The 72,089-nt window shown below is 42.6% G+C and overlaps 2 protein-coding genes across 4 annotated transcripts; both read left to right on the top strand.

Annotated features, from left to right (window-relative positions):
* The first annotated feature begins 35,497 nt into the window (after nt 1-35,497).
* Nucleotides 35,498-38,107, top strand: LOC127294945 (FCS-Like Zinc finger 10). Of its 3 annotated transcripts, XM_051324870.2 has the most exons (4): nt 35,498-35,955; nt 36,061-36,141; nt 36,250-37,061; nt 37,558-38,107. In XM_051324870.2, the coding sequence occupies exons 2-4, from the start codon at nt 36,139-36,141 to the stop codon at nt 37,748-37,750; spliced, it is 1,008 nt and encodes a 335-aa protein (XP_051180830.1). In that variant the 5' UTR covers nt 35,498-35,955; nt 36,061-36,138; the 3' UTR covers nt 37,751-38,107. The 3 variants fall into 3 exon arrangements, with proteins under 3 accessions (XP_051180830.1, XP_051180837.1, XP_051180824.1); XM_051324877.2 differs by lacking the exon at nt 36,061-36,141 and having other exon boundaries at nt 35,503-35,955; nt 37,555-38,107; XM_051324864.1 differs by lacking the exon at nt 35,498-35,955 and having other exon boundaries at nt 37,555-38,107.
* Nucleotides 38,108-41,222: 3,115 nt separating this feature from the next.
* On the top strand, nt 41,223-45,835 carry LOC127294941 (MAR-binding filament-like protein 1). The gene is made up of 3 exons (XM_051324852.2): nt 41,223-41,619; nt 42,807-43,012; nt 43,795-45,835. Exons 1-3 carry the CDS (start codon nt 41,352-41,354, stop codon nt 45,553-45,555), a joined length of 2,235 nt encoding a protein of 744 aa, XP_051180812.1. The 5' UTR covers nt 41,223-41,351; the 3' UTR covers nt 45,556-45,835.
* Nucleotides 45,836-72,089: the final 26,254 nt, after the last annotated feature.

Genomic DNA, 72,089 nt, shown 5'->3' with positions numbered 1-72,089 from the left:
GAGAACCCTTTCCACCTGATGCCATGTGAGCGGGTTCTGTGAAAAGAGCCGATGAGGTCGGCTTCGAGGATCGCTTTGACCTCGTCATACTTCTTCTTGAGCTCCTCGGTCAAATCCTCGTACGTGACTGGAGTGCCCTCCGCCATCTTAGATGTAGATGGCGATGCGGTTGATGTCGAAGATGGTCCCACCGGGCGTGCCAGAATGTGTTGCGGTCAGAAACCCACCGGCGAGCAGCGACGGGCAACACAGTAGAGCCGGGAGGCTCTCAGGACTGCGGCTGGCCCTGGTCCCTCCGAGCGACGGCCCGCAAAGACTCGGCATGCACGTCCGATGCTGGTGCAAGGGCGTGCCACCTGACCTATACCTGGTCAGGAAGGTGATGGATGTGCCTCGCTTAGTTTCCTGCATGGCATACACGTAAACATTAAATACGAGCCTCGATCGGCTCTCAGGTTGTCCTGTGGATCGGCTCAAAGAGCCGATCCACCAATAATCCGTACGGGGTGTACGAATATATGGTGGTCCTGCTTGATCAAAATAAAGCTAAAACGACCTACTACGATTTAGGGTTTTCACCACATAATCGGAACATCCTACTCGTGATTGAGCCTGGCGGCCACGCACGGTGATCGTAAGCCGACCCTAGACAAGGCCTAAAAACCAACACGAGGTTGATCCCCGGAACATCCTGTCTAGGGCTAGCAAACTACACCCTACGCGCCACTGGATCGTTCAACCCGTTTGTAAGGCCTAACTATGCAGATATTAAACTAATCCTTGAAGAACAAGGAGCAACCATAACGGATCGGATCTACTAAATAATGATCAAGCGGGGTGCCGCCCTTACACCTAAGATAGGTGTAAGGGCGGCTAGACGTCTCAGGGTTGCACGACGACAGCATATGATACGATGAACAATGCTAACCCTAATACGTCTAAGATAACTACGTTGCTCGCCATCAAAAAGGCTTCAGTACGAGCAACGCATGAACAGCGAATAAACTTGTGCTGCCTAGATCGCAAGATGCGATCTAGGCAGCATGATGCTTACCCGGAAGAAACCCTCGAGACAAGGGAGTTGGCGATGCGCCTAGATTGGTTTGTGGTGAACGTGATTGTTGTTTATTTCATAAACCCTAGATACATATTTATAGTCCGTAGACTTTCTAATCGTGGGAATAATCCCAACCGGGCACGAGCCAAACTCTATCTAACCGACACGTATCCTACTATATTACAGATACACGGGCAAACTAGCCCAAACTTTGCATATAAGGCCGATTCACGTATTTCTTCCATGTATATTCTTCAAGCCCATCTTGATCGCGGCCCACCTCTGACTCGGTCAAATTCTGGTGATAACACATCCATATAGTGATCATGGATAATTGAAGATGCGCCGAACAAGAATCTCTCCCATAGTGGAGTATGGAAGAGCAATCACCATGACTTCATCAAGCAAGCACAGTTAAGAACGGTGTTCCATGTTGTCACGGTCAAGATCGTCATCATCTAGCCCAAGTGGAATGCGCAAGTTTAAGGTTTTCTCTTGATAGGGTTTCTTTCTTACCGGTCTTGTGGTTTAGTTGGGAGACCGGTTTGTACGTTAGTGGTCGTATTATCAAGAGGGCTCTCGAGTGTGTAACTCAATCATATCATTCGGAAAAAGCTCAAACCTTTGCATCCTTGCATCACCTTTGTTGGTTTTTATTTGTATCTTATCCATGTGGTGTTTTAGAGCTTGTGCTTATTCTCATGGAAAGCTCTAGTTTATCGAAAAGGATTCTGCATGAAATTCTTGTTGCGTTTTCGATATTGGAGTTTATCCCGGTTCTTCGTGTTGATAGGTTTCACCTATAAATTTGAGGGAAAGACTACCTATTTTGGGGGTATATATTTTCATCCTCTTTCCAAAAAAATGGTTTCACCTAAATCAGAGTTTCCTAACTCAATTTGTTGTGTTTTCCATGTTGGAGGTTTTACCGGGTTGTCTCTTTTAGATAGGTTAAACCTTTCTCCCTTTTGTTTCTATCCTCCCTTGTTGTACTATGATGGTTCTTGCATGATCTTTTATAGCTTGTTGCTAGCTTTGAAACAAGCCCAAGATCATCAAAATTGGAGTCCGGATGCTCAAGTTATGGCCGTTTCAGTTTGAGTTATTTATGTCTTTCCCAAGGCCGGAAACTCCGCTCTCGGAGGCTGGAGACTCCAGTTCGGACCATGTTTCTCTACGTTTCGAAGTGTGCCTTGCTCCCTGCATGGGGGACTGGAGTCTCCTGCCCTCTAGGCCGGAATCTCTGGTGTTAGTGATGCAAAACGGTCATATTTCGTGGGGGGGCTATAAAAGCCCCCCTCTTCCTCCTTAGGCTGCTAGCTTCTTCCTCTCTCTCTCTCTCTCCTCCATTGTTAACTTTGTGAAGCTTTCCATATCTGTTATTCCCTCCATGATTCTTGCTCCATTTTGAGGGAAAAGAGAGAGGAGATCTAGCTCTACAACCCTAGTGATAAAATCTCTCTTTTTGTGAGGGGTATCCACTAGATCTAGATCTTGGAGAATTTTGGTGTTCCTCATTTGTTCTTCCTCTCTCATTCCCCCAAGGCCCTATAACTTTTGTAGCTTTCTTGGAATTTGAGAGTGAAGTTCTTGCCATTCCATTTGGTGCATTGTTTTGAGTTCTCCACATGGTGATTCATGGAAGTGAAAGTGAGAAGCTTGTTACTCTTGGGTTCTTGGAACCTTACACACTTAGTGATTTAAGTGGTGTTCTTGGGGCCTCCAATTAAGTTGTGGAGATTGCTCAAGTGTGATGCCTTTGTGACGGTTTCTTGGGAGCATCCAATTAAGTTGTGGAGTTTGCCTCATGCTTTGTGCGGGTTGGTGACCACCATCAAGGTTTAAATAGTGGATCGATGACTTCCCTTTTGGTGTGAAGGCTCGAGGAGAGTACGGTGAGGCCTTCGTGGCATTTGGAGTGATTGGTTCTCAATACAGCTCCAACGAGGAGTAGCACTCGCAAGAGTGTCAACTTCGGGATATATCATCATCTCCTCTCACCTCGGTTATTCCTATACCCGAGATCTTTACTTATGCACTTTACTTTGTGATAGTCTTCGTGCTTGAAGTTATATATATTGCTATCACATAGTTGCTTGTCTTTCCTAGCATATGTTGTTGGTGCACATAGGCGAACCTGATGGGTTCGTTGCATGGAAAACAAAAAAATTCTACCGCAAAGACGAATAAATCCAAGACAATCTATGGAAAAGCCAAGATCTAATCTACCAAGATCGAAGCAACGAGATGTATGTGAGACTAACCCTCGAAGATTCCAAAGCCTACGAGATTAGATCTCGTTGTTGATGTAGTCGATCATCCAGTGCTGCAATTCGGCAGCACTTCCGTACTCGGTCGTGCGTACGGTGTCGATGAAGCCCGTACTCTCCCCGTTCCAGCGGTCAGCGGAGGTGTGATAGATCCCCTCGGAATCGCAGCAGCACGACGCCGTGGTGGTGGTGGTGGAGGAGAAAAGCTGCAGGGCTTCGCCAAGCCGGTACAGCACTATGGAGGAGAGAGGGGGCGGCCAGAGCTAGGTCTGATGGGGTGAGCGCCCCCTGCCCCCGCCCCTCTTTATATAGGGGGGGAGGTCGGTTTGGGTGGCCCCCAAAAGCCCCAAACCCATCTAGGGCCGGCGGCCAAGAGGGGGGAGGGGATTTCTTCCCCCTCCCCCCCCTCCCAAGTTGATCCCCCCTAGGGTTTTGGGGAAAACCCTAAGGGTGGTCGGCCTGGGCCTTGAGGGGCATGTGCCCCTGGCCCATTAGGCTAGGGTGCATCCCCTCGGCCCATGCTAGGCCTCCTAGGGTCGTGGGCTGATGACCCACAAGTATAGGGGATCACAACAGTCTTCGAGGGAAGTAAAACCCAATTTATTGATTCGACACAAGGGGAGCCAAAGAATATTTGTAAGCCTTAACAACGGAGTTGTCAATTCAGCTGCACCTGGAAACAGACTTGCTCGCAATAGTTTATCAGTAGCAACAGTTTTATAGCAGTAGCAGTAGTGAAATATAAGCAGCAGTGTAATAAAGACAGCATTAGTGATTATAGTAAACAGCAGGATTAAAATAATGTAGGCATAGGGATGGATGAACGGGCGCTGCATGGATAAGATAACTCATGTAATAATTAAGACTAGGCATTTGCAGATAATAATAAAACAGTATCCAAGTACTAAATAACCATAGGCATGTGTTCCGTATATAGTCGTACGTGCTCGCAATGAGAAACTTGCACAACATCTTTTGTCCTACCAGCCGGTGGCAGCCGGGCCTCTAGGGAAACTACTGGTAATTGAGGTACTCCTTTTAATAGAGTACCGGAGCAAAGCATTAACACTCCGTGAACACATGTGATCCTCATATCACAGCCTTCCCCTCCGGTTGTCCCAATTTCTGTCACTTTGGGGCCTCGGGTTCCGGACAGCAATATGTGTATACAACTTGCAGGTAAGATCATAAAACAATGAATATCATCATGAATCAATAACATGTTCAGATCTGAAATCATGGCACTCGGGCCCTAGTGACAAGCATTAAGCATAACAAGTTGCAACAATATCATAAAAGTACCAACAACGGATACTAGGCACCATGCCCTAACAATCTTATGGCTATTACATGAACAATCTCATCCAATCCCTACCATCCCCTTCAGCCTACAGCGAGGGATTTACTCACACATGGATGGGGGAAACATGGATGGTCGATGGAGAGGCGTCGGTGGTGATGATGGCGATGATCTCCTCCAATTCCCCGTCCCGACAGGGTGCCAGAACGGAGTTTCTGGTCCCGAAATTGGGTTTCGCGATGGCGGCGGAGTTCTGGATGTCTTCTGGAAAAGTGGTCGAACCCCCTCGCGTTTTTAGGTCGAGGGCTTTAAGTAGTCCAGAGGGGAGCGTCGGGGGCTGGCCGAGGCGGCCTCACCATAAGGCGGCGCGCCCCCCCTCTTGGCCGCGCCGGCCTATGGTGTGGAGGCCATGGGCCTCCCCCTGGCTTGCCCTTCTGGCTCCGTGTGTCTTCTGTAAAAATAGGCCCTTCGCAATTATTTCCTGGGATTTTCCTGAAAGTTGATTTTCTGCACAAAAATAAGACACCAGGGCAATTCTGCTGAAAACAGCGTTAGTCTGTGTTAGTTGTATCCAAAATACATAAATTAGAGGCAAAACAATAGCAAAAGTGTTCGGGAAAGTAGATACGTTTTGGACGTATCAAATCCCCCCAAGCTTAGCTTATTGATTGTCCTCAAGCAATTCAGTTAACAACTGAGTGCGATAAAAGAACTTTCACGAACACATTTGTTCATATGATGTAAATATTCTCATGATATGGACGAGTACTTAGGCAATTCATAATAAGATAAATGCAAATAAAGTCATCTAATAGTTATGTCAATCATGAAAAAGATACCAACAAACTAATAATAAGCATCATGAATCATATCTATCAGCAGGATTGCAATGTTCATAAAAAGATATGATAAAGTGGTATCTCGCTTGCCCGTATTTGTACAGCAAAACATAAATGCCCAAGCACCTCTGAATTTCATGGAAAGACTAGAAGTAAAGATTATCAAAGATAAAAGCATCAAAGTTATACCACAGCTAATCATATTTTGGGACAAGCATATTACACTAAGAATGACAATTATGCTCTCAAGAAGGTGCTCAAAGAAAGGATGGTGACTCAACATAAAAGTAAAAGATTGACCCTTCGCAGAGGGAAGCAGGGATTAACATGTGCTAGAGCTTTTCATTTTTCTAAAGACAGAAGTAAAATTGTTTTGAGAGGTGTTTGTTGTTGTCAACGAATGATAGTGGGTACTCTAACTATCTTGTCAACCAGACTTTCAAGAGCGGCTCCCATGAAGGACGTTATCTCTACCAGCAAGGTAGATCATACCTCTTCTCTTTTGTTTCCACATGTATTTTAGTTTCATTATGGATGACACTCCCCCTAACCTTTGCTTACACAAGCCATGGCTAACCGAATCCTCGGGTGCCTTCCAACATTCTCATACCATGGAGGTGTGTCTATTTGCAAATTAAGTTGCTTACTGATAAATCAGGGCAAACATGTGAAGAGAATTATTTGTGAAGGTTGATTAATTGGGGCTGGGCACCCCGTTGCCAGCTCTTTTTGCAAAATTATTGGATAAGCGGATATGCCACTAGTCCATTGGTGAAAGTCTGTCAGGAGTAAATGACAAGGTTGAAAGATAAAACACCACATACTTCCTCATGAGCTATAAAACATTGACACAAATTGAGAAGTACTTTGAAGGTTTTTAAAGGTAGCACATGAAAATTTACTTGGAATGGTTTGAAATGCCATGCATAGGTATTTATGGTGGACACTTTGGAATAACTTGGTTTTCAGGGGTTTGGAAGCACGAGCAGCATTCCCGCTCAGTACAAGTGAAGGCTAGCAATAGACTGGGAAGCGACAATCAAGAGAGCAATAATTGTCATAATCATGCTTGCGACACAATAAAATTAACGGAGGCATAAAAGTGATACAAGAACTCTGAAGCAAAGTAAATCATCGAGGCTTAATTGACTTTTTGTTTAGTCATATGCATGCGTGAGCATGTGCCAAGTCAATTCAAACGAGTTATTCAGAGGAGGATACCACAATGTCATACCTATCTATGAATAAAACAATGCAAGCAAATGTTTATGACATGCTACTCATATTAATAAATTGGAGCTAAGCATGAGAGATCATGAACTACTAGACTTTCATTAAATGACATATACCTCACATGAACCAACTAAGCACGCTCATATGGATGAGTATATGTACAAAAATGAAAACAAATAGAGTTCATACCAGCCTCTCACCACAGTCGAGTTGTCGTAGATCGTCATTATTGCCTTTCACTTGTGTAGCTTGAATAATATGAAATGAAAACCAAGCTCCAACCACCAGAGACCGCTGAACTCCATAATAAACTTTACAAAACCGAAGGATAACAACAAATATTTTTGGTGTTTTCGAATTGGAAACAAGAACGAAAGTAAAATCTTTTTGGATTTTCTCATAGCAAACCAACGATAGTAGATAAAGCAAAATAGGACAAGAAACCAAATAAACAAATGATGAAGAGAAACAATAGAAATATTTTTGGCCTTTTTGTGTTTTAGAAAAGAAACAAAGCAAAAACAGGAGAATGAAAACTAAAAGAATCACAGAAAAGCAAAGTGGCAGAAATCTGCCAAAACTTCACAGCAGTACAGTAATCAATTTTTTTGAAAATCTTCTGCTATTCAACTCGAGAAGTGCTCAACTAATGAAAATTAGATAATAACCTGGGGAACATGCACAAAAATTTGCAGCTCAAAATAACGTTCTGGCTACGCACAGGAATTTTTTCAGTATCAGTCCAGAATCTGTTTTTTAGACAGCACTTCCCCAAATATCATCTTCCTCATATTAGAGGCAACCATCGGCACACAAATGAAATAAAAAGTAAAAGTAAAGGTTACTACAGTAGTAACAACCTTCAAAAACTAAAATAAGAAACCTACTGAAATAAAAATAACCGAAAGAGAAATAATCAAAAGAAGTGAAACAAGTATATACAAATGACCGGCAATTGTAATATGCAATGAATGAGTGATGCCGGTGTACCTCCCCCCAAGATTAGGCTTTTGTCCTAAGTGGAGGTCAATCCCACGGTGCCCATGAGGTGGCGCCTCCGTAATATGATGAAGGAGGATCCTGTCCTTGGTACGAACTGGAGGACGCACCAGGATATGTGACATTGTACCCATCAGAGGGCCCGGCGTCCTCGGAGTCGTGCTGCTGGTGAAATCCACGTATCCTCAGCTGCTCATCCACCTCCTCCTTGGAACGCGACCACGGTCTCCTGCGAACACTGAACAAATCGGCCTGCGGGAAAGGGATTTCCCTCTCATCCCCGTCAATAAACAACATTCTATAGACAATATTTTCTAAATTAGAGTCAGTTGTGACAAATTGTTGACTCTTCATAGCAGCAATATCAAGCTTAATGGGAGTTAATTTCTCATCACTAGGTTCAACAGAAAGACCTAGATATGCGACCATACGTGAAGCAACAATCCCTCCATAAATAGGTCCCTTACTAGCTAGGCGACGAGCAATAAGAGCACCAAGATGGTAAGGTGTACTTCCAGTCAGTGCAGCAACCAGAAAAGCAAGATGATAACTAGAAATGTTGCTAGTATTCTCCCTATCAAGAATGCTAGTAGCAAGATAGTAAGCGAAATATCTAATGGTAAGGAGCTGAATGTTCCTTATCTTGCCGCGCTGAATGGTACGGCTATCATCGTTGGTAACTTCTCGATAGAGTTCCATCAAAGCTTTGGGGCGGTTCTCGATCTTCTTCGATGTACCTATAGGAGTAATGTCCAGTGCAGCACAAAAATCACACAATTTCATAGTAACAGGCCTATCATAAATCTTAAATTTAACTGATGGTGTGAAAGATGTGTTGCTAAATTTGAAGCTGTCAACAAAGATTTTAGTTAGCCTATAAAATTGACCGCTCTCATCTACCATATAGGTAGACAAGCCCACATTATTAATGAGAAACAAGAAGTCATCAAGTAGCTCTGCATTACGCAAAAAGTCAAAGCATGGAAAGGATGAAGCATTAGGAATCCCGTTGTCCTCATCATCTTCAAAGTAGGTGCAATGACATCCTCATCATAGGATCGCCTAACACGAGTAGCTTCCCTTGAAGGCCTTGTCACTCTTGGCATATCCCTCTCAAACACTTCTCCAAAGGTGTGGTTATGCATTTTCCTTTTCTGAAATTTTTCAACAATCATTATAAAAGTTGATTTTGAGACATATAAATGAGGGAAACTACTATAGGAACTTGATAGAGTACTAAACATGCATCAAAACTAATTTTTACAACTTGAATCAAGCATGCAAACTCACTTAACATGTCACCTACAGCAGCAAATTACTCAAGATATACTCAACTATACAAAATTCTATTTGGATAATCGGAGGAGTCACATACCAGAGAGCAAAAGCTCCAAATCTCAGCAGCAAAGATGGGCTGAGCAAGGAGATCGAAAATTTCGAGCAAGAACAGCAAGAAATTCGGGTTTGAGCAATGGTGGTGTGTTTTCCCGTGGAAGAGAGTGGAGTGGTAGGTGGATGAGTGAGTGGAGGGCCAGGTGGGGCCCTCACCACAGGGTGGCGCGCCCCCCTTGCTGGCCGCGCCAGCACATGGGGTGCAGCCCTGGGGTGCCCCACTGGTCAGCCCCCGGCACTCCCAGGTTGCATTTTAAAAAATAGGACCAGTGGTATAATTTTTATAAAATTTTGAAAACTTTGAAAAATGCACATTTCTGGGTGTTAAAATAACTGTTTCAGGGCAAAAAAATATTTCCAAAATTCTAAACAACCAAAGCATCTTGCAAAACAAGTAGTACTACAGTAAGTAAAACAAGTGGAGAAAGAAAGAAATGTTGTTTAGCTCTTCTATGCATATAAAATGTACTTGTTAACAAGGTTGATCAAGTCTTGCCACCAAATAAATTTTACATGTCATAAGAAGAAATAAACCTCAAATCAATCATGTTACCTTATATTGTATTGATATGGATCCAATCACAATAGTTTGATATCCTTCTTTAGGCTCATATATAGGACAATCAATAACTCCCACTTTGATAGATCTCAAATTAGAAATTGTATTAACTCCATATACTTTATCAATCCTCTTGGGAAAATAAACAGTATGTTCCTTGTCATCAACATTGAAAGTGACTTTTCCTTTATTGCAATCAATGACAGCCCTGCAGTGTTAAGAAAAGGTCTTCCAAGAATAATAGACATATTATCATCTTCAGGCATTTCCAATACAACAAAATCAGTTAATATTAAGCAATTATGAGCAACTTCAACAGGAACATCCTCACATATACCAACAGGAACAACAGTAGATTTATCAGCCATTTGCAAAGATATATCGGTTGGTATCAACTTATCTAGATCAAGTCTCTTGTAAAGAGAAAAAGGCATAATACTAACTCCTGCTCCCAAATCACATAGAGCAATTCTAACATAATTATTCTTGATGGAACAAGGGATAGTCGGTATACCTGGGTCTCCCAGCTTCTTTGGAACCTTGCCATTGAAAGAATAATTAGCAAGCATAGTGGAAATCTCCTCATTAGGAATTTTCCTTTTGTTTGAGACAATATCTTTCATATACTTTGAAAAAGGAGGCAATTTAATAGCACCAGTCAAAGGGATTTGCAAAAACAAAGGTTTCATCCAATCACAAAATTTATTATAGTGTTCTTCCTCCTTTGATTTTAGTTTCTTAACAGGAAAAGGCATTTGCTTTTGAACCCAAGGTTCTCTTTCATAACCATGTTTCTTAGCAATAAAATCTTCTTTAGTGTACTTTTATTTTTAGCATGCTTTTCAGATTCATTTTCAATCCCTTCTTTATCACAAACATCATTCTTATCATTATCTTTATCATGTTCATTACCACTTTCAGTTTCAGCATCAGGAATAGAAATACTATTAGGATTATTAACAGGTTCAGAAGATTCTACAACAGTTTTATGTTTCTTCTTCTTTTTCTTAGAAGGACCACTAGTTTCTTTAGTTCGTTGAGAATCTTGTTCAACTCTTTTGGGATGCCCCTCGGGATATAGAGGATCTTGAGTAGAAACACCACCTCTAGTTGTTACTTCATAAGCATGTTTTTCTTTAGAAGTATTTTTTAACAAGTCATTTTGCACTTTAGTGAGTTGATCAATTTGAGTTTGAACCATATGAAAATGTTTAACAAGCATCTTAACATCATTGGAGGTTCTCTCCACAATATCATGCAATTTACTAATAGCTTGAGAATTTTCCATTAAATGATTCTCTACTCTCATATTAAAATTATCTTGCTTAACAACATAATTATCAAACTCATCTAAATATTGATCAGGAGGTTTTGAGTAAGGAATATCTTCTTTATCAAAGCGTTGAAGAGAACGTACCTCAATCGTGGATGAAGGGGGAGTTATCTTACATAAATCTTCTATGGGGGGTAAATTCTTCACATCTTCAGATTTAATACCTTTCTCTTTAAGAGATTTCTTGGCTTCCCTCATATCTTCATCATTTAATTCAATCATACCCCTCTTCTTCAATATTGGTGTTGGGGTTGGTTCAGGTGTAGTCTAATCATCATGATTTTGGCCTATTCTAGCCAATAATTCTTCAGCTTCGTCTGGAGTTATTTTCCTGAAAACACAACCAGCACAACTATCCAGGTATGCCCTAGACTCAATGGTTAGTCCACTATAAAATATATCAAGTAAATCATGCTTTTTCAAATCATGTCCAGGTCGAGCTCTAAGAAGAGAGCAAAACCTTGCCCAAGCTTCAGGCAATTTCTCTCCATCTTCCTGGTCAAAACTATAAATTTTCTGCAAAGCAATATGTTGAGCACTAGTAGGAAAATATTTTCGAAAGAAAACATCAAGCAAACCATTTGGACTATCAATAGAATCAGGAGGCAAACTATTATACCAAGTTTTAGCATCATCCTTTAATGAGATAGGAAAAAAATTTAGCAACAAAATAAGTACGCTTCTTGGTATCATCAGAAAACAAGCTACTCAAAGTAGAAATCTCAATCATGTGCTCTACAGCACTTTCTTTTTCAGTACCACAAAAAGGTGTTTTCTCAACAATAGATATATGAGATAAATCAAGAGAAAAATCATAATCCTTATCCTTAATGTTTATAGGAGATGTGGCAAATTTAGGATCAGGAGACAGTTTATATCTAACAGCACGTTGTGCAAGAAGCTTTTTAATGTTACTTGCATCATTAGTAGCATTACATTTATCAATAAAATCATCATCAAGTTCCACATAATCTTCATCAAGATCATCACTAGAGTGTTCAACAGACTCAGGTGAATTAACAGGTGTAACAGTATTTTCATTAGGAATTTCAGTATTTTCAATTTGTCTAGACCTAGCAATTGTAGCATCTAGAAAAGGACCTAATGAACCATTATCATCAAGCACAGTAGAAGCATCATCAAAATTATCAGAGGAATTTTTAGTTTCAGCAGAAGTACCAACACGTGAAGCTTGTGGTGGTGAAACAAGTTGACTTATCATAGATGGTGAATCAAGAGCAGCAGAGGTACTCAGAGTTGTACCTTTTCTTGTAGTGGATGGTAATATGGCGACTTTAGTATCGCGAGGTTTACCCATGATGGAGGATTCGCAGCGAACAATATCAATTCAGGTGAACTTGCAAATAAAGCTATGCTCCCCTGCAACGGCGCCAGAAAATAGTCTTGATGACCCACAAGTATAGGGGATCGCAACAGTCTTCGAGGGAAGTAAAACCCAATTTATTGATTCGACACAAGGGGAGCCAAAGAATATTTGTAAGCCTTAACAACGGAGTTGTCAATTCAGCTGCACCTGGAAACAGACTTGCTCGCAATAGTTTATCAGTAGCAACAATTTTATAGCAGTAGCAGTAGTGAAATATAAGCAGCAGTGTAATAAAGACAGCAGTAGTGATTATAGTAAACAGCAGGATTAAAATATTGTAGGCATAGGGATGGATGAACGGGCACTGCATGGATAAGATAACTCATGTAATAATCAAGACTAGGCATTTGTAGATAATAATAAAACAATATCCAAGTACTAAATAACCATAGGCATGTGTTCCGTATATAGTCGTACGTGCTCGCAATGAGAAACTTGCACAACATCTTTTGTCCTACCAGCCGGTGGCAGCCGGGCCTCTAGGGAAACTACTGGTAATTAAGGTACTACTTTTAATAGAGTACCGGAGCAAAGCATTAACACTCCGTGAACACATGTGATCCTCATATCACAGCCTTCCCCTCCGGTTGTCCCAATTTCTGTCACTTTGGGGCCTCGGGTTCCGGACAGCAATATGTGTATACAACTTGCAGGTAAGATCATAAAACAATGAATATCATCATGAATCAATAACATGTTCAGATCTGAAATCATGGCACTCGGGCCCTAGTGACAAGCATTAAGCATAACAAGTTGCAACAATATCATAAAAGTACCAACAACGGATACTAGGCACCATGCCCTAACAATCTTATGGCTATTACACGAACAATCTCATCCAATCCCTACCATCCCCTTCAGCCTACAGCGAGGGATTTACTCACACATGGATGGGGGAAACATGGATGGTCGATGGAGAGGCGTCGGTGGTGATGATGGCGATGATCTCCTCCAATTCCCCGTCCCGGCAGGGTGCCAGAACGGAGTTTCTGGTCCCGAAATTGGGTTTCGCGATGGCGGCGGAGTTCTGGATGTCTTCTGGAAAAGTGGTCGAACCCCCTCGCGTTTTTAGGTCGAGGGCTTTAAGTAGTCCAGAGGGGAGCGTCGGGGGCTGGCCGAGGCGGCCTCACCACAAGGCGGTGAGCCCCCCTCTTGGCCGCGCCGGCCTATGGTGTGGAGGCCATGGGCCTCCCCCTTGCTTGCCCTTCTGGCTCCGTGTGTCTTCTGTAAAAATAGGCCCTTCACAGTTATTTCCGGGGATTTTCCTGAAAGTTGATTTTCTGCACAAAAATAAGACACCAGGGCAATTCTGCTGAAAACAGCGTTAGTCCGTGTTAGTTGTATCCAAAATACACAAATTAGAGGCAAAACAATAGAAAAAGTGTTCGGGAAAGTAGATACGTTTTGGACGTATCATGGGCCCACTGGTGGGACCCTCGGAACCTTCTAGAACCTTCCCGGTCTTTCACCGGAAAAATCCCGATCTTTTCCGAAACCTAGAAATCGACTTCCCTTATATGAATCGTATTCTCCGGATCATTCCGGACCTCCTCGTGATGTCCTGGATCCCATCCGAGACTCCGAACAAACTTCGGTCTTCATCTCATATTCTGAATCTACTTATGCGACATCGAACCTTAAGCGCGTCACCCTACGGTTCGTGAACTATGCGGACATTATCGAGACGCCTCTCCGACCAATAACCAATAGCGGGACCTGGAGATCTATAATGGCTCTCACACATTCAACGATAACTTAGTGATCGATTGAACCATTTACATACGATACCGATTCCCTTTGTCACGCGATACTTTACTCGTCCGAGGTTCGATCATCGGTATCTCCATACCTAGTTCAACCTCGTAACCGATAAGTACTATTTACTCGTACCGTGGTATGTCATCTCTTGTGACCCAGTCACATGCTTGCAAGCTAATCATACGACATTCCACCGAGAGGGCCCAGAGTATGTCTATCCGTCATCGGGATGGACAAATCCCACTGTTGATCCATATGCCTCAACTCACACTTTCCGAATACTTAATCCCATATTTATAACCACCCATTTACGCAATGGCGTTTGATGTAATCAAAGTACCCTACCGGTGTATGTGATTTACATGATCTCATGGTCGAAGGACTAGATAACTATGTATCGAAAGCTTATAGCAAGTTGAACTTAATGACTTGATCTCATGCTACGCTTATTTGGGTGTATGTCCATTATATCATTCACCCAATGACATAACCTTGTTAATAACAACATCCAATGTTCATGATCACGAAACCATGATCATCTATTAATCAACAAGCTAGTTATACAAGAGGCTTACTAGGGTCTCCTTGTTGTTTACATAACACACATGTATCAATGTTTCGGTTAATACAATTATAGCATGAGATGTAAACATTTATCATGAACACTAAGATATAACAATAACTAATTTATTATTGCCTCTTGGGCATATCTCCAACAGAACCCTAGTTATATAGGTTTTATGCTTGACAAATTAAACACTAGTTTTATTCCGCATTTATTAAGCCCATATTGTAAAAAAATTAAACCGCCTATTCACCCCCCTCTAGGTAGCATTTGTCCTTTCACCAGCGGTAGTGCTGCCAAGTGTGATTGGCAGGGCAACTAGCTGGGTTGGCGGCAATGTTGCCCTGCTCCTAGAGGTAGTGCCGCCTGGAGGACAGCGGCAGTGCCACCCGAAGACCAACAACAGTGGCGCCCTAGAGTTGCACAACCTTTAATCTTTGCACTCTTTTTTAGCTTTTGGGGGGGTTGATACCGACGAGGATAAGTGTTGATTATACCTGCATCACTTAGCACATCGTTGAAAGATCGTCGGTGTTGTCGCCAAACACACAAAACCCTAGAGATCATGAAATGTTCTTTCAATTACCATCAACATTCTAATAAAATATCCGGTATACATTGGCGTCAATTAATTCAGGCATACCAAAATAGTGGGATTCCGTGAAAAATATCGTGAATCATTAAGCATAGTTGTATTCACTTCTAACATGATGAAAATATTTTGTATAAAAATATAATAAATTCCAAATGGCATACATATATTCCGGCGTATAAGGCTCAAGTGAGCCCTGATACGTCTCCAACGTATCTATAATTTCTTATGTTCCATGCTAGTTTTATGACAATACCTACATGTTTTATTCATACTTTATATCATTTTGATGCATTTTCCGGAACTAACCTATTAACAAGATGCCGAAGTGTCAGTTCCTGTTTTCTGCTGTTTTTGGTTTCAGAAATCTTACACAGGAAATATTCTCGGAATTGGACGAAATTAATGCCCACGATCTTATATTTCACGGAAGGTTCCAGAGCACCGAAGAGGGGCCAGAGATGGGCCAGGGGGCCCCCACACCACACCTGGGCGCGGGCCCACTCCTGGCCACGCCACCTGGTGGTGAGGGCACCCTGGGACCCCTCCGAGGCTGCCCTTCCGCCTATAAAGTCTTCCCGACGCGAAAACCCTAAAAAGATAAGCCACGGGACTAGAAAAGTTACGCAGCCACCGCTATCGCGAAGCCAAGTTCGGGGGACAGAAGTATCTGTTCCGGCACGCCGCCGGGACGGGGAATTGCCCCCGGAAGGCATCTCCATCGACATCACCGCCATCTTCATCACCGCTGCTGTCTCCCATGATGAGGAGGGAGTAGTTCTCCATCGAGGCTAAGGGCTCTACCGGTAGCTATGTGGTTAATCTCTCTCTCATGTACCTCAATACAATGATCTCATGAGCTGCCTTACATGATTGAGATCCATATGATGAGCTTTGTATCACTATTAATCTATGTGCTACTCTAGTGATGTTATTAAAGTAGTCTATTCCTCCTTCATGATGTAAAGGTGACGGTGTGTGCATCATGTAGTACTTGGCGTAGGTTATGATTGTAATCTCTTGTAGATTATGAAGTTAACTATTACTATGATAGTATTGATGCGATCTATTCCTCCTTTCATAGCCTGACGGTGACAGTGTGCATGCTATGTTAGTACTCGGTATAATTGCAATGGTCTATTATGCACTCTAAGGTTACTTAAATATGAACACCGAATGTTGTGGAGCTTGTTAACTCCGGCTTGAGGGAGCTCTTGTAGCCCTACGCAATGAATGGTGTTTGTCATCCAACAAGAGAGTGTAGAGAAAGTAGTATTTGTTTATTCAGTTATGTGATCAATGTTGAGAGTGTCCACTAGTGAAAGTATGATCCCTAGGCCTTGTTTCCAAGCATTGAAACACCATTTCCAACAAGTTCTGTTACATGTTTGCTTGCTGTCATCTTTATTTCAGATTGCTATTACCACTCATATTCATCCATATTACTTGTATTTCACTATCTCTTCGCCGAACTAGTGCACCTATACATCTGACAAGTGTATTAGGTGTGTTGGGGACACAAGAGACTTCTTGTATCTTAATTGCAGGGTTGCTTGAGAGGACTATCTTTGACCTCTACCTCCCTGAGTTCGATAAACCTTGGGTGATTCACTTAAGGGAAACTTGCTGTTGTTCTACAAACCTCTGCTCTTGGAGGCCCAACACTGTCTACAGGAATAGAAGCGTGCGTAGACATCAAGCCCCTTGGTACTCCTTCACAGAACTATGTATGTAGACATCCAGGAATCTAAGACCACCATCATTGATGGTCATGACTAGACTGATTCATGTAAGAAGATGGGCTTCCTTGTTGGTGACGAGATTCACGCCTTCGCAAGCATGACCAAGGTAGTCGAAGACGTCGCAAGGGCCATCAGGGATAACAAGTCTAGTGACATGCACCCTAACTTCTACAATGCTATCATGGATGCCATTGGCTTCACGTGGGAGGCTATGGGATGGCTACATCATCGACAACAAGTGTCAAATTTGTTGGCATGCCATATAAGTTTATGACCATATGTCTCAAGACCTACATTAGCAAGAACTACAAATGTGTAGCGGTAGGGTTCCTTGCGGTCTGTTGGGGTGGTTGTGGTGCATGCATGATGGTGATGATAATGGTATATATTTTGTGGTAGCTAATGCTTAAAAAATTCTTATGGGATGCATATTTTGATGAGGTGTTATATCCTAACCACAAATCATATTATGGCAAACTTGTGATGGTAGTATGACACCCACTTTAGATGTGGTAGTAGGGTACTAGGGTGACATTGTAGTTATAGGATGAACTTGTGATTCTTGTATGGTAATGATCATGCATGCTCATGTAAGTTCATGATTTCATGAGAACTTTGTGATACTTGTTATGTTGTTAATGGATGCTTGTTATAATGATCTTGTGATGGTGAATATGACATGTTACTCTTATCTCTTATTAGATGAACCAGTATGTGTTGTAAAGAGGGAGGGGACCAGCAGTGTATAGTTCTTGGATGAGATTCCATGAACAAGTGACTCGTTTATCCAACAACATCTACTAATGGTTTGGAACTAGGGAGGACGCAGAAAAGAATTATTCCAAGTTTATGATATGAGAGGAGCAATCAATTTGTAGCCAAAGGAAGATATTAGATACGACTTAGCGAGCTCAAAGACTTCATAATCGATGTCTAGTTTTTGGTGATTGTGAAGCGTGATAGCTCAAAATTTAGCACTATTTTAGTGAGGTTTTAAGTATACTATTACTCATATTGTCACTCATTTCATGCTCCAGCTAGATACATCTATGCCTATTTTGCATATTTACGAGTTCTTGTTCATTTTCATATGAGCTTTACATATTTAGTAGTATTAGTAGGATTTTATTATGTTTCCCTTGTCTTTGATATGTGTTTAGGTGTTATTGTCGATCATGGAAAAAGGGAGCAAAAGGGACCAAGAGGGTACAAGATGGGATAATTACAGGCACCAGACTTAGCCATATAAGGTGTAGGACAAGTGATATTTTTCAACATCTTATATTTAAGTTCTAAGGCCATGGTGTTGTATCCCTCGTCCATACGAGTTAACCGAGCCGAAGAACACCTCAATCGGAGTCCGGCTAAAGAAATGGCGAGAAAAATACGAAACCATCTACAAGTTTAACGAACATCGGTATGAGCGGGTCTGCCCGTACCATACGGCCGTACCGGGTTCCGTCGGGTCCGTTTCATCAAACGGAACAACATTTGTGAAGGCCCGATGGACATATTCACCCCCAGGCTCCGTCGGTTCGCGAAACCGACCTCCAACGCCTATATAAAGAGGGGAGGAGGTAATGAGAGGCACCACTTCATCATCCACGCCCCTAGGGGCGGAGCCCTGCTGCTTTGTCGCCACAACCACCATCTCCACAAGCCGACGCCTCCATCACCATCTACACCAACATAGCAGAGGAGAAGGAGGCTAGGATCTTGAAGGGCAACACATCGATCTCGATCATCATCATCATCAACGTCTACATCTTCGATCCCCTTTGTCTACTTGGTTGTAATCCGAATCCTATTAGGACTTACACTTGTATGCAATTGTACCTTCATATTCATATTGATATGACGTTGATCCCCTTCATGTATGAGTAGTTACTTTGTTCTTGAGGAGATATGGAGAAACCCTAGTAATATTATGATGTGAAATAAAGATATTTTATATCTTTGATAAATGAATTTGTGTCAGTTTTCTCTCTTGATATTACGTGTTGTGCACAATGTAATATATGCATATTGGTCTTGAGAGGGAACTACCCTTTGAAGTGTGGTAGAGTGAACGGAGGAAAGTGACATTACCGTATCGGTGGTCTAACACATGGATGAGGGGGATAAGGAGAGATTCACTAAGCTCACATCAATAACCATGGGGTAAACCCCTTAATAGCAAATAGTCAATATGTGTCTTGCAGAAGGCTGGTTGCTGCGGTTATTTAGAGAGACGATGACCGATGGCTTTCTGGGCGCATCTTATTATGGAGCTTTCCCCACACATAGCTTGGCAAAGATATAGTTCATTCTAATGATAAGTAATAGAAATACTAGTCGTGGAACCTACACTCCTTGAGAACCCCTCAACCATATCACAAAAACGCTATTAATACTCTCTTGTTTTAGTTTACATTAGTTTATTTCTTTGTTCTTATTTACTTTAGCTATCAACACAAAACAACTCTTTTATATACTTTATATTGAAATTAGAATAACTTAAAAGTACCCCCTAGCTAATAGTAACAAGGGGTATTAAGACCCTAACCAGTAGCTTCTCGTGGTTGGATACTCAAACTAGCTACACCTGATCTGTATTCTTGCAGTTATCAAATCGCCTCTTTTTGTAAATGTTATTTTTAAAATGCTATGAATGATCATATGTAATATGGATTGACATGGTAAGCTCACACATTCAAAGCAACATAACCATGTTAGACATCATGTAGGCAACCAAACACTAATTAACCGTCTGCATCAGACGATCCCAAAAGGAAGATGTGGAAGTTACCAAACAAATGAATGGTAGTAGACTAACCCATTACCCATCCAGTAAAATCCTATGTGAACAACCAAATAAACTGGACGATATGTCCTAGAGGTTGGTTTGCGGGGCCATGTGTGAGGGAGAGCGAAAAAAGCTCCAAACAACCAATCACACCCCATGTATCCTAGGACCTCGAGTAGAAAAGACGATGACATATAACCGGATGCTCTAAGGGATATTGAGCTCAAGAGCACACATTTTTCCTTGCAAAAGTTGATCTTCCCATTGAGTTTCCTAAGGGATCCTTTTATTCATAAGATTTGTATATGAATTGTGCTACTGGAATTTTTTGTACACTAGATGTTTAATTAATAGGAATATATCCCATATGAATTAATCCTACAGGAATCTTGTACTGCAAATCCTATAGGAAAAAAATATTAGGCCATACCTCATGAAAAAGTCTTTTGGTACAATCAAAGAGAACACATCTTCCATAGGATTTAACTAGACATGACATCTCAATCCTAAACTTTTCTTATTTCTATGTTTTCTTATTCTATGAATCAGAGGATCCCTAATCAGGACAAAAGCCTCCCAAGGATATCATGTCAAACTACAAATCTACAAATTCTAAAAGTACGATGATACATTTCTCACCGATATGGCATACTCCCTCCATTATATGAATACATAGCGCTTATTTTTCGAGCTTATATCTTTGACTAAAAAGTATTCTATGTATAAAATTATTTGATCTAAAATTGGTATCATTGAAAAATATTTTTCAAAACGATTCTAACGATATTACTTACTCTTTCTGGACCGGTTTAACAAGTGCACATAGTTTAGGATAAAGTTTGAGCATCAGTTTGGTTAACAAAATATAGATTATATGTCTACAAAATCTGTACCACTAAATTCATATTTAGAAAAAGTTTCCAGTTTGGATAAATATTTTTGGCTCTTGGGCACCAGTGCTCCTGCTATTTTAAAAAAATAAAGCACATTTCTGCATTTCAAAAAAATCATAAAAAAAATCATGGGGTAGCCAATGAATTATCCAATAAACGTACACAATTTCAGTTTCAAATACAAAATATTCCAAGCTACACAAAAATGACAAAACGTGTGGATCTGGGTATGCATATTTTAAATCTCCAAATTTCAAGAGATTTTGCCTTTCTTGTGTAGCCTACAATATAAAAATTTCATATTAAAATTTTACACGCTTGTAGGTTAAGTTATTTACTATGTCTATATTTATTTTTAGAATTTTTGAAACAAATATGTATGATTTTTTATATTTTTTAAACAACAGAAGCATTAGTGCCCATGAGTCAAAGACACTTTTCGTTTCCAGTGATATAATTTTTATGACATTTATTTTATATTTTATTAACTAAAATAATGATTAAAGCAATTTTTAAAGGGAAGTGCTGGGCGTCCCAGGGTGGACAGTCGTTAAATCAGCCAGATTCGACCATCCAGAGCGTGACACGTGTCACAGTAGACCTCAATTCGGCTTTTGCTTCCATAACGTACCAATGTATCAAAAAACGGTTCGTTTGCAGCAAAATGTATTTCCACTTAAAATCCCACTTTTGCTTCTATAATGTACCAAAGTCGCAAAAAAATGTTCATTTGCAGCAATATTTTCACTTAAAATCCCACTTTTGCTTCCATAAAATGTAGCAAAGTAGCAAAAAACTGTTCATTTGCAGCAAAATCTATTTTCAATAAATATCTTATTTTTGCTTCCACGGAAGCATCAGCGTAGCAAAACCATTCCGATTTTAGCAAAAAGTTGGTTCATCCAGAAAACACAAAGACCTCATCGGAGACCTCGCCGGAGACATCATAGTAAAAAGATTGTACTATTGTAGTTTTTTTTTAAAATAATATAGGAAAATAATAAAATAATTGTAGCAAAATCGGAGTTCGATGGAAGTATGACGAAGTATGACTGGAGACATGGCAGCGAAAATTTCATAATATTATAGCAGAAACACAGATTAATTGTAGCAAAAAAAAATATTTCGCTGGAGATATCGTAGCAGACTATTCGTACTATTTTCGAAAAATGGGAGAATAATGGTAGCAAACAATGTCCACATCAGCTTTGTTAGCTCTAGTAGTTGAGCAATCATAACCCTCAAGTGCAGGGGATCACCGTAGTACAATTCGATAAGTATGTAAGTGTCGAACCCACGAAAAGTTGAAGGTAAACTATATATTCTCTAAAGTCCTATAACCCACTTATGGCCTTGTATGCAAAGTTAGGAACTATGGTGTGTGCGTGAAGTGGTTTCTACTATAAAATTATATGTGCTGATATTAAAATGAAATGAGTAATAATGCAAGAAAACGTAAAGTGCAGTAAAGTAAAGTGAGATGGAGTGAAGTAAAAGGAAGTAAGTCAAGGGAGTAAGCGTTCTAGCAAATTGCTACTTCATTTGTGTGGTTGTCATAGCACAAAGATAGTCTTTTTATTGTTTTTTTCTAGAGAGGAGTCATAGATAGGTGAAGCCATATACATGAGCAAATTCACCCCGAGTGATTAATATCAAGGCCAATTAAAAGCAAGCAAGGAAATTAGTAAGACATAAAGTCTAACCACCGTTGTAAATTTAAAGGTCCCTATAGTTATACCCCCGTTCATTAACCATGAATTAATATAACATGCATATCTAAGAACTGAGACGTGGGTTTTGTCAAGCTCCATCTATCCCTCCTCCTATCATCATGCAACAGTGACAACATTGTGCATCCTCCAACATATGTGTGCATTCATATGTTACTACAATAAGATTATCATAGAAGATAACATATATTTGTATGGAACCATCACAAACTATCTCACAGTTGCCATAAACAAGTCACTACTCAAACAAAGACATGGAGATACAAAATACCATGGAAAATTGATAGATTGCAATACACATCATCTTTTCGAAGATATTACAAAGGGCAGATGAAGATGTTGATGTAGAAGTTGATGAGGAGGTGCAGCCAGTGGAGGAGATGGCGATGAAGATCCCCGTGGCTGTGGCCACGAGAGGCGGCGGCACCCTGATACGTCTCAAACGTATCTATAATTTCTTATATTCCATGCTACTTTTATGATGATACTCACATGTTTTATACACACTTTATGTCATTATTATGCATTTTCCGGCACTAACCTATTGACGAGATGCCGAAGAGTCGATTCTTTGTTTCTGCTGTTTTTGGTTTCAGAAATCCTACAAAGGAAATATTCTCGGAATTGGACGAAATCAACGCCCAGGGTCTTATTTTTCCACGAAGCTTCCAGAAGACCGGAGGGGATACGAAGTGGGGCCACGAGGGCCCGTACCCATAGGGCGGCGCGGCCAGCATGGGGCCCGCGTCGGCCTATGGTGTGGGGCCCCCGCACCGCCTCCAACCCTACCCTTCCGCCTACTTATAGCATTCGTCGCGAAAACCCCTGTACCGAGAGCCACGATACGGAAAACCTTCCAGATACGCCGCCGCCGCCAATCCCATCTCGGGGGATTCAGGAGATCGCCTCTGGTACCCTGCCGGAGAGGGGAATCATCTCCCGGAGGACTCTTCATCACCATGATCGCCTCCGAATTGATGTGTGAGTAGTTCACCCCTGGACTATGGGTCTATAGCAGTAGCTAGATGGTTGTCTTCTCCTCGTTGTGCTATCATGTTAGATCTTGTGAGCTGCCTATCATGATCAAGATCATCTATTTGTAATGCTACATGTTGTGTTTGTTGGGATCCGATGAATATGGAATACTATGTCAAGTTGATTATCAATCTATCATATATGTTGTTTATGTTCTTGCATGCTCTCCGTTGCTAGTAGAGGCTCTGGCCAAGTTGATACTTGTAACTCCAAGAGAGAGTATTTATGCTCGATAGTGGGTTCATGCCTCCATTGAATGCAGGACAAGGTGACAAAGTTCTAAGGTTGTGGATGTGCTGTTGCCACTAGGGATAAAACATCAATGCTTTGTCTAAGGATATTTGTGTTGATTACATTACGCACCATACTTAATGCAATTGTCGGTTGTTTGCAACTTAATACTGGAAGGGGTGCGGATGCTAACCTGAAGGTGGACTTTTTAGGCATAGATGCATGCTGGATAGCGGTCTATGTACTTTGTCGTAATGCCCTGATTAAATCTCATAGTAGTCATCGTGATATGTATGTGCATTGTTATGCCCTCTCTATTTGTCAATTTCCCAACTGTAATTTGTTCACCCAACATGCTATTTATCTTATGGGAGAGACACCACTAGTGAACTGTGGACCCCGGTCCATTCTTTTACATCTGAAATACAATCTACTGCAAACTCTGTTCTTTACTGTTGTTCGCAAATAAACATCATTTTCCGCACCATACGTTTAATCCTTTGTTTACAGCAAGCCGGTGAGATTGACAACCTCACTGTTACGTTGGGGCAAAGTACTTTGATTGTGTTGTGCAGGTTCCACGTTGGCGCCGGAATCCCTGGTGTTGTGCCGCACTACACTCCGTCACCAACAACCTTCACGTGTTCCTTGACTCCTACTGGTTCGATAACCTTGGTTTCACACTGAGGGAAAACTCACTGCTGTACGCATCACACCTTCCTCTTGGGGTTCCCAACGGACGTGTGTTAACTGCACGTCAGCAAGGATTTTTCTGGCGCCGTTGCCGGGGAGATCAAGACACGCTGCAAGGGGAGTCTCTCACATCCAATCTCTTTAGTTTGTTTTTGTCTTGCTTTACTTTATTTTATTTACTGCTTTGTTTGTTCTCTATATTAAAAACACAAAAAAATTAGTTACTTGCATTTACTTTATTTACTGTCTTGTTTGCATTCTCTATATTGAAAAACAAAAAATTAGTTACTTGCATTTACTTTATCATGACTAGTCCTGTAGTTGTTATTCTATCACCCGAGGAATCGATCTTTACTTTTAAACAAGGTGGTGAAGAGAGTTTTAAAGAAGCTTGGTCTAGAATTTTTGATTCTTATAGTAAAACTGAACCTAAAATGACTCTAAGTTTGCTTCTTAGTAACTTTTATTTTGGGCTTATTCTTCGCTATAGATATGCCTTAGATGCTGTAGTAGGAGGAGATTTCCTTCACTGTGATGGGGATCAAGCTTTTAATGCCATAAGAAAAGTGGTTACATCATCTAGCTCCGCTAATAATTTTGATTCATCTCTTGCTAGCATTCATAATAGATTAAACACCCTCGAGACAAATATATCTTGTTTAAAGGAAGGGTACAACCAGATTCGCGAATATTATGATTATGTTCCAGTAAGTTTTGAACCTTCAATATAATGTGGGAGCCTACTATTAAAGTTGCTATTTGTGGTGAAACTTTTCATGCCCGTTGTGATATTATGTCTGAGTTTTGCCTTATGCCTAAAAGAATTTATGAATCTTTGACACTTTGGGAACTTACTGAAGGAGGAGAAGGAATAACTCTTACTGATAACTCTGTTATAATTCCTATGGGTATAGCTGAAGGGGTGTTCACAACCTTTCTTGGAAGAACGGTATCCACTGATTATCTCGTTGTTGAATGTGTAGGGACAGGACAAATCACACTTGGAAGGTCCCTGCTGAAACTCGTGGGAGCAATCATAGATGTGGGGAAAGGCACTCTAAATTTTACCTCTATGCCCGGATGCGGTCATATATTCCCTAAACCAAAGAGTAAGAATAAGAGTAAGAAGAGTAGGCGCAAGGCCCCTGGTAAGAATGCTAATGCTTCATCTCTTGATAATACTTGATTCACACTTTCTGCGCTTAGCTGAAAGGCGTTAAAGAAAAGCGCTTATGGGAGACAACCCATTATTTTACTTCTGCACTTTTGTTTTATATTTGAGTCTTGGAAGTTGTTACTACTGTAGCAACCTCTCCTTATCTTTATTTTATTGCATTGTTGTGCCAAGTAAAGTCTTTGATAGTAATGTTGATACTAGATTTGGATTACTGCGCAGAAATAGATTTCTTACTGTCACGAAATTTAGCAGCCCCGTCGGTAGGTAACTCAGAAAATTCTGCCAATTTACGTGTGTGATCCTCAGATATGTACGCAACTTTCATTCAATTTGAGCTTTTTCATCTGAGAAAGTTAAGTGCCCCAGAAAAATTCGTCTTTACGGACTGTTCTGTTTTGACAGATTCTGCCTTTTATTTCGCATTGCCTATTTTGCTATGCTTGATGGATTTCTTTGTTCCATTAACTTTCAGTAGCTTTGTGCAATGTCCAGAAGTATTAAGAATGATTATGTCACCTTTGAATATATGAATTTTCAATTATGCACTAACCCTCTAATGAGTTTGTTTCGAGTTTGGTGTGGAGGAAGTTTTCAAGGGTCAAGAGAGGAGGATGATACAATATGATCAAGAAGAGTGAAAAGTCTAAGCTTGGGGATGCCCCCGTGGTTCATCCCTGCATATTTCAAGAAGACTCAAGCATCTAAGCTTGGGGATGCCCAAGGCATCCCCTTCTTCATCGACAACTTATCAGGTCACCTCTAGTGAAACTATATTTTTGTTCAGTCACATCTTATGTGCTTTACTTGGAGCGTCTGTTTGTTTTTATTTTTGTTTTTGTTTGAATAAAATCGGATCCTAGCATTCTTTGTTTGGGAGAGAGACACGCTCCGCTGTTGCATATGAACACATGTGTTCTTAGTGTTACTTTTAATGTTCATGGCGAAGGTTGAAAACTGCTTCGTTCATTGTTATATGGTTTGAAACAGAAAATGCTTCATGTGGTAATTGGTATAATGTCTTGAATAATTTGATACTTGGCAATTGTTGTGCTCATATAGATCATGTTTAAGCTCTTGCATCATGTACTCTGCACCTATTAATGAAGAACTACATAGAGCTTGTTAAAATTTGGTTTGCATGATTGGTCTCTCTAAGTCTAGATATTTTCTGGTTAAGGTGTTTGAACAACAAGGAAGACAGTGTAGAGTCTTATAATGCTTGCAATATGTTCTTATGTAAGTTTTGCTGTACCGGTTTATACTTGAGTTTGCTTCAAACAACCTTGCTAGCCTAAGCCTTGTATTGAGAGGGATTACTTCTCGTGCATCCAAATCCTTGAGCCAAAAACTATGCCATTTGTGTCCACCATACCTACCTACACTACAAGAAAAGTTGCCATGGCCGACGAAGTTGAAGTCGCGCCGTGGTTGCTGGTGTACCATGGCCGACGATTTTTGGTCCCTCCGTGGTGCATGTCAAAACTTTTTTTTCTCGTTTTTGAGGCCACCTAGCCCGACGAAAGCGGCCAAAACGTCGCGTATGGTGGCCCGGGACGTGGTGCATCTCGAAATCTCGGGTTCGCCGGCCGAGTCAACGCAAATCCGCACCGCCGAGGGATGTAGGGCCCAGATGGCAGCCTCTCTGGCATTGTTTTTTTTCTCGATCGCGCCATCTCGTTCAACGTTCTCCGATCGAGCCGTTTACGATGCAGGATCATGGGTCCCGCATGTCATCCTCTATGAACCAAAATTCTTTCTATTCTTGGATTTTTTGACCCCTGATTTACGGCTACTTCCTTTTTCTTTTGATCCCTTGCCGCCTTGGAAACGTTGAGACCGCTGCTGCTAAATGGGACCCGCATGTCATCCTCTATGTGCAATCAACTTTCTTTTCTTGGAGTTTTTTTTGGCACCTCATATTTGGTCACTTGCCTTTTTTTTTTGATCCCCTGCCGCCTCTCAAACGGTGATACCGCTGCTACTAAATGGGACCCGCATGTCATCCTCTATGTACTATAAAACTTTCTTTTCTTGGATTTTTTTTGGCACCTCATATTTGGTCACTTGCCTTTTTCTTTCGATCCCCTGCCGCCTCTCAAACGGTGATACCGCTGCTGCTAAATGGGACCCGCATGTCATCCTCTATGTACTATAAAACTTTCTTTTCTTGGATTTTTTTGGCACCTCATATTTGGTCACTTGCCTTTTTCTTTCGATCCCCTGCCGCCTCTCAAACGGTGATACCGCTGCTGCTAAATGGGACCCGCATGTCATCCTCTATGGACTATAAAACTTTCTTTTCTTGAATTATTTTTGGCTCCTGATATTTGGTCACTTGCCTTTTTCTTTCGATCCCCTGCCGCCTCTCAAACAGTGAGACCGCTGCAGCTAAATGGGACCCGCATGTCATCCTCTATGAGCAATCAACTTTCTTTTCTTGGAGTTTTTTTTGGCACCTCATATTTGGTCACTTGCCTTTTTCTTTTGATCCCCTGCCGCCTCTCAAACAGTGAGACCGCTGCAGCTAAATGGGACCCGCATGTCATCCTCTATGAGCAATCAACTTTCTTTTCTTGGAGTTTTTTTTGGCACCTCATATTTGGGCACTTGCCTTTTTCTTTCGATCTCATGCCACGTTTGAAACGTTGAGGAACCTGCAGGCTCATGGGACCCGCATGTCATCCTCTATGTACTATAAAAGTTCATTTTCTTGGTTTTTTTCACCCTCTGATTTTTGGCAATTTCTTTTTTCTTTTGAACCCCTGCCGCCTCTCAAACGGTGATACCGCTGCTGCTAAATGGGACCCGCATGTCATCCTCTATGTACTATAAAACTTTCTTTTCTTGAATTATTTTTGGCTCCTCATATTTGGTCACTTGCCTTTTTCTTTCGATCTCATGCCACGTTTGAAACGTTGAGGAACCCTTGGCTCATGGGACCCGCATGTCATCCTCTATGTGCTATAAAAGTTTATTTTCTTTATTTTTTTTTCACCCTCTGATTTTTGGCTATTTCCTTTTTCTTTTGATCCCCTGCCGCCTTGGAAACGTTAGGTAAGCTGCTGACTCATGGGACCCGCATGTCATCCTCTATGTACAATCAACTTTCTTTTTCTTTTGATCTCAAGCCGCATTTGAAACGTTGAGACCGCTGCTACTAAATGGGACCCGCATGTCATCCTCTACGTACAATAAAGTTTTTTTTCTTGGATTATCTTTGGCTCCTGATATTTTGTCACTTGCCTTTTTCTTTCGATCTCATGCCGCCTTTGAAACGTTGAGTAAGCTGCTGGCTCATGGGTCCCGCATGTCATCCTCTACGAACAATAAAAGTTTCCTTTCTTGGAGTTATTTTTTACCCCTAATTTCTGGCTATTTGCCTTTTTCTTTTGATCTCCTGCCCCCTCTGAAACGATGAGGACGCTGTTGGCAGGTCGGTCCCACATGTCATCCTCTATGAACAATAAAAGTTTCCTCTGATGGATTTATTTTGAACCCCTAATTAATTTCTGGATATTTCCCCTGCCGCCTTGGAATCGTTGAAGATGCTGCTGCCTCATGGGTCCCGCATGTCATCCTCTCAGAACGGACGATTTTGAGACGTTGTCTATCAGAACTTTTCTTGTAGTGCTACTACATGGTATTTCTCTACCATTCCAAAGTACATTACTTGAGTACTACCTTTAAAATTCTATTCTTTGTCTTTGCAATACATAGCTCATGGGAAAATAGCCTTAAAAACTATTGTGGTATTGAATATGTTGCTATGTATCTTATTTCTTATAAGTTGCTTGTTGAGCGGTAACCATGTTTCTGGGGACGCCATCAACTTTTACACCTTTGTTGAATATCATGTGAGTTGCTATGCATGTTCGTCTTGTCTGAAGTAAGGGCGATTTTCATGATCAAATGGTTTAAGTATGCATATTGTTAGGGAAGAACATTGGGCCGCTAACTAAAGCCATGAATCATGGTGGAAGTTTCAGTTTGGACATCAATCCTCAATCTCTTATGAGAATAATATCTGTTGTTAAATGCTTAAGCATTAAAAGAGGAGTCCATTATCTGTTTTCTATGTTGTCCCGGTATGGATGTCTAAGTTGAGAATAATCAAAAGCGAGAAATCCAATGCGAACTTTCTCCTTAGACCTCTGTACAGGCGGCATAGATGTACCCCTTTGTGACACTTGGTTGAAACATATGTTATGCAATGATAATCCGTGTTAATCCAAGCTAATTAGGACAAGGTGCGAGCACTATTGGTATTCTATACACGAGGCTTGCAACTTATAGGATGTCTTATACATAACACATATGATTTATTACTACCGTTGACAAAATTGTTTCTATGTTTTCAAAATGAAAAGCTCTAGCACAAAAAAAGTAATCCATGCTACCCTCTACGAAGGGCCATTCTTTTACTTTATGTTGAGTCAGTTTACCCACTTCCTTCTATCTTAGAAGCAAACACTTGTGTCAACTGTGTGCATTGATTCTTACATGTTTACTTATTGCACTTGTTATATTGCTTTATGTTGACAATTATCCATGAGATATACATGTTGAAGTTGAAAGCAACTGCTGAAACTTATATCTTCCTTTGTGTTGCTTCAAAGCTTTCTACTAAGAATTTATTGCTTTATGAGTTAACTCTTATGCAAGTCTAATTGATGCTTGTCTTGAAAGTACTATTCATGAAAAGTCTTTACTATATGATTCAGTTGTTTATTCATTGTCTTTACCATTGCTTCGAATCGCTGCATTCATCTCATATGCTTTACAATAGTATTGATCAAGATTATGATAGCATGTCACTTCAGAAATTATCCTTGTTATCGTTTACCTACTCGAGGGCGAGTAGGAACTAAGCTTGGGGATGCTTGATACGTCTCAAACGTATCTATAATTTCTTATGTTCCATGCTACTTTTATGATGATACTCACATGTTTTATACACACTTTATGTCATTATTATGCATTTTCCGGCACTAACCTATTGACGAGATGCCGAAGAGTCAGTTGCTGTTTTCTGCTGTTTTTGGTTTCAAAAATCCTACAAAGTAAATATTCTTGGAATTAGACGAAATCAACGCCCAGGGTCTTATTTTTCCACGAAGCTTCCAGAAGACCGGAGGGGATACGAAGTGGGGCCACGAGGGCCCGTACCCATAGGGCGGCGCGACCAGCATGGGGCCCGCGCCAGCCTATGGTGTGGGCCCCCCGCGCCTCCTCCAACCCTACCCTTCCGCCTACTTATAGCCTTCGTCGCGAAAACCCCTGTACCGAGAGTCACGATACGGAAAAACCTTCCAGAGACGCCGCCGCCAATCCCATCTCGGGGGATTCAGGAGATCGCCTCCGGCACCCTGCCGGAGAGGGGAATCATCTTCCGGAGGACTCTTCATCATCATGATCGCCTCCGGATTGATGTGTGAGTAGTTCACCCCTGGACTATGGGTCCATAGCAGTAGCTAGATGGTTGTCTTCTCCTCGTTGTGCTATCATGTTAGATCTTGTGAGCTGCCTATCATGATCAAGATCATCTATTTGTAATGCTACATGTTGTGTTTGTTGGGATCCGATGAATATGGAATACTATGTCAAGTTGATTATCAATCTATCATATATGTTGTTTATGTTCTTGCATGCTCTCCGTTGCTAGTAGAGGCTCTGGCCAAGTTGATACTTGTAACTCCAAGAGGGAGTATTTATGCTCGATAGTGGATTCATGCCTCCATTGAATCTGGGACAGTGACAGAAAGTTCTAAGGTTGTGGATGTGCTGTTGCCACTAGGGATAAAACATCAATGCTTTGTCGAAGGATATTTGTGTTGATTACATTACGCACCATACTTAATGCAATCGTCTGTTGTTTGCAACTTAATATTGGAAGGGGTGCGGATGCTAACCCGAAGGTGGACTTTTTAGGCATAGATGCATGCTGGATAGCGGTCTATGTACTTTGTCGTAATGCCCTGATTAAATCTCATAGTAGTCATCGTGATATGTATGTGCATTGTTATGCCCTCTCTATTTGTCAATTGCCCAACTGTAATTTGTTCACCCAACATGCTATTTATCTTATGGGAGAGACACCACTAGTGAACTGTGGACCCCGGTCCATTCTTTTACATCTGAAATACAATCTACTGCAAACTCTGTTCTTTACTGTTCTTCGCAAACAAACATCATTTTCTGCACCATACGTTTAATCCTTTGTTTACAGCAAGCCGGTGAGATTGACAACCTCACTGTTACGTTGGGGCAAAGTACTTTGATTGTGTTGTGCAGGTTCCACGTTGGCGCCGGAATCCCTGGTGTTGCGCCGCACTACACTCCGTCACCAACAACCTTCACGTGTTCCTTGACTCCTACTGGTTCGATAACCTTGGTTTCACACTGAGGGAAAACTCACTGCTGTACGCATCACACCTTCCTCTTGGGGTTCCCAACGGACGTGTGTTAACTGCACGTCAGCAATAGAGGTGGAGATGCAATCTTGGTCGGATCCCCCTTTGATCCAAGAGCTCTTGGGAACCTCTAGAATTTTCTTAGGACTCCCCTCTGTACTTTATGAGTCCATAAAGTCATGTCTAGGCCGAATCCATCAAATATGGCAAGAGTTTGTGTCAATCACGTCATAAATTTTCGGGTTTCCAAAACTGCCTTTGTAGCCTTCAGTAAAATGGGCGCCAATTTCGTGTACAAAATCCGTTTGGAGAGTTGTTTACGTCAAAGTAAACGTTTGAAAATTCTCCACAACTTCTATCCCTTACAAGTTTTCCGTTTGAGGTTATCTTCGGATCTATTTTGGGATATCTTTAAAAAAGTATCCCAGAGAGACAGATTTCAGGAAACTATAGATTTCACCATAATGACCGGTTTTCTTCCACCTTTTCTTATTTCCTACACAATAAAGTTTAAAACAGAAACTTGTGCACTTTTGCAATCATTAATAGGTTAGTCCCAATAAATATAATTAAGTTACAACATAATCATAATTTTAGTACAATAAACTAAAAAGTTCATGTATGCATTTTACATACATCAAGCACGTCATTGTATAACATCACACAACACTAATAGAGGAGGCCGAGGCAGAGCTCTACGCAGCGACAAAGCTCGGCTTCGGCGAGGCGTGGGATGGACGAGGGTGTAGCGGCTACTGGTGGTGGAGGTTGGGGGCACGACGGCCGGCGTGGGACGGTCGAGGGCACGATGTTGCATGGGATGAGGCCGGGAGAGGCGGTGGCCACACAGGGAGTGGCAGCGGCCGCGCAGGGAGATGCGGAGCTCGACACAGTGCGCGAAGCACGGCTTAGGCACGACAACGGCGTGATTGCTACAGGTGGTGGAGGTCGGGGGAGGTGGCGGCCGGCGCGGGGCAGACAAGGACACAAGGCAGAGATGGGAGGGCCAGTGGTGCGCGAGGGACTAGGTGGCGGTGGATATCCGGCGGCGCCTGAGGGGACCTTGCCGGTGGCGGGCTCGCTCTAGCAGCGAGGACTTGATTCGGCGGCGACAACCAATTCGGCCAGTGGTGTTGGTGGGGAAAAGAGAAGTTACGGGAGGTTCGTGCGGGTGGTGTTGGTTCACGAAAGTAGAAAAAAACGATAAGGTGGGCCCTACAGCCGCCACGTGGCGCATGACGGAGCTAGGGGACGCGATCGATGCGATCCCCCGAGGTGATCGTGAGTGTTTCCTTTTCCAAAACTACACATGTACATATCATGATCGTGAGTATATAATACAGATATTGTTGTCCAACTAATTTGATCAAAGTTCACTATGAATATGTGTTCGACTTGAGGCTAGTACAGATCCGGGCAAGCAGAAGACTGTACTACTACCTCCATCCCAAAGTTTAAGATTTATATTTTTTTTTAAAGTCAAACTATGTTAAGTTTAACTAAATTTTTACTAGAAATCATTAACATGCAAAAGACAGGATCAATATCATAAAATATAAAATAGGTAATGAAATATATTTCGTATGATATGTACAAAATATTATATTTGCTGATAGATTATTCTAAAAATTTAATCAACTTTAATTGGTTTAACTTTTTTTTAAAGGTGTAAGCTTTGAAATGACGGTATTAGAGCATCTCCAGTCGCGTCCCCCAAACCGTCCCCCAAACCGCGCCGGATTGAGCGTTTGGGGGACGTGTTTCGTTCGTGCCGCGTTTGGGGGACGTCGCTCCCCAGTCGCGTCCCCCAAACAAAATTTCGCAAATTTTAAACTTAACTAGATTCGATTAGATTCGTCCAAACTTACATAGATTCGAACGAAATTTGACTAAATTTAAACTAAACCTAATCTAGAAGTACTTGCGGCGGCCGGATGCGTCGTAGTACTGGTGGAAGTTGTACATGTCGTCGGTGACGACCTCCTGCTTGACGCGCTCCTCGACGGGCTCGTCGACGGGCTCGTCCTTCACCAAGCCGCTTGGTCCTGCCTCGCCGTCGTCGGTGAGGTCCACCAGCGGCTTGCCGGAGTCGCGGATGGACATGGCGATCGCCGCGTCCAGGTCGCCCCTCCAGGCGTCCTTGTCGTCCATGGACGCCAAGAACGCCGCCCGCAACCCTGGGCAGTCCTCGGGGTCGTCGCTGCTGGCGATGAGCCGCTGCTGCCGCTCGTACTCCGCCGACGGCGCCGCTGCGGCGCTTCCTCCGCTCCTCCTTCACCTCCGGCCGGGATGAGGAGGGCGCCGCCGCGCCTCCCTTGCTGCCGCCGGCCGCCGCCGCCACGCCTCGTGTTGACGGGCGTCGCCGCTCCTCCTTGACCTCCCGTTTGGGGACGGTGTAGGGCGCCGACCGATGCGACGAGGACGGCGTCGATCGCGCCGGTCCCGAGGAAGAAGAGTGCGAGGAGGACGAGTACGTCGTCCTCCTCGGCTGCCATTGAGGAGACGGCGGCGGCGGCGGCGGCATCTCCCGGCCTTGGAGCGCCGTTGCGGAGGCCGCGGATGACGTTCTCGAGGGTGCGCCGGAACGCCCCGAACAGGGCGCGACCTTCCCTGTTCAGGCGGTTGGGGCCGCAAACGAGGTTGTCGGTGCTGTGCATCTCGACGTCGTACTTCGCACGGAAGTACGTCGTCCACGACGTCGTTGTCGTTGACCGCCCATGTCGGATCCAGCCGCTCCTCGGCGGTGAGTTGAGCCCGACGGGCCTTGATGGCGTCCCTCCATTGGTCCGTCTTCGGCTTCGGCGGCGGCGGAACGCCAATGCCGTTCACGGCCATCTTCCAGCCGCCGCTGCTTGGCGACCCGCATGTCCGGCGGACCGGATACGGCGTGGTACAGCGCCCACGCCTCCGCCACGGTGAGGCTGCCGCGGCCGAAGCCGTTCGCCGCGGCGATCTTGCGGGAGGACGAGCTCGATATTTTTTGAGCGGCGAGGAGAAGATCTGGGAGGGGGGAGGCGGCGGCGACGAGAAGGATTATGAGCGGCGAGAACTGCAGGGCGTCTTAAAACAGCGGCGGCAACGGGTGGTTGCACACAATAACTCCGGCGCGGACGGCCACGCGGCCATGCACGACGAGACGCGTCCCTGCGTCGCCTGGGAAAACAGGGACGCCATTAACGTCGCTTGACCAAAGGTAGGCGACGGGGTTTTAGCCTTCCTGTGCCGCTGACGGGTCGGTCCCGCCACTCCCCGCCTCGCTTTTCGTTGTGTCCGGCGTCCCCGGTGCGTCCCCTGTGCGACGGGGACGGGCTCGGGGCGCCGGATACCGTATCGGGCCGCGCCGGACAAAAATGGGCTTTGGGGGACGCGGTTGGAAAGCATTTTCTGTCCGACGCGCCCCAAATCCCTTTGGGGATGGTTTGGGGGACGTGACTGGAGATACTCTTATATTACTTGCTGTACCATCAGCACCGGCCGTATTCATACCTGGCTACGTCTACTGCCTGTTTCTATCAGTCTGTCATCCATGAATGAGAGGGAAGAGCATTTCAGAAGCAAGCCCATCCCCTCCCTGCGCCGGCCTGCACGCCAAAGCTACGCCCTACTAGTACAGCACAAGAACTCAAAAGAAAAAAACGTAGTACAGCACAAGAGAGAAGGAGCTAGAGAGGGCGAGGAGAGAGGAACTGTGCCGCTGCTGCTGCACTAGTGGCTGAGGATGAAGTGACCAGTACAGTACAGTGCAGTGCCGCGGGTGCCGCAGTGGCATTTTACTCTGTCTGTGCGCTCGCTGGGAGGCCCCATTTTGGGTAACCTCGTCGGCCTCTAGCTTTGCTTGCTTCCCCCTCTTTCCTCGCACCGGCCAGCCGTCGCGGAGCTGGAGGCGATTTGGGAGAGGGAGGGCGAGAGCGATAGAGGAGCAAGAAACGAGAGCGACGGAGGAGGGAGAACAAGGTGGGGAGTTCAGATAATCAGGTATGATGAGATCGATGCTTGGGTCGTGTGTTTTTTCCTTCTTGTTGGTCGCAACTTGCGAGAGATTCCTACTCATCCGGATGAGACTTATCTGGCCCGTTGCAGTCAGTCGTTGTAGGAGATTGTCCCTTTCCGGGGCTGCGGCCACGGGGCTGTTCTTGAGGACTCCCCACTGGTTCTTGGATGGTAGCTACTGCTGGATTTGGCGTTTCTTGATGCGTGATTGCTTTTTAGTCTCGGGCGCGCCGATCTGTTGTTGCTCTGAGTCTTTCTGATCTTGGTTTTTCGTTTCAGAGCTCCGGGGCGGCGGCGGCGAGGGCGAGGATGATGCTGAGGAGGGTGGTGACCGACCCCGCCGTCGCGGGGGCCAAGTGCGGGACGCTGGACTCCGACTCCATGGCGCGCAGCCCGAGGTCGCCGCTCGACCTCAGGGCTTTCGCCGCACTCGGCGGCTCCCTGCTCCGGTCGCCGCGCTCGCCCAGGAGCTGGGACTCCCAGCGCGTCGGTCTAGGCAGCCTCGTCGACACCCTCGCCGAGCCTGCCGCCGACGCCAAGAATCGCCTGCTCGGGTACCAGATGCGGCCAACGAAGCTGCAATGCCTTGCTAAATCCTACGCCTCCCTGCCCAAAGACTGCGGATACGGCCAGCCGGAGCTCGGGGTTGCCGCCGGCGCCGGGGGCATGTCAGTTCCGTGCACTAGGTTCTACGGGGATGTGAAGTCTGGTCCAGAGGTCACCGGTGGTTCTCGGCTCGGCTTCAGTAGCCACTCGGTCGACCTTGCCAAGTTCCCGGCGTCCGGGTCGCTGCCGGTGTCGATTGGCGGCCCACGCCGGTACATCGGGTCGGTGTCGGCGATGGAGGTCGAACAGTCGGAGGATTACACTTGCATCATAGCTCACGGCTCCAATCCGAAGACCACCCGCATTTTTGGGGATTGCATCTTGGAGCCCTGCCCTCTTCTTGTGCCTGACTGGGAGAGCAAGGAGACCGAAGAGGCCGAGTTGTACTGGCTGGTGAAGGGGCCGGGCGACGCTGACGAGGAGTTCATGCGCGTCTGCTTCTCTTGCAACAGGAATCTGGATGGCGATGAATCTTGCATTTACCGGTATGTGGATGCATTTGCCCAAATCATGTTTCAACACTGCTCTGAAAAACCCGATGATTTATTTATGTATATTCAGATATTAGCCATGCTCATAGTCCTGCAAGTTCAGTTATTAAAGGAATCTGAATCACCTGCATTAGGATAGAATGGAAACATACATGGAGTGATGCAGTTCGTCCCTTGAACATGTTAAAGATGAAATGGACATCATTTATCTATTTACAATATATGAACAAGTTGTATACATGTGTCATACAGACATAGAAAGATCTAAGAAACACTGAACAAGTTGTACACATGGACATCATAGCGCTGCAACTTCAGCTATTAATTGAATCTGAATCACCTGCATTAGGATAGAGTTGAAACATATATGGAAATGCAGGTCTTCCATTGAACATGTTAAAGATGAAATGAGCATCATTTATCTACTTATAATCATGAACAAGCTGTATACACAAACACTGAACAATTTGCTGAATGTTCTTTGCAGCAGTGGGAATGCATTTTGCAGTGGCTGCTGCAAAGACCAAGTAATCCTGAATGAAGAGGAAGAGGAGATCAATCCTGCAGCCTCCTCTCCGAGCTCAGCTAGCTCAAAATTGCCATTCCATGAGGACGACGACATCTTCATTGATGGAGTGGTGAGTGGTCGTGCTGATATGACCTCCGTCTCCCCCGATACCTGACCGGCGCACCATCTGCCAGAAGACGGTCAATAATGTATGTTACCGTTGTCGACGCCATCACCACCAAATGCCATCATAAGTTTGCTGGTTTTTGTAAGTTCTGTTTCAGCTGTTGAGGAAGTGGATGGCATTGGTGGGTCACTGATGGAGCTGCATCTGGTTCGGCTTTTAGGAAACAAAAGAGAGGTTGCCGGCCATTAGCCCTGTAGTTTTGGTCATAAGGCTATTTGGTGACTGCGAGATGAGTCCTTTTCTTCTTCTTCTCTCTTATTTGGTTACCTCCTGGCAGCAATGAGTGTTCCGTGATGTAAGTTGGGACTACCTCATAAGATAATGCCATTGAGCTGTTTCGCTTAATCTCTGCGCTTTTGCTTTCGAGATACCTATGGTTATTTGCTATTGGTGTATATTGCTTTGCAAATTGTTGTTTGGTTGTCTAAAGAGTTGGGAACCAGCCAAGTGGGAAGGCAGCAGAGAAGCTGGAGAAAACTTTATAAAGTGTGATATATTCGGAAATTCGCTTTTGATCTTTGGGTGCCACTATGTTAGTGATTTAGTTCCCGTGCAGCCTGAATTTTCATAGTCTAGCACCATTAGGGAAGCTGGATAGTAGGTAATAGGAGCACAGGTGTTTGTTAGATCAGTTCTCATTGTTCAGGAGTTCAGATTATGAATGACATGGCCTATATGCCTCAGAATGCGAGAATTCTGTGATTTTTTTTTCTTTCCCGAATGGAAGTTCTACGGTTCAGCCTCTCATCAAAATAATGCACACACCTTATTTTTTATTAAAACTATTCAACGAAATCGTACAAGAAAAATACAAAGATCAAACTGACCCACCTTACCGATGACAGATGTCTCAGTACCTACAAGCTTGATAAAGGGGATGATCATGTCAGAGCCTCATGTTCGGACCTCACCTACGCATATCATAAGAAAACCAGAGGATTCATCAGAAAACTAGAGGTCTCACCAAAACGTCCTATAGCAAGTTGAGAGCTCAAACCAGTCCAGCAAACTCTCAACAAACCACTGCACAAGCTTGAGAAGTCGATGCTTCCATCTTCCACGGATCCATCTTTAGGAAGGATCAACGCATTGACCTTGCCAGGCCAGGAAGCACCGTCCAACACCTTTTACGGACTCTAATATATAGATCACCCATACATGGAACAAAACCTGTGTATTTTCTTGTTGGCACAATGCTAGCGCATGCCAAAGCGAGCGCTGCGGACATGTGTACCAACCGAGGTTCAGACCTCCAAGAACCAAGCCTTTAAGGTAGCAGCGTTAATGATGTCGTCGTAGTCCGGTCCTAGCTCAAAGCCACATCTAAGTTTTCACCCGGAAGATTAGAACATGAAGTTGAATAAAAATCGAGGCTCCTTGATGATGTCACAAAGGAGGAAATGACGCGTGTAGACACTATCGTCGCTTGCACTGTCAAGGTCGTGCAGGGCTATAACCCTAAGGACCGCGACCATCACTCTCGCAGCAGTAGAAATCCAGTGAGGACACATTGGAAAAACCCATGCGCAATCATGACAACTTGAGAATCCCGTTGACCCACCATCCTGCTAACAAAGGCCACCACGCGACGCTCATCGAGGCCAACATGGGACGATCGTGTGGACCACTGAATGAGGCGTGCCGAGAATATATGTTGCTTAATTGCAAAAATGGAGTGCATTTTTATACATGGAAGAAATAACTAAGATGGTCGGGGTTATATCTTTATGGTTGGAACCATTGAGCCATGATCGTTGTAACGATGTTTCCCACGATAATAATCATTGTCTCAAATAGAAATCCATGTAAAAGGCGTCACAAGGTTTCCCGCAACAACCCATGCTTTGTTTGGTCACGCAACTCGAGGCATGACCACCGAAGACGCAAGGACCGATTTCCAAAACTCAAAGACCGACGAGATTGTAGAGGTAACACAACATATTTCCATTTTACGTTACGCTAGATGCAATTTCAGGAGTCATAGTCTTCGTTGGCGTAGGTGGGGCGGACTCTCTTTCTTGCTTGGGTTGTGTTGACCTTGTCCTTGGCGAATGAACCTTTGATTTCAGTTGGAACTGCTTAGGTGGTCTGAAATAGATATCCTTTCACAACAAACATTAAGATTATATTGAAAAAAAAAACTCCATCCTTGGGGAAAGAAACTCGGAGGCATTGTTTGTTAGCTCAAGAAAAGACCCCGGAAGCTGTGGCAGCACAGTTGGCAGCCTCACAACACGAGATTTCTACCACTGTGCTATCAAGACATTCCCAAAAAAATATCAGAACCTGCCCTATGATGTGTATCTGAGGTGACACACCTATGAGTTTTAAGATTCACGTGAGATGTATCATGAGGGACATGAATCTTAGAGCATGAATCAATGGTGGGAAACCCTTCGTTATGCCGGTAAAAACACATTGTCCTTTCGCAACTAAAACATGGACATTGATCGGGGGTTATGTTTTTCCAATCGCGTGTCAGTGTCGGAGAAGAAGGGGGTAGGATTAGAGGGATGTCTGCTGGTGTCAAAGAAGAAGGGGTGGGGATAGAGGGATGTCTGTCGGTGTCACCAGCTGCAGGTGGCGGAAGGAGGCGGTTGCGCCTATGGTTGGTGGGGTGGTTCACGGGAGGCAGCGATGCCCCTCATCATAGACGAAGTAGGTCTTACGCGGGCGACGCTGCTTCTCTTCTCCTCTCTTTCTTTGATGATTTTTCTCATTATTTGACAATCAATAATAGTACGAAAAGAAAGCCCACATAAAGAGTGGCCTTGAGTTTTTCGCCCCTTTGGCTTAATGATTTGTTAATTCTCTTTCTTGACGAAGGAGAAGGGATATAACATAGCGGTGGAGTGTCACATCACCTTGATGTGGTGGAAATCATCGGGTTCGAGCCCAATTATCTCTAAACCAAAAGTGAGTTCTTTTTTCTATTTCAACTTACTCATTATGATAGAAAATGAACAAATTTACAGTATGAAGCATCATGTTAAAAACACAAAGATCCTGGTTAGAAAATCGGCCATGGGCATGGTTGACCTCAAGTACAGCTGGGCATGGACAGCCCGGTCCGGCCCAAAAATCCCGAGCCGGGCTTACAAATTGATCTAGGCACGTGCCTTACATTTGAGCCCAAATGTCAAGTCGGGCCGGGCCGGCTCGAGCTTGCAGTTTTCATGATTTAGGTAAGCCTTAGGCAAGGCCTCTCGGAGCAGGTCGGGCTTTTGCATGTTCGGGTCGGGTTTGGGCCCAATCTACAGGCCCGATGATGGGGCAGGCTGGACTTGGGCTTGACTATTTATTTTCGGGTTTTTTGGGCCTGGTCCAAAACCCAGCCTGAGTTTTGCTTAGTTACATTGGGAAGGCGTATACGATCATGGGATACGTATTACGGTTTGCCTTTGACTCCACCCCAGTCTCTTCCTGCTTCGCTTCCGCGCGGCGCCAGCGCGCAGCATTTTCCGCCGCTACCATTAGTGCAGTAAAAAATGAGTGTGATTAAACGTACAGCAGGGACCAAGCTGCGACCCGAGGGCCTCGGAGGGCTAGCCTAGGGTTTTAGCCTTTTAGGTCTCATCGACACGACGGAATGGGCTACCGCCACCTTCTCCTCGTCTCGCCGCCGGCGCAGCCACCGCCACCGCCGCCGCGCCTCTCCCTTCTCTCTCGCCCGGCGCGGGGGGCGGTCAGCGCCGCCGCCTCGCTCGATGCCGCCCGCCCCCCGTCGGTGGTGGCGGCCACGCGGAGGAGGGCCGTGCTCCTCGTCGGCGTCTCCGTGCTCCCGCTCCTCCGTCTCCGCGACGCGGCGGTGGCCGCGCGCGCGGGCGCGCAGCCCTCCACGGCTGATCTCGTCACCGGTGAGTACTGTACTACTCTGCTCTGCTCTGCGCGGGGATGATCTGTGTCATTTTTTGGTTCGAAATCTGATGCGAACGTGGACGTTTGACGAGCGCATTCCTTTGGAGCTGTCATGCAATTGGGGTGGCGAATTTAGGAGCATACAAAGTTTGCTCACCCAGGGGCAGGGGGCTTCTGAAACTCTAGTTTGAAGCCTGATCCAAATGGGAAAGTCACCCAAATCTTGAACGGAAACAACTGTTTAGCCTGTTTTTAAACCGGCCAGACTACCAGAATGCTAATTTCCAGTGTTATGAAAATGGTCTGGCCAAATCATTCGGTCGTGAGAGTGCAGGTTCCCCGCATGAGTGATTTCCTGAGAAAACTGTACTACGTATTTGTGTATCATTAGGCTCTGTCCATCAATCTGTGCAGAACTCCCTCCTTCTCAACAAAATGTATTTTGTGGATCATATGTCTATTTGGAAGTTGAACCACGCAAATGCTTGAGCTCTTGGGATTTTCTTTTGCTTGCTGCTGTTAAATGCTAATCAACGAGCTTCGGATGTAGTAGGCTACCTCCAGAATAAAATTTACATGCTGTTTGTTTCCTGTCAAACCTGAGTGGTGAAAAATGCCAGTTGAGTTGGCATGCACCAACCATTTTCTGCACCAGAAAGAGCATTTGTCATTGTTTTTATTCAGGAATGTAGTATGGACTGTCTAATTGAACCGATCAATGGGTGCATTGATCCCTTCACTTATGGACCGGCGCATGAGTAAAGCTGGGGAGCGCAGCATCCTTATTAAATCTAGCTTGATGAGACGAGTTCGTGAAACCGGTAGTTACTCTCATGAATGTGATATTGCTCATTCTGGTGTGAATACTTCACTGAGTACAAAGGTACATCTATTTGTGTTTATGAACGATACCATTTTTTAATTGGTTGATGATATGATGTCTCTTAACATGTTTCGCTGTGGTCACATACCTAGGTAAGAGCATTTAATTTTTTTTAAGGCTACAGAAGTAGCATGTCATTTGAGAAGCACAGCAATAAAAGCCAAGTTTCTCCACATATGTACCCACCCTTTTTCATGCCCACACCCCACATGCTTGTGTTAAAATATTATCTGTTTTTTATCAGCTAGATTGCTGTTTTATACCTGAGACTGAGTTGTTAAGTTTATCTCGATGTTCTTACAGATAAAAGGGACGTTCAGAAGACTGAGGGAATGCAGCCTGAAGAACCTTGGGCTGAACCACCCCAGCTTGAGGTGAAAGGATCATCTCCAGGGAATCCATTTGCAGATCTTCTGAATGCGATTGCAGTTATTGCTTCTGGTGTTCTGGCTGGACTTCTCGGTACTTCTCAGCGGGAAAAAAAAGCATTGCAATCAACCATCTCAGCTGTATGCATCTACCAACCTTTGGTCAACATCTTATATCTATTGTCACTGTAGACCATTTTACATGCACATAAATAAAAGTTGTTCGCTACCCTATTACCTTGGATATCACTGTGCTACATACTCATGAAACAATAAAATGCTTCTGCTGCTGCAGACTAGCGTAGTAGCACACATTGATTTTATGACAAATTTGGTTCTTGTCATGCATTTGCGCTATTCAATTTGGCATAGCACTTAATGTATATATGAATTGTGATGGATGCTAATATGTAAGACAGTCCTCTTTCTTTTGCGTATGGTCTTGTTGTCCGATAAATATTGCAAAATTTAGTGTTCTTTGTTTTACTAGCAAGTTACCTTTGTTTCTGTGTAAGATTGAATTTGATTCAGTATCTGTGGTATGCATGCTGCGATAGGCTTCATAATGTTGACACTCATTCCAAGTGCTCTCGTCCAGAAGTCCAAAGTTTAACCAAAGGGTTATATATTGGAACAAATAAAAAATATGCTATATGCTTGCTGATTTTGTGTTCTTTAGCATGAACTACAATACTATGCACCTACTGCTTATACAGGGATGTTCCTGAATGCATATATCTCTGCCCCTTTGTAACATGATCTGTGTGTATTTTATAAAGCAATATGAGTGGCCTTACAGTTACTAGATTGGCCTCCACAGTGTAGTGATTTGTGCATCAAAACGTTTTCTTGAGATTCATCTCTACGTATATTGAATTTGTGAAGGATTCTTAACTAATAAATCTGATTTTCTATTCCACCAGATGGAGATCAAATTGTCTGAAAATGAGGCAGCTATGTCTTTGCTTAGGGAGAACTACGAGAAAAAGCTATTGGACGAACAAGCAGCACAGAAGAAACAAGCTAGGATGCTCCTGGATAAGGAAGCTTCCCTTCTTGGTCAATTGGCTTCAACTAAGAGGACTGTAACATCCTTAAATGACGAAGTTAGAAAGGAGAGAGGGCTAGTTGAGCAGCTTAGACATGAGATACATGAACTTGAGAGTATCATTGCACAAGCAGAGGAAGACAAACATGCATTTGAAGGAAAAATGAGGGAAAAGTTGGAAACACTTGATATTTTCCATGACAAGGTAAATCTGCTTAGCCAAGAGGTAAATGACAAGGAGGGATACATCAGGGAACTTGGTTCATCACTTTCTTCCAAGGAAAATGACTACCAGAGCCTGCACTTGACCTACAATCAGACTAAAGAGGGCCTAGAACATGCAAATTCTAGATTAGAGCAACTGGAAAAATATCTTCTTGCAGCTAAAGATGATCTAAAATCAAAGACATCCTTCATTGATTCACTGAATGAGGATGTCCAAACATTATACACTTCAAAGGCCCATGCCGAAGAAACAATAAACCAGCTGATAAAGCAGTACGCAGACTTGGAAGCTGCTTCTCAGATGAGGGCATCTCGTGATTCTGAACTATTGTTTGATAAAGATGGTCAGCTGAATCAGCTCGAAGAACAACTTTCTACTGCATTAACTGAGCATAATAAACAGAGAACTACAATTGCTGAGTTGAATAATGCATTGGAAGCTAATAGAACAATGCTAGTTAATGAAGTTGAGGTCCGGAAAAGTTTATCAGATCTTATTCAGTCCACTGAAGAGGCGCTTCAAGAATCCAGAAATGAGGTGTTGAAACTCTCTGAAGAGCTTAATGAACTAACTATATCAAATCATGACTTGACAGCTCAGGTTTTAAAATACACAAATGAGTCTAATGAATTGAAACAGGCTCTGACTAACAAAGTAGAAGAAGCGGAATCAGTTTCTAAAGCTCTTTCTAGTGAACTGGCCTCAGTCAGGGAGACACTTCAAAAGACACAAGAAGATCTCGAAGTCGCCTCTAATCAATTAGTGTCTGTTACAGAAGTGCATGATGAACTTAATAAAGAATTGCTGGATGCATATAAGAAGTTAGAGTCCATAGCAAATGAGCTTGTTAGTGAACGCATAAATAATGGTACTTTAAATAGGGAGCTTGAGGCATTGGTGAAACAATCTTTGGTGGATTCTGAAGCAAGAAGAGCTCTTCAATCAGACTTGGATGAGGCAACCATTTCACTAAATGAGGTGAATGAGAGTACATTGTTTCTGTCTAACAAGCTTGACAGCACCAATTCTAGGATTTTTGCTATTAAAGAAGAGAAAGAGGTGCTTTTAGCGGCTCTTGCGGAGCAAAAGAAAAGTACAGTCGAATCTCAGAAAAATATGGCGGAAGCTCAGCATCTTATTAAAAGGCTTGGGTTGGAGAGAGAGAATTTTGAAATCAGGTCTAACAAGCTTGAAGAAGAATTGGCCACAGCTAAAGGTGATTTGTTGTGTCTGAGGAGGCAGATTACTGTAAATGGGTCACCAAATACAAATGTTCTGGGAACAAGCCCAACACCAAATTTCAGCCAACCTCTGAAAGGTCATTCTCCAAATACCAGTAATGCTGATGCTGGAGCTCATCGTTCTGCTAACAAGATTTATAGAAGAAGAAAAGACAGACCAGCAACATGAGCATTATCAGAACACTGGATCTAGAATCACCAATCTTTCATTTGCTCTCACTTTATTAGAACGTTGTTTAGAGCTTCCAAGCTTTGAAAGCTAGCACATTAGACTACTGTACGGTGATACTCTAGTGTTTCCAACTCTTTTTATTGTAGCTCTCAAAAACCCTTAGGTAATTCCATATGGTAGATTTCAAGGGAACGAGAATGTACTGTGTACAAATGTGTTGTTGTCTGAATGCTTAATGGATTATAATATGATGACTCATGCTATCTTCCTACTAAAACACTTCAAATTGCATCTGTAATCTGCTTTTCCAGCAGTGCGAACTAATGCATTACTCTCGTACTGTTGACCTGTCTATTTCATGTTCCACATTGTACATAAAACCTGCATTATCCTGATTCATTAAACTCAAGTGTGACCTGTGAGATGCCGACAGGAGGTTTATTCATGATTTAACATCTTCTGCTGGATTCCCGAGCATTGGGATTTTCAGAAAGAAGTTACAAAACTTCAGGAGTCAAAAGGTATGCAGCTTCTTTTCAACTCCCATTGCTCCCAAAACATATGGTGCTGTGAGAACTTCTTGTGCTGCTTATATATGCTGTCCTGACTGTTTTATGCTGGGTCTTAGCATGCTTGAAGGATACCAGAATAGTTCAAGTGATTATTAATCCTTAACTTAAGTATTTACGTATTTCTAAATTGCTATTTTCTGTTGTGTTTTTCCCAGATAATGTGTTGCCATTTGTCAGTAATGTAATACTTTGGTTCACTAGAATTGTTGTCTTTCTTTTATTTGACAGCACTACAGTAAAAGGGGTTCTTAATTGAAAGATTAATACCTAAGCAGGGAAAAGGGGATGTGCAGAAGGCCCTCAGCATGACTTGTGAGGGCTAATTTAAAGACTAGCCAGTCAAAAGAGCTTGTCTATTCTAGTATCCATGAGTATCTGGGCAGGACACCCCTGATTCCATGTGGCCACAATATATTACATCTATGGTAGTTTGAAGGATTGTTAGGTAATATTGTAATCATCATCTACGCCTTTGGATTTCTTCACCTAAATGTTTATAAATGCTTGCTAGGACCGCCATATATTTAGCTACAGCTCTACATTATGGTTTGGGTGGATGTACTATGTTGGGGTAATTCTCATGTTCCTTTGTTATCAGGATGCCTTTAAGCTGGCACCCACTTTTGCTGACTTTATTGCACCTGTACTTGTCTAGTTCGTTGTCTTCGAATTCTCCAAATATTTGAGAAGGAGCATTGCGAGGACTGCCCTGTTGGCATACGGGCATATGGTACAATATATGCCCTTCCAATATTTGACAACGCCAGGCTGTGTGTTGGAAGGAATGGAAGAATACAAATCCTTCGCTATCTTCTTACCGGAGTTGTAGCTAACAGTAATCGGTGGTTACCAGATTCTGGACAGGCTCACCGCACACGGGGCGTACTGAAGCTGGTGGCCAGGAGACGAGATTCTGCAGACTGAAGATCGCGAAGAACCAAAACGCGTTGGAGCTGGTTTGTCTTGAAGAATAGCTGGCGTTGGATCATACGTACTTAGCAAGGCTGGCTAGGTTACATCAGATTCCTCCATGAAATCAATCCCTTCGTACCCTTGCATACTTTTATTCTCATAATAACTAATCTTCTGGGTCCATATAGCATGGCATGATGCACCCGGCTTCCCTTAGCATTCTTGATTTAGACGATAACTACTGAGAGCTTTGTTCATTTGTGGGCTAGGATAGGTGATCATCACTCCTCTTCTGTTTTTGTTCTTCCATAAAACACTAAAAGCTACTCCGTCTTCTCCATTATTCTTGTTGTGATTTTTTTCGAGGACAGAGGGAGTAGTATCTTCCACATGAAACTGCTCAAAATTGACCTCAATGTCCATCGCTAGAACAAAAGGCAAAGGTAAATGGGAGCATCTTGGACACAGTCACACATCACAACAGGCAGCAAATCAGTGGCCCATACAGGTTGATTTTGTGATGATTCTGAACCTATGTAAATAGACTAAACTTTTGATCACGTTCGTCGCCGTGTGTTGGGGGTTGCTTGAGTGCACACAGTGCTACACCCGTTTGTAGTGGGGGCTTCAGTTAGTTGTGCCACTTGTTTGGTTGGAGCCACGATCACAGTGCTTAGAATGGAAGTGTACATGCATAGACTTCCAGTCGGTTAGTGCGAGTGGCATGCAAAAGGTTGTTGCCTAATGATCACCGACTGTTATGGCGCTAGAAGCATCGTATCTGAATAACAAACTACTAGCCCATTTGGCTCAATCTTTCTTGAACGCGTGGTTTTAGAGAACTTGAACTTCAGTTATTATCTTGGTAGTGTTTGGGCAGCTGCTACAAGAACTGAAATATAGCGATATTTTTCTTTTTTAGCTTCTTCTTTTCTAGCTATATGCATCCGTGTTACCATTAGAATATTATAATGTTATTGCGGAGGATTTTTCGATAAAGAGCATATATTAATATCGTGGAGATATTAATTACACCCAGCCTCTGGAACAACATCATGCCCTAATGGCATAAAGGATGCGCACAACCAAAAAAAAAAAAGAACTACAAAAAAAAAAGTTCCGCTAAAGAGATAAAAAAAACTCGAAACAGCAACACTGACACCACCAACACAACACCACAAGATCAGCTTCTCCATAAGCGACGCCTCCAAGAAGGCAACAGTGCACAAACGCTGTCGTCGCCCGATCGCATATCTTAGGTTTTCACCCTGAAGAAAATCCTATCTCTCAAAACAATGTCTTCAACAAGAACATTGCCAGGCACAACCAATTAAGACCAGACCTTGAATTTCACCCTGAAAGATAGAACTCTGAACTTCTCCTGTGCAGTCGCCCCCACATACAAGTCGATGTTTGAAGTCACGAAGCTCCAAGCTAATTCCACCTCACCACCAAGATCCGACCACCGTTGCTCTTCGATCTTAGCTTTCATGACCTTCTCCGTCAGCACCATGAAAAGAAAACGAGCTCCATGATATTAACAGCCAGCAGAGCTTCGAAGCGCTCCCTCTGAAACCAAACAGTCAGATAAAACAACATGGGTGTGCACGACCGAAAGCACCCAATCCAGCAATCTTCAGGCATTGATCGCACAATGAATTTTACTGGCAGGGCCTTCCGGAACACGACAATCCAGCCAACCCGGCGGGAAGAAGCATCCGACCGGTCTTCACTTGGCGCGAGAGAAATCCTAGGACATCTACCTTTATTAGGCAGAACAGCAGGCCCCCTCGCCGCCTCCCGCTGGTCGACCTCAACGGCGGAAGAGGAGGCCGCCACTGACCACAGACCCGGCAACGAATCATCCATCGCATCCCCCAATCCCGAAGAAGGCCACCACCGTGAGCCGCTAGGAAGGAGAGGCACAGAGGACCCACCAGCCACCACCAAGCAAGACCACGCCGCCGTAGACGCCGGATCCACGGCCGCCAGGGTCACCCCTGCCGCCAGCCACATCCCCAAGCATCACCTAGCCACCGGGGCAGCCAAGCGCAACGTGCTGCCAAACCACCGCCCGAGGCCTCCACCCCGGATCCCCATCCTCAGGTCGACCACCTCCGGCGCAGGAGATGGACACCACCGGTTAGGATCCTGGCCGTCCTTAGCGATGCATGTTATTGCGCAGGATAGGTGTAATCGATATCTTAGAAAAAAATTAATATATTCTCTTTATCGATTTCATGTTGCCTCAACGGTTAAATAAAAAACAAAGAACTATTTGCTTGAATCCAGCGATGGCCCGGCTCAACCACTTGGATGGGTCCTATTATTCAGGTGTCAATGAGTTAAGGCAGAGGCCGACACGTTATTACTTTTATCGTGGACGGACGCTCAACTCAACTCGCAGATCTTTATTTTCCGTCCCGCATGTCCTAAATATTCACCCTGACAAAAAAATCCATGTACCGCTGGACAGGTTTGGTGGGTTCGTTTGGTGATCTACACCGACTGACCCCAGCACAGCAACAGCCACTGCCAAGGCTTGAGGTTTTACCACTCGTCACCATTCCCTCATTTACTTTACTGGCTGGCTACAGCAGCCGTCCACCGTGAAAGCTTTAACTTTCACATCGTTGCGATGTGGTAACCCGGTTAACTCCTCGTCTTCTCTTTTTTTAACAAAGAAAATATATTAATATTGAAGACATATCAATTAGACTCAGCTTCCGTACCAACGAAATGCCAAGAAAAATCATGAATGCACAGGGGAAAAAAAAGTCTTGCCATATAGTGAGCAATTCCTTGTAGCTACAAGGCAAATCATCGCCAAAGACAACACCATCACCATGAAGAAAGTTCACGTCCTCAAAACAATATCTTCAACAAAACCATTGTTATGTGCAACTAATTAAAATCAGACATTGAGGTTTCACACTAACAAATAAGACTCATTACTCCTCCAGTGTTGACAACCCCACATGCCGACGCCATTGCTACAGGTCATGAATCACCAGGCAAAGTATTCATCGCCTCAAAAACTTGGCCCGCCATTACCAGTCCTCCGATCTTAGTCATCATGACATTCTCTATCATTGTAAACGCCATGGAAATCAAAACATCTTCATGTCCGACGATGTTAACAGACAACAGAGCTTTGCGTCACGCCCTCCTGAAGTCTCACGGGTTGATACAAAGGGCACACACTTTGATCCAGCAATCTAGGGTCGTCATGTGCCCAACGATTTCCTAGCCTTTCGAAACTTGCCAACGACTAGATCAAGGAGAACGGCAACAAGCAGGTCACCTTCTTTGGGCGAGAAGAACCCTAGGACCGCCTTCTTATTCAAAACCAGTAGGTCCCCACGCCGCCGGTCAGATCAACGGAGGAGAAAACTACCGTGGTGCCCAGATCGGGCCCTCTGGCCCAGATCAGACTCGCCACCCGCCGCTCATGCGTGATGGAGGCCATTGCCACTCGTCCAGCACAACATCCAATCGCTGCTAGGCCCTCTGGTCGCCATATCGTCGACGCCTCCATGGAGCAGCTTCGCAGCGAAGCCTTCTTCACACGCCGCTGCAACAATCCTCCGCCGAGCTCCGTCGTACCTCCCCAACATGAGTCGAGAGACTCCACGTCGGCCCCTCGCGTCGCCCCTATGATGCGAATACCCTGCGCGAGGGACGCCCGTCAGGGCACACATGCCACACCCGCCACCTTTGACGTAGCTGATGATGTAAAATAGGGTACTCAACATGAGATCCAGCATTGAGAAGAGGCAAGATAAAGTTCCAGCTGACGGTTAGACTTGGCGGCCACAAATTTGATTTAGAACACATGCTTTTGTTGCCTTAAATTTACATCACTTGAGAACAAAATACAGAACATGATGTAAAAATTTACAGCACCGGAATATGGGATATGCTGGAGCACTGTTTTAGCCTTGGAACAAACTATCGCTTGCGTTGCGTACCGGAAAAGTGCACGTGCGCACTTGTCAAGGGCATCACGGCCTGTGGAATTTGGTGGGTGGCATTCACGCCAAAGCGTGTGGCCATTGCCGGTGCTTTTGCGATTTCTTGTTTTAGCTACGTGTACCAGTTCAAGTGGCATGTTTGCCCAAGACAATTACGGTACTAATTGAATTACAGTTCAAGTGGCCTGTCTGCTTGTTTGGTTATTTTTTTTTTTTTTTTGGAAATTCAGATAGTGTATTCACAACGATCAGTCATCAGTGGCATATTACAGAACGTAGCGTGAAGGGAGACACACTATGATTAATGAACTTCTCACGTACAGGACATGTCCCAGGAACATGAGAGCTACAGCAGCATCTAAGAAGTAAAGGCTGACTAGTAGTAATTCTCGTGGCTAGCCTAGCGAAGTGGTGAGCAATGAAATTCAGACTTCTAGAGACCTGAAAGAAGCTTGCCGGACTGAAGGAATCTGAAGCAAATATTGACGCAAGCTGAGGCCTGATTTGCCAATGTCCTGGTGCAGTGAGAATGTTGTTTGCAGTCACAGCTTTGGCCAGAGTAGCACAATCTGTGAAGTAACTTGGTTCCTGAACCTGAAGGATCGAAGCTACAACAACAGCAAGTTGCAATGCGAGCGCTTCTGCCTGTAGAGGTGAAGCTGCTGGCGGGGAGACCGCTGAAACAAAGACGCCATGCTGTTGCGTGTTCTCACCAAGCTTGATGTAGATTCCAATTCCTGCTTGCACCTGCAAGTGATCATGAGGAGCCTTCCAAGCTGCATCTGTGAATATTTTAGGCCCAACAATCGTAGATAGATCAGAAATAGAAGGAGCACCCGAGGCTAGTGCCTGGTGATGAGAACTTGGAGCTTGCAGAGAGGGTAAAGTTGACATATGTTCTTGGTCTTTATCTGTCAATGTTGCACACCTCAAGATCGCTTCCACTGCCGCAAACACCTGCAAGGGAGAGTTCACCTTCCTGCCAAAGACAAAGTCGTTCCGAGCTTTCCATATGCACCAAAGAAAAGTGTAAATATTTGAAATAGATGCATATGGGTGACCTGAAGAAAGGATTGCCTGAATGGTATCATGCATAGAAGGAGAAGTATTCACAATCACTTCTGACCTAAGGTGCCAGGGAGCGGCAAACCAAACCGCCTTCGCAAAGGGACAGAGGAAGAACAGGTGCATGTCATCTTCTTCCTGCCCACACCTAGAGCAATCTTTTTCAATGTGAGTAGAGAACCTACCTGCTCTTTTCCCAGTTGGTAGAGCTTTTCGAAGAAGTCTCCAAGCAAAGGTCTGGACTCGAGGAGCAAGGCTTTTGTCTTTCCAGACCTGCATGAGAAGTGCTTTAACCTGAAGATGAACTTCTTTTGGCCTCTGATTCTCTGGCAACAACAAGTTGCTGAAGCAATGTCTGTAAGCACTTTTGCAAGAGAATTCTCCTGTAGGGGTTAACTTCCAACACAGTAAATCTGGCCCGGACGCATCAATTATAGGGGTTTGTATAATCGAGTTTGCAGTTTGAGGAGTAAACAGAGCATTTATAAGGGGAACATTCCAAGTTTTTTGATTAGGCATCCATAAATCTTTAACTACAGCTGGGTAAGCAAAAGGTTGGGGATGAATTATCAGGTTGTCATAAATTGTTTCCCAACCAGAAAACCAGGGTGAGCTCCAAACAGAAATATTGCCTTCTAAAAGCTGGTAAAAAGAAGCAGATATCAAGAGATGCTTTACCTTTAGAATTGCTGACCAGAATGCAGACTTGGGCACATTGGATTTGGCCCTCCAAATTGAAGTGTCTGGATGATACTTTGATTTGAGAATGAGAGCAAGCTGAGTTTCAGGATCTTTGGCTAGTCTCCAAGCTGCCGATAATATGAGTCCTTGGTTTGTTGCCTGCAAGTTTTTGATACCAAGGCCCCCCTCTTGCTTAGGGGTACATATATCAGCCCAAGCCCTAAGGCAAAGGCTTCTGGCATTGTCTTCTTCCTTAACTCCTGTCCACCAAAATCGTCTGATAATAGCCGTGAGTTTGTTAAGAAACTTCTTTGATAATAGCTTGTTTGGTTAGGATGCTACACACCCACTTCACTTTCCTACCGCCGCTCCATCAGGCATTTTAGTGGCCTGACGTATACGAACAAAACGCTTCGGTTTTTTCGGAGAGAAAATGGGTAAAAAACTAAAAAATCCAATACAACGGCCCGACGCAAATTGATCATCCATGATCTAAATTTGTGTTTAAAATGCGTCACCATAGACACGACGTGTGTTCATGTTCTGTCCTCTCGAGCTCGCTGGTGGCTGGTCGGTCAGTGGCATGCTTCACTTTCAAACCTGTCTTGCTTCCAAAGCTGTGTTGCTCCGTCGCCCGCGTCGTTTTTTCCTTTTGCGCCGCTTTGACTCAACAGCAACGGCCGATCTGGCGGGGCGGGCGGTGGCTGATCTTCTATGCCACCACCAATAGCACGCATGACATCCTTTTATAGCCAAGCGACCGCACGCGACAGTGCTCACACATCCATCGTCCATTGCCATTTCTAGCCTTGCTTGCTCCCCATACTACTAGTAGTTGAAAACTTCTGTCCTGCTGCCGGCATGGAACGAAAATGGGTGAATTGGCATGAGGCCATCGACCTAGCCAAGTATGGCATCCTCCTGCCGCCCAACGCGGCATCGAAGGGCTTCAACATTAGCCTGGGTGGGTTCCCATGTTGTATTTGCTCAAAGGCAAGAAATTCGGCTACGAGGTCTCACGGAGGTGGCAGATGGAGGCGTTGTGGCTTGACCCACAGTACGACACCTGCAACGCCTACTGGTTGACCCGCTTTCACAAGGAACGAGAGGTCGCGTTGAACACTTGAACTATTTCGATGGCGATCACCCACCGTCGAAGATGAACAAGGCTGGGCGGATCGTGTCTTGGTCAAGGCTTGGCCGTACGGTGAAGGAAGTCATCAAGGATGCCCGCCTAGTAGCATTCATTTAGGATGCCACGGATGCCGGCATCTTCAACCTCGACTTTGACAAAGAAGCATAGGAATTGCCGCCGACACGGCACCCAGCGATAAAGCCTTCAGATCTTTCCCTTGCTTTGCGATGAATTCTGCTATCTTCTTCTTGTTCAAGTTGCTATTTCAATGTACAAAAAGTATCTTATGCATGCTGAGAAATACGCCAAGACGTTTGGCTACCCGACTCAAACGAACGTATCAAATTGGGCGGCTATTTTTATATCTATGATCTGATCTCAATAAACTAAAACAAGTATACTTAATACCCGAAATAAGATGCACATAGTGGCATGGCATTCGCGTTCAATCTCCACAACTACTGTGGTCTTATTATACTACTGCATGTAGCTCTGTTCTGCTCTCGTATCATAATCAAAAGAACAATCTATGCTCACTACAACTTAAATGTAGTCAGCACATGTGAGTGTGTAGCCGAGTTATCACACGTTTCCCTTTTGTCGGTCGTCCAGTCGTGATATAGAGAAATGCTGCCACAACTTAAATTAGCTGTATATGATAATCCTACTTTATGTGCAAATGACATGTGCTCCTAGCTGAAAGATAGCAAATCCGTCCGCGACCCGGATTCGCTAGACATGCATCAAGGTGGATTTTTTTCCCAAATTCGAAAACATAATATGTCAAAGTTAAAAATATTAAAACAATTCATGCACGTACTTATTACTTTACTACTTACTCGTGCAAATTTTTAAGGCAAAGTACAACCATATATGGCTAGAAAGAGAAAACATGAAAATTGCATTTCTTTGAACAATACAAATCATCAGTGTTACTTGGACATTTTATCATTTTCGTGTAGGCCACTATTTTTTATTGAAAATTTGCATGAGTAAGTATCATGGTAATATGTATATGCAAACATTTACTTCAAAAAATCAAACTTTGAAATAGCATTTTTCAAATTTTGAAAAATTAGGTTCACCTAGACCCAGGTTCCATCAGCTATTTCCGTACCCATCCCTCCCTACCTTCCCAGTTCATGCATTCACAAGCGAGAGGGTACGATGAATAGGAATGGATACCATCGCTTGGGTGGATGTACACCAAATAATTTTTTCGAACAATTCCACTGAAATACATAATATTCATAATACATGTTTCTACCTTTAGGTTATTATTAAAAAATAAGGTGTTTTCATGGACATATATATCATGTATTATGTATTTGTTTCATTGCAAAATAATTGAAGTTTTGGATTTTCTTAAGTCAAACTCTCTAAGTTGACCAGATTTAATGAATAATATGTCAATATTCACAAGGTCAAATTTATATATTATAAAAAAAAATTCTATGATGAATCTAATAAAACTAATTGGCATTTTAGTTGTTGATATATTTTTATATGAACTTGGTTAAACTTAGGACTAACCTAGAACTTCAATTATTTTACAACAGAGGGGGTACTTCGTAATAAGTTCGTACAGAATATTAGTATGCTTCATGCACAAAACAGAACAAAAATTGATATGGCTTCAACAATGATAATGTATGTCCCAGGGTTGGTTTCTAAGATTGAGATGTTTGTACTTGACATTGGGAGGGTTGTAGGCTTGCAGCGCATAGATTGATAGTCAATACTAATGTTTGCTTTTCAACACACACTAACTTTGGGCCTCCTTGAATCGTAGGATTCCAAAAACAAATGAACAGGATACATTACAAAACACTATCTAGTGCAATAAGTTCTATTGTAGTAAGTTTCGTCCGGTTCCGGTGAGGGAGGAGCGATGATAACGGCGCGACTTTGGCTCGCTTCATTTTGTGGATGCAACGTGTAGCAGCCATGCACACGCGAGTATATGGAGAGACAAGAAAGGCGATTTCAGCGAAAAGGAGATGAGTGTAATCTAGCCAAGCAGGAGTCCAGCTAATCGTTCTCTGGTTTCGGTGGTTTGCATTCCTGTGGATGCCCTTTGCGATTTTGCTTTGGCATCGATCTGGGCCAAGCATGTCTCTGTAACTACATGGAAAAAGATCGACATGAATCCAGGATTTCAACACGTGCCGATAGCAAAAGGAAATTATTAGCAGTTTGCAACACCCTGTAATCGATTACTAATTTCGTATACTACACTTGGATCACTGATGCCAGCATTAGTGCTCTATCGTTTGGACCACCTCGTCACCCTGCCAACTTAAGAAAAACTTCCGCAAACATATTATTAAGAAGATTAACAATTAACACCAAGATAACACAAGATGGATTTAAACTTGAATTAGCCTTATAAGTTCTTAATTGTTTGAACGACAATTTTAAACACCTAAAATTGCATGCCCGAATCACATTCTCATATGCATATAATTTTTGAGAAATGTTATGACATGTATAGGGGCGAAAATGAAGTGGATACAATTAAAACTAGGTTCTATCATATTTTGTAGTGTTTATCAGCCAGGAAGCAATAACACACACTGTAACATCCCAAAATTTTCAAAAACAAAGAAAATGAATTTCCCTATTTCCAAATTTTGGAACCAACAAAAACTTTTATTAAATTAAGTTTGATACATAGTGATCATGCTTATATGTTGTGATATTGCAATGATTCTTTGTTTATTGCTTGAACATGTTTCCAAAACCCTAAACCCTAACCTTCTCAAAACCAAATAGGATCAAATATGAAGAAACTAAAATAAAATAAAAAGACATATGTGGGCATATAGCCCTAGTATGCAAATCTTGACCAATACCCTTCTTACTTTTCTAAATGGTTGTGAACCATTGTTAGACCCCACTAAACCCTAAACCATGATCTTTTAGATCAAAGAGAAATAAATAAGAAAAAGAAAAAGATGCAAATAGCTTCACATATGAGGCTATGGCTATTTTTGTAAAACTTTACCCTAAGCCCTTCTACCTTGTTTAGATGAATTTAAAACATTAATCAACACTATCTAGTACTTAACAACTCAAGTCTAAGGTGAAACAAAAAGAAATAAAAAAGAAAATAAACATATGCATAGAGGCATATGTGGCACATAGCCATAATACCAAAATCTTGACCTATGCCATTGTACTTGGCCCAAAAGGTTTGAAACCCTTATTAAACTTAATCTAACACTCCATGAACTCAAAACAAAGATCTTTGGTCAAAGAAAAGGAAAAGAAAATAAAAACATAAAATGCACATATGTGAGTTTGGCCAAATTTGCAAATCCTTAACCAAGGCCACAATGGTTTGTGCCAATGCTTGGGAAATATCAGTATAACAATAACAAACACTTTGGCATCAAAGAAACACAAATCAAAGCAAAGGAAATATCAAATTTCCATTACATATGATAATGGTCAAATTTGGATTTCTTATCAGCATACCCACTTTGAGCCCCTGGTTTGAGAGATTCTTAAACTAAACCTTGCCAACTCTTTCCACCTCATCCAAGATCATATCAAGATAAACACTTTTTGTGTGGACCCCCTTGACCAATTCCTTTTCTATTGCTTATTCTCATCAAGCCAAGTAGCAACCTCAAATCAGATTCTAGTTTCTCCACTTTTTGAAATTTCACAAACTAACTCAATTTTGCACACCACCACCACCATTCTACTCCAAACATTATTTGAATCAACTCCACCAAAATTCATTTCAAATTTTCAAACTAAAGCTCTTGCGGCCATTTGGTCGAGCACCTTGTGTGCAAAAATCAGTAAAGTAGACACATCCTTTTACCCACCAAATTTTTGCCTAAACCCCTTTCTCTTTGTGATCATCAACCTCTTGGTACCTCCTCTGCACCAAACCATGCACTGCAACACTGGGAAAAGGGGTGACATGATCAAAAGTTTGCCATGCCGAGCCCCTTTGCCACCCCCATGCCACTCATCCTCTCCCATCATCTCTGGTCCACTCCACCATGTCAACAAGCTTGCCCACACTTCCTCCAGCACACCTGTACCATCCCTGGGTGAAGACGAGCACGCCAGCGCCTGGAACACGACATGCACTGACGCGCCTAGACACGCCAGTACACGCCAGAGCGCGCACGGGCACAGCCCTGGATGCGCCAGAGCACGCCGTCGCACTGATAGCGTGCAAGACACACGTCCGTTGGGAACCCCAAGAGGAGGTGTGATGCGTATAGCAGCAAGTTTTCCCTCAGTAAGAAACCAAGGTTATCGAACCAGTAGGAGTCAAGGAACACGTGAAGGTTGTTGGTGGCGGAGTGTAGTGCGGCGCAACACCAGGGATTCTGGCGCCAACGTGGAACCTGCACAACACAATCAAAGTATTTTGCCCCAACGTAACAGTGAGGTTGTCAATCTCACCGGCTTGCTGTAAACAAAGGATTAGATGTATAGTGTGGATGATGATGTTTGTTTGCGAAGAACAGTAAAGAACAATTTCAGTAGATTGTATTTCAGATGTAAAGAATGGACCGGGGTCCACAGTTCACTAGTGGTGTCTCTCCCATAAGATAAACAGATGTTGGATGAACAAATTACAGTTGGGCAATTGACAAATAAAGAAGGCATAACAATGCATATACATATATCATGATGAGTACTATGAGATTTAATCAGGGCATTACGACAAAGTACATAGACCGCTATCCAGCATGCATCTATGCCTAAAAAGTCCACCTTCAGGTTATCATCCGAACCCCCTCCAGTATTAAGTTGCAAACAACAGACAATTGCATTAAGTATGGTGCGTAATGTAATCAACACAAATATCCTTAGACAAAGCATCGATGTTTTATCCCTAGTGGCAACAGCACATCCACAACCTTAGAACTTTCTGTCACTGTCCCAGATTCAATGGAGGCATGAACCCACTATCGAGCATAAATACTCCCTCTTGGAGTCACAAGTATCAACTTGGCCAGAGCCTCTACTAGCAACGGAGAGCATGCAATAACATAAACAACATATATGATAGATTGATAATCAACTTGATATAGTATTCAATATTCATCGGATCCCAACAAACACAACATGTAGCATTACAAATAGATGATCTTGATCATGATAGGCAGCTCACAAGATCTAACATGATAGCACAATGAGGAGAAGACAACCATCTAGCTACTGCTATGGATCCATAGTCCAGGGGTGGACTACTCACACATCGATCCGGAGGCGATCATGGCGATGAAGAGACCTCCGGGAGATGATTCCCCTCTCCGGCAGGGTGCCGGAGGCGATCTCCTGAATCCCCTGAGATGGGATTGGCGGCGGCGGCGTCTCTGGAAGGTTTTCCGTATCGTGGCTCTCGGTACTGGGGTATTCGCGACGAAGGCTTTAAGTAGGCGGAAGGGCAGAGTCGGGGGCGTCACGAGGGGCCCACACGCTAGGGCCGCGCGGCCAAGGCCTGGGCCGCGCCGCCCTATTGTGTCGCCACCTCGTGGTCCTACTTCGTTTCTCCCTCGGTCTTCTGGAAGCTTCGTGGAAAAATAGGACCCTGGGCGTTGATTTCGTCCAATTTCGAGAATATTTCCTTACTAGGATTTCTGAAACCAAAAACAGCAGAAAACAGCAACTGGCTCTTCGGCATCTCGTCAATAGGTTAGTTCCGGAAAATGCATAATAATGACCTATAATGTGTATAAAACATGTGAGTATCATCAATAAAGTAGCATGGAACATAAGAAATTATAGATACGTTTGAGACGTATCAAGCATCCCCAAGCTTAGTTCCTACTCGCCCTCGAGTAGGTAAACGATAACAAAGATAATTTCTGAAGTGACATGCTATCATAATCTTGATCATACTATTGTAAAGCATATGAGATGAATGCAGTGATTCGAAGCAATGGTGAAGATAATGAGTAAACAAATGAATCATATAGCAAAGACTTTTTATGAATAATACTTTCAAGACAAGCATTAATAAGACTTGCATAAGAGTTACTCATAAAGCAATAAATTCAAAGTAAAGGCATTGAAGCAACATGATGTCTACGGGTGCTTCTATTCTTGTAGACAGTGTTGGGCCTCCAAGAGCAGAGGTTTGTAGAACAGCAGCAAGTTTCCCTTAAGTGGATCACCCAAGGTTTATCGAACTCAGGGAGGAAGAGGGCAAAGATATCCCTCTCAAGCAACCCTGCAATCACGATACAAGAAGTCTCTTGTGTCCCCAACACACCTAATACACTTGTCAGATGTATAGGTGCACTAGTTCGGCGAAGAGATAGTGAAATACAAGTAGTATGGATGAATATGAGCAGTAGTAACGGCGCCAGAAAAGTGCATGCTGGCGTGCAGTTGATGGTAGTAATATTGCAGGAAGTAAAGATGCAGTAAAACAGTAAACAAGCGATGATTGCAGTATTTGGAAACAAGGCCTAGGGATCATACTTTCACTAGTGGACACTCTCAACATTGACCACATAAATAAATAAGTTCTCTTCCTTTGTGCTACATATACTCTTGTTTGATAATGAACACCATTCATTGTGTAGGGCTACAAGAGCACCTCAATGCCGGAGTTAACAAGCTCCACAACATTCGACATTCATATTTAAGTAACCTTTAGAGCATAATAGATCTTTGCAATTTAAACCGAGTACTAACATAGCATGCACACTGTCACCATCACACTACGAAGGGGGAATAAATCACATCAATACTATCATAGTAATAATTAACTCCATAACCTACAAGAGATTATGATCATAGCCTACGCCAAGTACTACACGATGCACACAATGTCACCATTACACCGTGAAGGAGGAATAGACTACTTTAATAACATCACAAGAGTAGCACATAGACTAATAGTGATACAAAACTCATATGAATCTCAATCATGTAAGGCAGCTCATGAGATCATTGTATTGAAGTACATAGGAGAGAGATTAACCACATAGCTACCGGTACAGCCCCGAGCCTCGATGGAGAACTACTCCCTCCTCATGGGACACAGCAGCATTGATGAAGATGGCGGTGGTGTTGATGGAGGAGCCTTCCCGGGGCACTTCCCCGTCCCGGCGGCGTGCCGGAACAGAGACTCCTGTCCCCCAGATCTTGGCTTCGTGATGGCGGCGGCTCTGGAAGGTTTGTCGTACCGTGGCTTTTCCGTATCAAGGTTTTAGGTCAGGGACCTTTAAATAGGCGAAGAGGCGGAGTCGGAGGGCTGAAGGGGGCGTGACAAAATAGGAGGGCGCGGCCCCCCTCTGGCCGCGCCAGGGTGTCATCTGGTGGCCCTGTGGCCCCTCTCTGGCGGCTCTCGGGTGTTCTGGAAGCTTCGTCCAATTCTAAGACTCTGGGCGTTGATTTCGTCCAATTCCGAGAATATTTCCTTACTAGGATTTCTGAAACCAAAAACAGCAGAAAACAGCAACTGGCCCTTCGGCATCTCGTCAATAGGTTAGTTCCGGAAACGCATAAATATGACATATAATGTGTATAAAACATGTGAGTATCATCAATAAAGTAGCATGGAACATAAGAAATTATACATACGTTTGGGACGTATCAAGCATCCCCAAGCTTAGTTCCTACTCGCCCTCGAGTAGGTAAACGATAACAAGAATAATTTCTGAAGTGACATGCTATAATAATCTTGATCATACTATTGTAAGCATATGAGATGAATGCAGCGATTCGAAGCAATGATGAAGATAATGAGTAAACAAATGAATCATATAGCAAAGACTTTTCATGAATAATACTTTCAAGACAAGCATCAATAAGTCTTGCATAAGAGTTAACTCATAAAGCAATAGATTCAAAGTAAAGGCATTGAAGCAACACAAAGGAAGATATAAGTTTCAGCGGTTGCTTTCAACTTCAACATGTATATCTCATGGATAATTGTCAACACAAAGTAATATAACAAGTGCAATAGGTAAACATGTAAGAATCAATGCACACAGTTGACACAAGTGTTTGCTTCTGGGATAGAAATAATAGGTAAACTGACTCAACAATAAAGTAAAAGAATGGCCCTTCACAGAGGGAAGCATGGATTACTATATTTGTGCTAGAGCTTTTATTTAAAAAACATAGAAACAATTTTGTCAACGGTAGTAATAAAGCATATGTGTTATGTATAAGATATCCTATAAGTTGCAAGCCTCATGCATAGTATACTAATAGTGCTCGCACCTTGTCCTAATTAGCTTGGGTTAACACGGATTATCATTGCATAGCATATGTTTCAACCAAGTGTCACAAAGGGGTACCTCTATGCCGCCTGTACAAAGGTCTAAGGAGAAAGCTCGCATTGGATTTCTGGCTTTTGATTATTCTCAACTTAGACATCCATACCGGGACAACATAGACAACAGATAATGGACTCCTCTTTAATGCATAAGCATTCAACAACAGTTAATTTTCTCATAAGAGATTGAGGATTAGTTGTCCAAACTGAAACTTCCACCATGAATTATGGCTTTAGTTAGCGGCCCAATGTTCTTCTCTAACAGTATGCATACTCAAACCATTTGTTCGTGAAAACCGCCCTTACTTCAGACAAGACGAACATGCATAGCAACTCACATGATATTCAACAAAGGTAAAAGAGTTGATGGCGTCCCCAGAAAACATGGTTACCGCTCAACAAGCAACTTATTAAGAAATAAGACACATAAGTACATATTCTTCACCACGATAGTTTTTAAGGCTATTTTGTCCCATGAGCTATATATTGTAAAGGTAAAGAATGGAAATTTTAAAGGTAGCACTCAAGTAATGTACTTTGGAATGGCGGAGAAATACCATGTGGTAGGTAGGTATGGTGGACACAAATGGCATAGTTATTGGCTCAAGGATTTGGATGCATGAGAAGAATTCCTCTCAATACAAGGCTAGGCTAGCAAGGTTGTTTGAAGCAAACTCAAGTATAAAAGGTGCAGCAAAGCTCACATATGAACATATTGTAACTATTATAAGACTTTATATTGTCTCCTTGTTGTTCAAACACCTTAACCAGAAAATATCTAGACTCTAGAGATCAATCATGCAAACCAAATTTTAATAAGCTCTATGTAGTTATTCATTAATGAGTACAAGGTACATGATGCAAGAGCTTAAACATGATCTATATGAGCACAACAATTGCCAAGTATCACATTATTCAAGACATAAACCATTTACCACATGAAGCATTTTCTGTTTCCAACCATATAGCAATTAACGAAGCAGTTTTCAACTCCGCCATGAACATTAAGAGTAAAGCTAAGAACACATGTGTTCATATGCAACAGCGGAGCGTGTCTCTCTCCCACACAAGCATGATGGATCAGATCTTATTCAAACACAAAACAAAAATAAAAGCACACAGACGCTCCAAGTAAAGCACATAAGATGTGACCGAATAAAAATATAGTTTCAAGAGAAGAAACCTGATAAGTTGTCGATGAAGAAGGGGATGCCTTGGGCATCCCCAAGCTTAGATGGTTGAGTCTTCTTGAAATATGCAGGGATGAACCACGGGGGCATCCCCAAGCTTAGACTTTTCACTCTTCTTGATCATAGTATATCATCCTCCTCTCTTGACCCTTGAAAACTTCCTCCACACCAAACTCAAAACAAACTCATTAGAGGGTTAGTGCATAACCAAAAATTCACATGTTCAGAGGTGACACAATCATTCTTAACACTTCTGGACATTGCACAAAGCTACTGTACATTAATGGAACAAAGAAATCCATCCAACACAGCAAAAGAGGCAATGCGAAATAAAAGGCAGAATCTGTCAAAACAGAACAGTCCGTAAAGATGAATTTTATTGAGGCACCAGACTTGCTCAAATGAAAATGCCCAAATTGAATAAAAGTTGCGTACATATCTGAGGATCAAGCACGTAAATTGGAAGATTTTTATGAGTTACCTACAGAGAGGTAGATCAAAATTCGTGACAGCAAGAAATCTGTTTCTGCGCAGTAATCCAAATCTAGTTTCAACCTTACTATCAAAGACTTTACTTGGCACAACAATGCAATAAAATAAAGATAAGGAGAGGTTGATACAGTAGTAACAACTTCCAAGACTCAAATATAAAACAAAATTGCTGTAGTAAAATAAACACATGGGTTATCTCCCAAGAAGTGCTTTCATTATAGCCATTAAGATGGGCTCAGCAGTTTTAATGATGCACTCGCAAGAAATAAAAGTTGAAGCAAAAGAGAGCATCAAGAAGCAAATTCAAAACAAATTTAAGCCTAACATGCTTCCTATGCATAGGGATCTTGTAAATAAACAAATTCATGAAACATAATGCAACAAGCATAGAAAGATAAAACAAGTGCAGCTTCAAGATTTTCAGCAAAAAGAGAGGTGTTTTAGTAACATGAAAATTTCTACAACCATATTTTCCTCTCTCATAATAATATCCAGTAGCATCATGAGCAAACTCAACAATATAACTATCACATAAAGCATTCTTATCATGAGTCTCATGCATAAAATTATTACTACTCCCAACATAAGCATAGTCATTCTTATTAATTGTAGTGGGAGCAAATTCAACAAAGTAGCTATCATTATTATTCTCATGAAGTGTAGGAGGCATAGTATTATCATCATAAAAATTACTCTCCATAGTAGGCGGCACTAGAATACCACTATCATTATAATCATCATAAATAGGAGGCAAGGTATCATCAAAGAAAATTTTCTCCTCAATGCTTGGGGGACTAAAAATATCATGCTCATCAAAACCAGCTTCCCCAAGCTTAGAATTTTCCATATCATTAGCAACAATGGTGTTCAAAGCATTCATATTAATAACATTCCCATTAGTATGCATATAAAGTTCCATGGGTTTTTTAATTCTCTCTTCAAACACATCATGTCCTAATTCAAGATAAAGTTCATAAAGATCTCTCATATTTTTGTTGTTTTCCATTATGCCTAACTAGTGTAAACAAGAAACAAAAAGATGCAATTGCAGGATCTAAAGGAAATAACTTCGAGCACACACACAACGGCAACAGAAAAGTACTTTACCTGGGACCGGAGTATGAGTGCCTTTTACCTTTCCTCCCCGGCAACGGCGCCAGAAAAAAAGTGCTTGATGTCTACGGGTGCTTCTATTCTTGTAGACAGTGTTGGGCCTCCAAGAGCAGAGGTTTGTAGAACAGCAACAAGTTTCCCTTAAGTGGATCACCCAAGGTTTATCGAACTCAGGGAGGAAGAGGACAAAGATATCCCTCTCAAGCAACCCTGCAATCACGATACAAGAAGTCTCTTGTGTCCCCAACACACCTAATACACTTGTCAGATGTATAGGTGCACTAGTTCGACGAAGAGATAGTGAAATACAAGTAGTATGGATGAATATGAGCAGTAGTAACGGCGCCAGAAAAGTGCTTGCTGGCGTGCAGTTGATGGTAGTAATATTGCAGGAAGTAAAGATGCAAGAAACAAGAAACAAGCGATGATTGCAGTATTTGGAAACAAGGCCTAGGGATCATACTTTCACTAGTGGACACTCTCAACATTGATCATATAAATAAATAAGTTCTCTTCCTTTGTGCTACATATACTCTTGTTTGATAATGAACACCATTCGTTGTGTAGGGCTACAAGAGCACCTCAATGCCGGAGTTAACATGCTCCACAACATTCGACATTCATATTTAAGTAACCTTTAGAGCATAATAGATCTTTGCAATTTAAACCGAGTACTAACATAGCATGCACACTGTCACCATCACACTACGAAGGGGGAATAAATCACATAAATACTATCATAGTAATAATTAACTCCATAACCTACAAGAGATTATGATCATAGCCTACGCCAAGTACTACACGATGCACACACTGTCACCATTACACCGTGAAGGAGGAATAGACTACTTTAATAACATCACAAGAGTAGCACATAGACTAATAGTGATACAAAACTCATATGAATCTCAATCATGTAAGGCAGCTCATGAGATCATTGTATTGAAGTACATAGGAGAGAGATTAACCACATAGCTACCGGTACAGCCCCGAGCCTCGATGGAGAACTACTCCCTCCTCATGGGAGACAGCCGCGTTGATGAAGATGGCAGTGGTGTTGATGGAGGAGCCTTCCGGGGGCACTTCCCCGTCCCGGCGGTGTGCCGGAACAGAGACTCCTGTCCCCCAGATCTTGGCTTCACGATGGCGGCAGCTCTGGAAGGTTTCTCGTACCGTGGCTTTTCCGTATCGAGGTTTTAGGTCAGGGACCTTTAAATAGGCGAAGAGGCGGAGTCGGAGGGCTGAAGGGGGCGTGACAAAATAGGGGGGCGCGGCCCCCCCCTCTGGCCGCGCCAGGGTGTCATCTGGTGGCCCTGTGGCCCCTCTCTGGCGGCTCTCGGGTGTTCTGGAAGCTTCGTCCAATTCTAAGACTCTGGGCGTTGATTTCGTCCAATTCCGAGAATATTTCCTTACTAGGATTTCTGAAACCAAAAACAGCAGAAAACAGCAACTGGCCCTTCGGCATCTCGTCAATAGGTTAGTTCCGGAAAATGCATAAATATGACATATAATGTGTATAAAACATGTGAGTATCATCAATAAAGTAGCATGGAACATAAGAAATTATAGATACGTTTGGGACGTATCACAACACAAAGGAAGATATCAGTTTCAGCGGTTGCTTTCAACTTCAACATGTATATCTCATGGATAATTGTCAACACAAAGTAATATAACAAGTGCAATAGGTAAACATGTAGGAATCAATGCACACAGTTGATACAAGTGTTTGCTTCTGAGATAGAAAGAATGGGTAAACTGACTCAACAATAAAGTAAAAGATTGGCCCTTCGCAGAGGGAAGCATGGATTACTATATTTGTGCTAGAGCTTTTCATTTTGAAAACATAGAAACAATTTTGTCAACGGTAGTAATAAAGCATATGTGTTATGTATAAGACATCCTATAAGTTGCAAGCCTCATGCATAGTATACCAATAGTGCTCGCACCTTGTCCTAATTAGCTTGGATTAACATGGATTATCATTGCATAGCATATGTTTCAACCAAGTGTCACAAAGGGGTACCTCTATGCCGCCTGTACAAAGGTCTAAGGAGAAAGCTCGCATTGGATTTCTCGCTTTTGATTATTCTCAACTTAGACATCCATACCGAGACAACATAGACAACAGATAATGGACTCCTCTTTAATGCATAAGCATTCAACAACAGTTAAAATTCTCATAAGAGATTGAGGATTGATTGTCCAAACTGAAACTTCCACCATGAATCATGGCTTTAGTTAGCGGCCCAATGTTCTTCTCTAACAATATGCATACTCAAACCATATGATCATGAAAATCGCCCTTACTTCAGACAAGACGAACATGCATAGCAACTCACATGATATTCAACAAAGGTAAAAGTTGATGGTTACCGCTCAACAAGCAACTTATTAAGAAATAAGATACATAGCTACATATTCTTCACCACAATAGTTTTTAAGGCTATTTTCCCATGAGCTATATATTGCAAAGAAAAAGAATAGAATTTTAAAGGTAGCACTCAAGTAATTTACTTTGGAATGGCAGAGAAATACCATGTGGTAGGTAGGTATGGTGGACACAAATGGCATAGTTTTTGGCTCAAGGATTTGGATGCATGAGAAGAATTCCTCTCAATACAAGGCTAGGCTAGCAAGGTTGTTTGAAGCAAAATCAAGTATAAAACGGTGCAGCAAGACTCACATATGAACATATTGTAAGTATTATAAGACTTTACATCGTCTCCTTGTTGTTCAAATTTTAACAAGCTCTATGTAGTTCTTCATTAATGGGTGAAAAGTACATGATGCAAGAGCTTAAACATGATCTATATGAGCACAACAATTGCCAAGTATCAAATTATTCAAGACATTATACCATTTACCACATGCGGCATTTTCCGTTTCCAACCACATAACAATGAATGAAGTAGTTCAACCTTCGCAATGAACATTAAGAATAAAGCTAAGAACATATGTGTTCATACAAAACAGCGGAGCGTGTCTCTCTCCCAAACAAAGAATGCTAGGATCCAAATTTATTCAAACAAAAACAAAAACAAAAACAAACAGACGCTCCAAGTAAAGCACATAAGATGTGACGGAATAAAAATATAGTTTCACTAGAGGTGACCTGATAAGTTGTCGATGAAGAAGGGATGCCTTGGGCATCCCCAAGCTTAGATGCTTGAGTCTTCTTAAAATATGCAGGGATGAACCACGGGGGCATCCCCAAGCTTATACTTTTCACTCTTCTTGATCATATTGTATCATCCTCCTCTCTTGATCCTTGAAAACTTCCTCCACACCAAACTCAAAACAATTCTCATTAGAGGGTTAGTGCATAATTGAAAATTCATATATTCAGAGGTGAAATAATCATTCTTAACACTTTTGGACATTGCACAAAGCTACTGAAAGTTAATGTAACAAAGAAATCCATCAAACATAGCAAAACAGGCAATGCGAAATAAAAGGCAGAATCTGTCAAAACAGAACAGTCCAAGACGAATTTTTTAGAGGCACTGGACTTGCTCAGATGAAAATGCCCAAATTGAATGAAAGTTGCGTACATATCTGAGGATCACGCACGTAAATTGGCAGATTTTTATAAATTTTCTACAGCGGGGGCGGCTCAATTTCGTGACAGCAAGAAATCTGTTCCTGCGCAGTAATCCAAATCTAGTATTGACTTTACTATCAAAGACTTTACTTGGCACAACAATTCAATAAAATAAAGATAAGGAGAGGTTGCTACAGTAGTAACAACTTTCAAGACTCAAATATAAAACAAAGTGCAAAAGTAAAACAATGGGTTGTCTCCCATAAGCGCTTTTCTTTAACGTCTTTCAGCTAGGCGCAGAAAGTGTGTATCAAGTAACATCAAGAGATGAAGCATCAACATCATAATTTGTTCTAATAATAGAATCATAAGGTAACTCCATTCTCTTTCTAGGGAAGTGTTCCATACCTTTCTTGAGAGGAAATTGATATTTAATATTACCTTCCTTCATATCAATGGTAGCACCAACAGTTTGAAGAAAAGGTCTTCCCAATATAATGGGACAAGATGCATTGCATTCAATATCCAAGACAACAAAATCAACGGGGACAAGGTTATTGTTAACCATAATACGAACATTATCAATCCTCCCCAAAGGTTTCTTTATAGCATTATCAGCAAGATTAACATCCAAATAACAATTTTTCAATGGTGGCAAGTCAAGCATATCATAGATTTTCTTAGGCATAACATAAATACTTGCACCAAGATCACATAAAGCATTACAATAAAAATCATTGACCCTCATCTTAATGATGGGCTCCCAACCATCTTCTAACTTCCTAGGAATAGAAGTTTCAAGTTTTAGTTTCTCCTCTCTAGCTTTTATGAGAGCATTTGTAATATGTTTTGTAAAGGCCAAATTTATAGCACTAGCATTGGGACTTTTAGCAAGTTTTTGTAAGAACTTTATAACTTCAGAGATGTGACAATCATCAAAGTATAAACCATTATGATCTACAGCAATGGGATCATTGTCTCCAATATTTTGAAAAATTTCAGCAGTTTTATCAGTTTCAAAGTAGCTTTAGCGCTTGTGCAATTTTGCACGCTTTGCACTAGGAGTAGAAACATTGCCAACACCAATTATTTTACCATTGATAGTAGGGGGTGTAGCAACATGTGAAGCATTATCATTACTAGTGGTGGTAATAGTCCAAACTTTAGCTACATTATTCTCTTTAGCAAGTTTTTCGTTTTCTTCTCTTTCCCACCTAGCATGCAATTCAGCCATCAATCTAATATTCTCATTAATTCGAACTTGGATGGCATTTGCTGTAGTAACAATTTTATTATCAATATCCTTATTAGGCATCACTTTCAATTTTAAAAGATCAACATCAGAGGCATGTCTATCAACCTTAGAAGCAAGAATATCAATTTTATCAAGCTTTTCCTCAACAGATTTGTTAAAAGCAGTTTGTGTACTAATAAATTCTTTAAGCATGGCTTCAAGACCAGGGGGTACACTCCTATTATTGTTGTAAGAATTCCCATAAGAATTACCATAACCATTACCATTAGCAGAAGGATATGGCCTATAGTTGTTACCAGAATTATTCCTATAAGCATTGTTGTTGAAATTATTACTTCTAATGAAGTTCACATCAACATGTTCTTCTTGGGCAACCAATGAAGCTAAAGGAACATTATTAGGATCAACATTAGATCTACCATTCACAAGCATAGACATAATAGCATCAATCTTATCACTCAAGGAGGAGGTTTATTCAACAGAATTTACCTTCTTACCTTGTGGAGTTCTTTCCGTGTGCCATTCAGAGTAATTTATCATCATATCATCAAGAAGTTTTGTTGCCGCCCCCAAAGTGATGGACATAAAGGTACCTCCAGCAGCTGAATCCAATAGGTTCCGCGAAGAAAAATTCAATCCTGCATAAAAGGTTTGGATGATCATCCAAGTAGTTAGTCCATGGGTAGGGCAATTCTTCACCAAAGATTTCATTCTCTCCCATGCTTGAGCAACATGTTCATTATCTAATTGCTTGAAATTCATTATGCTACTTCTCAAAGATATAATTTTAGCGGGAGGATAATATCTACCAATAAAAGCATCCTTACATTTAGTCCATGAATCAATACTATTTCTAGGCAGAGATAGCAACCAATCTTTAGCTCTCCCTCTTAAGGAGAAAGGAAACAATTTTAATTTTATAATGTCACCATCTACATCCTTATACTTTTGCATTTCACATATTTCAACAAAATTATTAAGATGGGCAGCAACATCATCAGAACTAACACCAGAAATTGCTCTCTCATAACAAGATTTAGTAAAGCAGGTTTAATTTCAAAGAATTCTGCTGTAGTAGCAGGTGGAGCAATAGGTGTGCATAAGAAATCATTATTATTTGTGCTAGTGAAGTCACACAACTTAGTATTCTCAAAAGTACCCATTATAGCAGTAGTAAATAAAGCAAACTAAATAAAGTAAATGCAAGTAACTAATTTTTTTGTGTTTTTAATATGGAGAACAAGACAGTAAATAAAGTAAAGCTAGCAACTAATTTTTTTTTGTATTTTTGATATAAGAAGCAAACAAAGCAGTAAATAAAGTAAAGTAAAGCAAGACAAAAACAAAGTAAAGATATTGGATGTGGGAGACTCCCCTTGCAGCGTGTCTTGATCTCCCCGGCAACGGCGCCAAAAAAAGAGCTTGATAGCGTGCAAGACACACGTCTGTTGGGAACCCCAAGAGGAAGGTGTGATGCATACAGCAGCAAGTTTTCCCTCAGTAAGAAACCAAGGTTATCGAACCAGTAGGAGTCAAGGAACACGTGAAGGTTGTTGGTGGCGGAGTGTAGTGCGGGGCAACACCAGGGATTCCGGCGCCAACGTGGAACCTGCACAACACAATCAAAGTACTTTGCCCCAACGTAACAGTGAGGTTGTCAATCTCACCGGCTTGCTGTAAACAAAGGATTAGATGTATAGTGTGGATGATGATGTTTGTTTGCGAAGAACAGTAAAGAACAATTGCAGTAGATTGTATTTCAGATGTAAAGAATGGACCGGGGTCCACAGTTCACTAGTGGTGTCTCTCCCATAAGATAAACAGATGTTGGGTGAACAAATTACAGTTGGGCAACTGACAAATAAAGAAGGCATAACAATGCACATACATATATCATGATGAGTACTATGAGATTTAATCAGGGCATTACGACAAAGTACATAGACCGCTATCCAGCATGCATCTATGCCTAAAAAGTCCACCTTCAGGTTATCATCCGAACCCCCTCCAGTATTAAGTTGCAAACAACAGACAATTGCATTAAGTATGGTGCGTAATGTAATCAACACAAATATCCTTAGACAAAGCATCGATGTTTTATCCCTAGTGGTAACAGCACATCCACAACCTTAGAACTTTTACATCCTTTGTCCCAGATTCAATGGAGACATGAACCCACTATCGAGCATAAATACTCCCTCTTGGAGTCACAAGTATCAACTTGGCCAGAGCCTCTACTAGCAACAGAGAGCATGCAAGAACATAAACAACATATATGATAGATTGATAATCAACTTGACATAGTATTCAATATTCATCGGATCCCAAC

This window comes from Lolium perenne, chromosome 1 (assembly GCF_019359855.2).
Source record: "Lolium perenne isolate Kyuss_39 chromosome 1, Kyuss_2.0, whole genome shotgun sequence".
Classification (NCBI taxonomy): Eukaryota; Viridiplantae; Streptophyta; class Magnoliopsida; order Poales; family Poaceae; genus Lolium; species Lolium perenne.
The sequence above is the reverse complement of the archived record's forward strand: the minus strand, read 5'-3'. Positions and strand labels throughout refer to the sequence as shown.

Bases quoted from the DNA above. Each gene is read 5' to 3' on its own strand.
- LOC127294945 (XM_051324864.1), top strand. The intron at 37,062-37,554 runs GTATGTGGATGC...TGTTCTTTGCAG, and splicing joins GATGAATCTTGCATTTACCG to CAGTGGGAATGCATTTTGCA.
- LOC127294941 (XM_051324852.2), top strand. From the start codon at position 41,352: ATGGGCTACCGCCACCTTCTCCTCGTCTCGCCGCCGGCGCAGCCACCG. The intron at 41,620-42,806 runs GTGAGTACTGTA...ATGTTCTTACAG, and splicing joins CACGGCTGATCTCGTCACCG to ATAAAAGGGACGTTCAGAAG. The intron at 43,013-43,794 runs GTATGCATCTAC...CTATTCCACCAG, and splicing joins TGCAATCAACCATCTCAGCT to ATGGAGATCAAATTGTCTGA.